Source organism: Pituophis catenifer, unplaced genomic scaffold (genome assembly GCF_029215685.1).
Source record: "Pituophis catenifer annectens isolate HBS135680 unplaced genomic scaffold, rPitCat1.0.hap2 SCAF_2, whole genome shotgun sequence".
Lineage (NCBI taxonomy): Eukaryota > Metazoa > Chordata > Lepidosauria > Squamata > Colubridae > Pituophis > Pituophis catenifer.
The window spans coordinates 197373057-197431917 of record NW_027256882.1 but is presented as its reverse complement, the minus strand read 5'-3'; the positions used below and the strand labels follow the sequence as shown (position 1 = coordinate 197431917).

Sequence of the window (58861 nt, the reverse complement as noted above, 5' to 3'; positions counted from 1 at the left end):
AAAGCAGTTTTGACCACGAGAAGCCTAATTCAAGATTGTCTGAATACAGAGGAAGTACACTGGTCTGCCAAGTTTTGATTTATCAGCTTAGACATTGTTTGTACCTTAGTGCTTACTCAGGTATTTTACAAGTTCAGTCATTAAATTAAGGCTGGCTTTGTTAATATTTTTGTCAGCTTCTTAACTTGAGACTAAAATATCACCCAGAGCTCCTTAAGGGTCTATTCTCAACATTGGAGAATATCTGTAGTTTGGGATAAAATCGCTGGAGCCTTGATGCTCTTTGATCTTGCTTTTCTTTTTGCAAATGTTTCATTTCCAAGCTAGGGGATATGATATGAATGTTTCCTGCCGAAGACTTGTACCTCTAAGGAGAATTGGGCAGAAAGACTTCCAGCATCATAATAGCTTAAGCTGTATAGCCCTAAGTCCTGGTTTCCAGAGCTTTGATGGCTTTGGACTTCAGTTGCTGCTACTGAATGCCTGGTTGACCTGTAATAAAGTTACCTCATTAACATTCTGATAGTGTATGACGGGCTGACCTGGCTTGCATCACTGAGGCCCGATTGGGCAATGAAAGAAAGACTCCTGTCTCAGAAATGTGCCTTCCTGAGTTTCAAGTGCGGCATCAATCATGATTCCAGGATAGCAGCAAGAGGATGCTGGCATTGTTTGTCTCTAGTGGCTTCTAGGGCCCCTGTCCTGACATCACTTGGATGTGAAAACCTTTTTGTGAGGTTGGGCTGTTGGAATCAATGAGAACTGCTGCTCACTCACCTCCCTGCAGTATAGCAGCATCCCTGTCTGGGCTCCTGAACTCTCTGGTTGAAGTTTTCCAGCCTTTATAGTTCTGGGTGACTCCTGCCATCTGGGCCTAAGGTCTGAGGCATAGGGTTTCATGGCCACCATGGCAGCCACACCTAGTCCAACTCATTCACAGCCTAACCCATGGGGGATGGATTCACATAGCAGATCTGTTTGCCTCAGAGCATTTGTGTCTGGATTTGGGGGGTGTTAATATCAGTCTTTTGCCATGGACAGATCACTCCTTTTAGCCCTAAAGTTTTCCACAGCAGCCTCTCACAGGGAGACATGGCCAATTAGATCAGCCCACCCAAGGTGCATCATGGAACCAATGCAGGTTCATGTAATTTAGCAGATGCTTTCATCGCTGCTTTCAATGAGGAGGCAAACTGCACCCCGGCAGACTTTCTGTGCAGACAGATCTTGTAGAGTCCCATGGTTTACTGAGTGGCTCTAAAAAATGAATAGACATGAGATGTCTAGAGTGCTGCTTGGGGAAGACAAAGAATGAAGTCAATCAAGCATTGATAAAAGAGCTTTTGTTAGGATGTATTTTGGGTTGATAAGGAGGGAAACATTTGCAAATGTTTCATCACCAAGCCAGGTAATATAATAAAAATATTCCCTGCCAAAGACTTGTACCTCAAGAAGAATTGGGCAGAAAGACTTCTAGCACCATAATCAGTTAAACAGTATACCACTTTATACCAGGACCTAGTTTCTGGAGATTTGATGATTCTGGACTCTGGTTGCTGCTGCTTAATGCCAAGCCGACCTATAATAAAGCTCATCCACATTCTGATTATGGATACAAGCACCTTCATTAGGATGTACCTTGTTTTGATAAGGGCAGCAAAGCATACTTTCTTTTCCACTCTTATTAAATCAGGAGATAGTCCTAATGGCCCTGTTTCACCTGATCAGATCCCTCCTGGGTAAGGAGGTCCTGAGGAGCTAGTTCTTGTAGGGTTACTTTGAGGAATATTCTCAGTGTTTGTCAGTTGAAATTACTTGGCTTCTCTCAGAGATGGACTCTGGTTAGGCAGATTTTTGCAAGTGATCAAGACACATTTGAGTTCTGTCATCGGAGGAATTTTCGGTTGATCCTGAAGAAGTGGACCGACAAAGTCCTTGTGGCTGTGGACTCTTGGCCACCTGCATTCTGGATCTGTCAACTTTAAAGCAGGGTGCATCCCCTTTTTAAGAAGCCATTCTTGGACCCAACAGTCATTCCTAGCATATCTTCAGAGCATCAGCCCTCCCAGTCGCATTCTCCATGGCATGCACAAGGTTCAGACTGAAATTTTGGAGCTTACAGGTTTGTGGCTCTATTGAAGCAACATTATATCCTACAATATATATGTGGATGGCTTGAAAATTGGAAGGTGTTTTTGTAACCTACAAGCAACTGCAGGTACATATGGAAAGCTTTCAAGTATGTATGCAATGACAGATACAATTGTGTATTATATAGTTAAATATATTTATTATTCAATAAATGCTTGATAAAAGATTCTTTTCTAACTGATTTTAATGTAGTATTTCTGAATGCTGCAAAAAAAAAAAAGAATTCACAGAGAATGAGATGAGCTCCGCCTATCACTGAAATATTCTAACCTTGCCACTGTTCAGCAATGCATAATCCAGCATCTCAATCTTCCTCACATCGTTTATCTATTTTAAATTACAAAGAAGGTATTTCAACATTTATATTCTACGCTTCTTCCAAATCAGAATTCATTGCCCAATGTACACTGAGGCAAGCAAGGCTCAAAACTATCAGGAGAAGGTTCCCCATGGGGGAAAAAATTAAACAAATAACCTTACAGGATTTAGTTATCTCCCCATAATAAGAATCTGCCCATAATAAGGAATCTCAGAGCGATGCTTCGGGGATTGATGCTCGTTTTTGTTCTAGTTCGTATAGCTTATCCCCTTGTTCTTTCTTTTTAAAACCTCAGGAACCTGCATTATCAGAGTTTTGCTTTCCCCACCACCATCTTTCTCTCCCCCTCACCATCCCAAGAAGCACAATAGCAAAGATATACGAAACCTCCCGCCTGATAGACCGGGGGTCTCCAACCTTGGCAACTTTAAGACTTGTGGACTTCAACTCCCAGAGATCCTCAACCAGCTTTGCTGGCTGAAGAACTCTGGGAGTTGAAGTCCACAAGTCTTAAAGTCGCCAAGGTTGGAGACCCCTGTGATAGACCGTCCCTTAGCCTTGACCTGCCCCGGAACAGCTCCATTTGCATCCTGTCCCACTCCCAGCGCTCTTCTGTGGTCTTTCCCACTCCCACCCACCCCCGATCAGAACCCACCGGAAGGACCAGCCGCCGGGCCGGAAGCCAACGAAGAGCCGAGAGGAGCAGACACGCGTCTTTTGCCGCTCGTTCGCTCGCCCGCCCGCGTCTCTCTGTGTCTGAGCAGGCGGCTTCCGGCGAGCGCCCTTCCGAGCATCGGTGGCTGCTGTCATCTGGCCGTGGCGCCGGCTGCCCCTTTCCCGCCCCGAGAGAGCCCTACGGCCGGTCCGCCGAGAGAATCGAGCCATGTCGCGCAGGCGGCACCGGGACGAGAATGACGGTGAGAGCGGGAGGGAAGCGGAGGGTGAGATCGTCGCCAGGCCGCCTTCATCAGCACCAGCACCAGCACCCTTGCGCCTCCACCTTAGAGATGCCGGAGCTCTTTGGATAGGCAGTTTTCTAACCAGATCCCGATTTCTCTCCCGGGTGATCGGGAGAATAATCTGAAAACATTAGTTTCAGGTGGACCATCCAAAACTTGACTCAATGTATTTGCAGGTGGCACCTGTACATTAAGCCTAATAAAGTAACCAGGGCCGTCTCCATCCACCCCGCCCAATCCCCCATGTTCCAGGTCTTTTGTCTTCTGCTGAAAGTGGAGCTGTGCCTTGAGCAGTGTTTCTCAACCTTGGTAGCTTGAAGATGGGTAGACTTCAACTCCCATCCAAAACTTGACCCAATGTATTTGCAGGTGGCACCTGTACATTAAGCCTAATAAAGTAACCAGGGCCGTCTCCATCCACCCCGCCCAATCCCCCATGTTCCAGGTCTTTTGTCTTCTGCTGAAAGTGGAGCTGTGCCTTGAGCAGTGTTTCTCAACCTTGGTAGCTTGAAGATGGGTAGACTTCAACTCCCATCCAAAACTTGACCCAATGTATTTGCAGGTGGCACCTGTACATTAAGCCTAATAAAGTAACCAGGGCCGTCTCCATCCACCCCGCCCAATCCCCCATGTTCCAGGTCTTTTGTCTTCTGCTGAAAGTGGAGCTGTGCCTTGAGCAGTGTTTCTCAACCTTGGTAGCTTGAAGATGGGTAGACTTCAACTCCCATCCAAAACTTGACCCAATGTATTTGCAGGTGGCACCTGTACATTAAGCCTAATAAAGTAACCAGGGCCGTCTCCATCCACCCCGCCCAATCCCCCATGTTCCAGGTCTTTTGTCTTCTGCTGAAAGTGGAGCTGTGCCTTGAGCAGTGTTTCTCAACCTTGGTAGCTTGAAGATGGGTAGACTTCAACTCCCATCCAAAACTTGACCCAATGTATTTGCAGGTGGCACCTGTACATTAAGCCTAAGAAAGTAACCAGGGCCATCTCCATCCACCCCACCCAATCCCCCATGTTCCAGGTCTTTTGTCTTCTGCTGAAAGTGGAGCTGTGCCTTGAGCAGTGTTTCTCAACCTTGGTAGCTTGAAGATGGGTAGACTTCAACTCCCATCCAAAACTTGACCCAATGTATTTGCAGGTGGCACCTGTACATTAAGCCTAATAAAGTAACCAGGGCCATCTCCATCCACCCCACCCAATCCCCCATGTTCCAGGTCTTTTGTCTTCTGCTGAAAGTGGAGCTGTGCCTTGAGCAGTGTTTCTCAACCTTGGTAGCTTGAAGATGGGTAGATTTCAACTCCCATCCAAAACTTGACCCAATGTATTTGCAGGTGGCACCTGTACATTAAGCCTAAGAAAGTAACCAGAGCCATCTCCATCCACCCCACCCAATCCCCCATGTTCCAGGTCTTTTGTCTTCTGCTGAAAGTGGAGCTGTGCCTTGAGCAGTGTTTCTCAACCTTGGTAGCTTGAAGATGGGTAGACTTCAACTCCCATCCAAAACTTGACCCAATGTATTTGCAGGTGGCACCTGTACATTAAGCCTAATAAAGTAACCAGGGCCGTCTCCATCCACCCCGCCCAATCCCCCATGTTCCAGGTCTTTTGTCTTCTGCTGAAAGTGGAGCTGTGCCTTGAGCAGTGTTTCTCAACCTTGGTAGCTTGAAGATGGGTAGACTTCAACTCCCATCCAAAACTTGACCCAATGTATTTGCAGGTGGCACCTGTACATTAAGCCTAAGAAAGTAACCAGAGCCATCTCCATCCACCCCACCCAATCCCCCATGTTCCAGGTCTTTTGTCTTCTGCTGAAAGTGGAGCTGTGCCTTGAGCAGTGTTTCTCAACCTTGGTAGCTTGAAGATGGGTAGACTTCAACTCCCATCCAAAACTTGACCCAATGTATTTGCAGGTGGCACCTGTACATTAAGCCTAAGAAAGTAACCAGGGCCATCTCCATCCACCCCACCCAATCCCCCATGTTCCAGGTCTTTTGTCTTCTGCTGAAAGTGGAGTTGTGCCTTGTCGTTATAGAGCAGTGTTTCTCAACCTTGGTAGCTTGAAGATGGGTGGACTTCAACTCCCAGAATCCCCCAGCCAGCAGCGCTCGCTGGGGGATTCTGGGAGTTGAAGTCCACCTATCTTCAAGCTTCCAAAGTTGAGAAACACTGTTATAGAGTTCGACAGGTTTCCCAACCTGTAACAATGTTTAAAATTGACATTTTTAAAAAACACAATCCTATTATAAATTCCCAGATTTTGTGCACGCGCAGGAATTTTGTACTTTTCTTCACCATCCGTTTGGATCTGTTTAGATGAAATTAAAGAAGGAACCCATTATTCTGAAAGATGCTTCCCCTTTGGTAGATGATGTACATTTGTTAGTATCGCAGGTGTAACTGTCCACAGTTTAATTTTGACTATTTTAAAAAACTCTGAACACAGAGACACTCTTTCTAGGTTTGAGAATTGAAGAAAGGAATAACTTTGAGCATATGTCTGTGGGCATTTAGAGGTTATGTTTCATACATTGGGCTGTTCCCAGCATTTGAACTATGATTTCACATTTCCTTCTCTAACTTGGTTTTCTGGCCTTGGTTGGAAAGAGGGAAAACTTCCATTTCTGAGGGACATTGTAGGATTATATCTGAATTTAAATTTTATTATCAGGTAAATGTAGTCAGTAATCAACCTATGGTTAGCAACTGCCCCCCTCCACACACACACAACCTGATATAGAAACAAATTGCAGGACTGGAAAAAGAATGAAACCATTCCTATAATGGTGGACTTCAGCTTTTTGTTTTGTTCAGTTCTCTGTTGATGTGCTGGCACAGCTGATTTTTCAAAAAAAAAAAAAACCAATATGAGCTGAGAAAAAGAGTTGGTTTATCATCCCATGTTTAATGGTTGAGATTCAGGTGCGCCTCCATATACTTGCAGTGCAAACATATCCCACACACCTTCCTCCTCTTTTTCCCCACAACAACAACTCTGAGGGGTGAATTGGGCTGATAGAGAGTGACTGGCCCAAAGTCACTCAGCTGGCTTTCATAGCCAAGGCGGGAGTTGAACTCACTATCTTTATTGCTCTTTGGAAGCTATGTTACATTATAGCCCTTGAGCAGACAAGTCTTTTCCTCTATTGATTCTATGTAACCAAGAAGAAAAAATATACAAATATTTATTAATCTTTGTATAAAGGTGTTATTTTCTTTTTATATTAGGAAAAGTGAAGCAGAGATATTGGTCTATTGATTATCTGTGAATTCTTGGTCAATGAACACCAGATCAGTGTAAAGAGATAAAAGTTCATACAGACATCTTTTTAATTTTTGCCACTGGATTCTGCTCAAATAACAACATTAGATTATAAAATGGACATGTGTTAGTTTTGTCTTTGGTATATTCCTTTGTAAAATTTTGCTTCTGCTTTGGCCCAGTCCAGGAACTGAGCTCCCATTTCAGAAATGTGAGAATAGAAGTGAAGATCATAATGGGCATCTTTTTACTTTCTGCCACTGGATTCATCCAAAATAATAATACACCTTGTGCTTTTATTTTTTTAATCTTTCTAATCTCTTCAGTTAAAGTGATTGTAGTTTAGCCTCTAAGGTCAGTTTAAAAAAAAAAAAAGAAGGGGGCCCTTGTCTTCAAAAGAATGGAAGGGAAGGATAGTTAGAATCAACTTATTTTAGCCATGTTCGAAATAAACAGAATGTGAGAGGGAATTTTGTTATGAGTAGATAGATATTTTTTCTAACATCAGTATCATAAAATGTCAGTGCAGCATCTTATGGTATTTTCCTGGAATGAGTTGTGAAAATATACATATAGATGTCATGTTTTTGATATTTAATATTACAATTCCACAATATCTCCAACCATATTGGGATTTTCATTTTGGCATCTGATGTTTTGTCTCGCTAAAATAGAACAACAGCACAAGAGAAGAAGAACATCTGAAACAGTTGAAGTTACAGAGATGTTGGAATACTTAATAAGCACATTAGGAGAAGAGGTAAAACGACTAGCAGCTTCATTTTGAGATCTTTGAGGTGTCCCTGTCTGAGAATAACATAAACACTCAAATACAAATGAGGTATCACAAATATATATATTTAGAAATGGGATAAAGTTACTGTGTACTGTGTCATTTTTGGTATTTGTTTTAAAAAAGAGTTTTCTCCTTTAGATACTATCCATCAGAGTATATGCCTTAATAATTTCAAGAACCATAAGCAAATACTCCTTAGCAGTTAAGTGGAATGTTTGCATCATCATTCTATAATGGGACCTTAACATTTTATATAGTCAATTCAGGGGTGGGTTTCAAAACCCATCACTACCAGTTTGCTCGTTGCTTCTGCACATGCGCAGAACCATCCGGGCAGGTGGGCAGAGCCTCCTGCCATTGCCGCTACTGGTTCACCTGATCCGGGGCGAACCGGTAGCAACCCACCACTGAGTCAATTACAAATGGAACCTACAGTAAACTATTACACTATGTTTACAGTTTGTTATAATGTGCTAACCAACTTTCCATGCTGGGTTTCAGCATACCATTTCACTTACTTAATAGTAAGAAATGTTTTATGACTGGTGATCCGATCAAGTCGTCCTCATTGATTTGATTGAAAACTCTCAAAAGATCAGGATTATGGATTTTTATTATTCAGTGGCCTTGTTTACTTGCAATCCTGTCACTGCTAACCCTATCTGAAGCCCTACTTAGTCCTCCTTTATCTATGTAAAGACTGAATTATTATGAAGGTTTGTTTCATTGAAGAAATAAAACCAATTTGCAGATGAGGCTGTTATTGAACAGTGTTGTAGGATCATCAAGAAGAGACATTTATTTTTAATTTTATTACATTTCCCAATTTTTTTTCTTTGTGTATGTGTGTGTTTCAATAAAGAAGAGAATAGCAGTAGAGTATCCTTTGATAGCTTTTGGAGCTATTGTAGCTGACATACTGAAAGGACATTTTAATGAGAAGTGTCTTTGTAACATATATATATATATATATATAACAATAAGATAATGACTTTCTAATATCTTATCCCCTCAGAGTTCTGCTCCTTTGGAAAGTAACGTAGATAATGTGACTAAGGTGTTCGAGGCACATCTGCCAAACTTCAAAAGCAAAATACTGAGACTCCTTTGTACAGTGTATGTATGCAAAAGATTTATGGATCTAGGTGATGATGCATTAACTGTCAAGCGCAGGAAATCAAGAGTCCAGGCAGTTCAACAGAATATAGGTTTATTATATACTAAAGCTCCCCAAGAGAATCTGAAGCACTAATGGTCAAAACCAATAGGTGGTAGATAAGAGTCAAGAGAATTCAAGATGGGCTGGAGATAGATCTCTTATGGTTGAGAAGGTCCTTGAGACTGATGATGCATTTGACCCCTCCCTCAGGCTCAGCCTGGTCATCTCGTACATTAGCTACACTAAAGGCTTTTAAGTAATTACTTTTGAAAAACGTTTCTTTTCAAAGCTCTTTGTTGAATATATTGTATGGCTACATATTTCTCCCATTTAAAGAATGTTTGAAACTTGGAGACAATATGTGATAATTAGCAAGGTAACTAATTAGAAGAGTAGAGAGGAGGACAGTGTCAAAATAGGTCTCTCTTGCTGCTTATTTAGGCTTGGTAACTGGAGTGCTGCCCTCTTAATTTAACTTGTTTTCTGTAGCTGTGCGTTGAGACGCTTATTCACAAGTGTTAGCTTCCTCTGGAATTTTCATAAGAGCTCAAAGAAAGAATTACATTTTTGCCTGAGCTGTTGCTCATCAGATCTCCTCCTTTCAACTTTGCAAAGAACATACTGAAGCATACTGAATCTGAAGCAATGTAAATTCTGTGATCGAAACTTTGGAAGATATATTGTTACATACACAGTAGAATGTTTCCCATAATTGTATACATTTCTGTCTAATTTCCCACTGGGATTTGCAATAACTAAACAGTTAAATGAAGACTGAATTGACTCTCATGTTATCTTTTTTCCAATATATAGTAGACTTCTTGTCAAAGAAGACACTGCTTTTCAAAATTTAGGCATTCTAGGTAATTTGAAAATCACACATGGGGTAATGAGATGGCACTTGTGATTTGAGTTAATAATTGATGCTGTTTTTTCTCTCCTTTATGAAAAAAAAAACAGTGCACGTCTCCTACCACAAAAGATGACCCTTTATACAACTCTTGTTGGCTTGCTGAATGCCAAGAACTACAATTTTGGCGGCGAATTTGTAGAAGCAATGATACGTCAGCTGAAAGAATGTTTGAAAGTCAACCTGTACAATGAAGCTGTTTATTTAGTAAGTTGTTTTCATACTTTAGAGACTTTATTTAGTTTGGTTTTCAGCGTATTTGAAGAGCTCACAGTTTACCTCACAGATTGTGAAGATAAAAAATGTAATTCCATGTGATTATTTGATACACCATCCAAACCTTTTCACTGGCTTATTTCTTCTGACTTTGTCATAGCTGCTCTGCAGTATGAGTGGTGTGCCAGGTTTTGTGATCTAGATTTGATGATAATAGCAATAGCATTTATGTTTATATACTGCCCCATAGCATTTTACAGCACTACATTTACAATGTTAAGCATTATTTGCATATTGCCCCCAACAACCTGGATCCTCATTTTATCGACCACGGAAGGCTGGAAGGTGGTCAACCTTGAGCCCCATCAGGATCGAACTCCAGGCTGATGGCAGAGTTTGCCTGAAGTCTGGCACTTTAACTACTGCGCCACCACAGCTTCTAATAAACGAGATTTAAGCATCTATTCAGTTGTGTATTGGCCCTGGGATTCCCGTTACCCCCGTAAAAATTGCCGAAGCAGATACATCCTAGGCTTCTGCAGGGCTCTTGCCTGGCCTTATGAAATCTCTTGCCGATCCATTCTTTGGGGAAACACATGATTGAGAAATGGCTAAATGGTCTCTTTCTGCAGGTGCGCTTTCTTTCTGATCTTGTGAATTGTCACGTAATTGCTGCACCCTCAATGGTAGCCATGTTTGAGAATTTCGTTAGTGTGACGCAGGAGGAGGATGTACCTCAGGTAAACAACAATACATTTGCTTCATAGATAAATAAATTGCTGAAAAATTTGTTACTGTGATCGTTTTATTTTTATTTTTTTGTGTTGTGCTTGTAAATGTGATAAGCCTCTCCTCAACTAGTATTATACCAAAAGCCTAAACAGTTAGCTATAAGATTTGGCTACGTGCCCTCTGGTGCTCTTATCACAGTCTCTTGTGGCCTTCATACAGAACATAAGTACAACAAAACAAACTAGTATCTAAATAATGATAAGGGCAAATGGGGCCCTTACCATTGTATCCTATCTCAAGTTGCAAGTTTGCAGTCCAAAAGATCCCCAACTTAGCTCCTTAAACATTTCTAAAACCTAGATTTGCAGAAAACCTTTTAATCATGCCAATTGCTGTTGATGACTTACAGAAGTTTGCCAGGCCCTGGCTGATTTCATTTATACCAGAGAGTAAGTGTACATCTTAAATACAAAGAAAAGGAGCATGTGAAATAGCCCCTCGGGGGGGAAATGTAAATAATAAGCAACATAAGTAACATTTTGGCTTTTTTGTCATATATTTTTTCATTGGTTTGTGCAGATTTAGTATGTACTCTCCTGCGCATGTTTGTTTTGAAAGTATCAAAATCAACCATTCATGTGCACATATGAATCTGGCTGGGCCCTTGAAAGTTTGCACCTGAAGCATCATAACATAGTTAGAGTTGTGGAATCATAAACAGTCCTTCCTATGAGACTCAAGTGTTTGACCTGATTTAGCTTTTATGGCAGGAACCAAAAGTATTTTCTGAATGCTATTGTCCATATTTTGATTTAATAGGTTCGATGTGACTGGTACGTGTATGCATTTCTGTCTTCTTTACCTTGGGTGGGGAAGGAGCTCTATGAGAAAAAGGATACTGAAATGGAGCACATTTTGTCTACTGTTGAAAACTATCTGAAGTAAGAAAATGAGAGAAAATGTTACTTTGCATCATTATATCGTAATAGCACATGAACACAGAACTTGTAGACTTCATAAATTTGCAGAGAAGCAATGCATTTACTGTTAAATGTAGAGGTAATAAATAACTTCAGACTTTTAGGCTTAAACCAAGTTAATGTTGTTCCTTTTTTCAATCATAATCACCTGACTTTACAGCATTGAAAGACTTAAAAACATTCTTAATATGGACAGAGATGCTGCAGAAGAAAAATGATAAAGTCCCAAAATTTGGTTGAAAGACAGATGCTCATAATTGTTTTCCATTGACTCTGAAGTCAGGATTAGAATAAATGAGTGTGAATTCCTGGAAAGCAGTAGGCAAATTTGCTACTTAAAAAGGGATCTGAAATGATCACAGGGCAGATGAGAGTCTTGGGCTGTATGATTCTAGAAGCATCTTTCTACATGGTAGCTGAGCCAACTGTCCTCAAAACCTATAGTAGTTAAGAATCAGGCGATTGAAAGCACATACTTTTACAGCCCAGTGTTTACTTTTCCCAATGCCTCCTGCCAATTGAGATGTACCATTTGGTTTGAATCAACTGTTTATTTCAGAGTCTTTCTGAGTTGAAATGCAAACCAATTATCAGTAACCTTAAAATGATTGTGTTTTTTTCTGGCAGACGGCGTCAGAAGACTCATGTGCCCATGCTACAAGTTTGGTCCGTTGATAAACCACATCCCCAAGAAGAGGTGAGTATGATTAGGGGCTTTGAATTCCTGTACTCACGTCCATCTGAAGAAACATTAGAGCAAATGCGTAATGCCAGTTTTGGCTGCATGAAGTTGACGCTGTTCTATTGAGAAAGTCTTCCCAGTGGCTTTCCCTGCCTTTTCTTTATTCTGAATTTCCCACCCTAAAATGGTTCCTAAGAAAATTGGGTAGGGTGATTTCCTATAGCACGGAAATCAGTCTGGGGTTGGGAACGTCCTTGAATTCCGAATATGAAAATGTCTGACAGATGTCTGTTGCCTTCCAGTACTTAGATTGCCTTTGGGCTCAGATTCAGAAAATGAAGAAGGACCACTGGCAAGAGAGGCACATCCCGAGGCCCTACCTGGCGTTCGACAGCGTGCTTTGTGAAGCGCTGCAGCACAACCTGCCTCCTTTTACGCCTCCACCCCACACAGCTGATTCCGTTTACCCGATGCCAAGAGTCACCTTCCGGATGTTTGACTACACTGATGATCCTGAAGTAAGTCAGTGTTGTGGGGCAACATCCTTGTGCGTTGTCTGTTGGGAAGTGAAATGTTTTCGTCTTTGGTGGGATCCACGTAATATGTGCCTTTGCCTTCTGACCTTTCAGTTTGGCTTGTTACCCGGCCTGAAAATAGTTGTGAATTTGCTTCACATTCTTTAGCAGCGTTGATGTGGTTCAGGGTTTGCTTTATCTGTCTAATAGCTCCATCCGCCCTGTGCACCGTTGTTTTGGGGGGCTCTATTTTTTTTTCCCAGAGCAGAAAAAGCTGCTTCTAAAAGAAAACATTTCTGGGGCAGCTGAACTTTGTGCTAAAAAGTATGTTATAAACATTAAATACCTACAAACCACTGCATTTAAACTCTTGGAAAATGCTATGTGATGCCAGGGATGTAATCTCATTATGTCTTTTTGGGGTGAAAATGGAGTTTTGGCCTCTACCAATACATTCATCTCTGTTGCTTGTTTTGTCAGGGTCCAATTATGCCTGGGAGCCACTCTGTTGAAAGATTTGTGATCGAAGAAAATCTTCATTGCATCATCAGATCCTTTTGGAAAGAGAGAATGACATGGTAGGGATATATCAATTTCTATGTCAATCTGTCCAAAGAGACATGACACTGAATGGTGATAGAGCCTTGGGCAGCTACTTCCAAGACTTGCTCTCAGCAGGGAAAGAGGTTCTTTGAAGGAGCAGATCCTGGCACATATCACAAAAAACATGTTTTTTGCACTTCCCGCTTGCCCTTTTAATTGTAAATCACATGCCTTTCTTTTTCTGTAGTGCTGTCCAGTTAACAAGCTATCCAGGAAACCACAAGATCCCTCTGAATTACCACATTGTTGAGGTAAACGCTGTATTTATCAGGTCACCTTTTCTTTTTTAGTGCCAGGGATCTTCCTCTCTGCTAATACCATAGTTCTTCATCTCGAAATGGAGCTTAAAATGACCCATTTTGAATTTGAACCATTTTTGGTACACCATTTGGGATTGGGATCGGCCATTTTAACACTGGAATTTCCTGACAATGAAATATTCTGTGCACTGTTGTTGTTGCAAGTGTGCTTTGTCATATTACTATCATATTTTCCCCAGGTAATCTTTGCTGAGTTGTTTCAGCTTCCTGTTCCGCCTCACATGGAAATCATGTACACAACGCTTTTTATTGAACTCTGTAAACTTCAACCGGGATCTCTACCTCAAGTTGTATCCTTTTCCCTCAGAAGTCTCTCCTAGCAGTTGATACATTTTGATAACAAAAGGAATAGTCTGTTTTCAACCGTATTGCAATTAAACACTATAACATAAACAATTTAAACCTTAATTGAAAAATGACAGCTTGCACAAGCTACAGAAATGCTGTACATGCGCTTAGATACAATGAATACTATCTGCATAGATCGGTGAGTAAAGACATTCTCATCTAAATTTTCTGAGGACTTAAAGACTTGAGATGTTTCCACACAACAGAATCTATAATGGTTGTAAATAGTCCTGCTTTTACAGGCCTTCATATTTTAGGTCACTCCTCTCATTTAATTAGTATAGGAATAAATGATTTATTCTGTTAGATCTTTCTGGATCTTTCTTACATGGCATTCATAAATAACCAATGAATGCTGACTGCAGTGTTAGATTGTTAATAAAAAAATACGATTTTCATATTAAAATCTAGAAGAGAGCTACTCAATTACATGTAGTCCTTGACTTACGGCCATAGCTGAGCTCAAAATTACGATTCTTGTTAAATGAGTTTTTCCCCATTTTACGACAATTCACTGCAGTTGATAAGTTAGTAACCTTTTTGTTAAATGAATCTGGTTTCCCCATTGACTTTGCTTGTTAGAAGGTCGCAAAAAGGGATCCCGTGACTCCAGGATCCTGCAATGGTCATAAATATGAACCAGTTGGCAAGAATCTGAATTTTGATCACATGATCATGGGGATGCTGCAAAAGTCGTAACTGTGAAAAACGGTCATAAGTCACTTTTTTCAGTGCCATTGTAACTTTGAACAATCACTAAAGAACTGTTGTAAGTAGAGGATTACCTGTATTGGATGTAAGGCTGTGAATTCTTCAAAAATGTTTCAAAAATGGTACTTTAAAATATGCTGAGTCTCAGTTCAACAATCTCAGTTCAACAATCCTTTAATCAGCCACACCACTGTTAGGTCCTAGATTTTTTGCAGCATCTACTGTATGTCAAAGCTTTTGCAAAGCATGCAGTTAACCTCTGGAATAGCTCTTCAAAAGATTTAATTACTACAGAATAATTGCATATTTCCTGTCCTCCACTTTTAAAGAGTTTACAACTCCACTATATCGTCTTGTTTCTGTCCATTTGTATATAACGTCAATTGTAGCAGTGCAAAATGAAATGTTTTAAATATAAAAAAATTATAGTTTTTTTTCCCCCATCAAGGTTCATTAATTGGTTTTCCCACCATCTTAGTAATTTTGAGTTCCGTTGGAGCTGGGAAGATTGGTAAGTATTTGATTCTCTGTACAGGTAGTCCTTGAATTAGAACCACAATTGAGCCCAACATTTCTCTTGCCCTGTGAGACAGTTGTTTAGTTGAGTTTCGCCTCATTTTACAACCTTCCTTGCCAGAGTTGTTAAGTGAATCATTGCAGTTGTTAAGTTAGTCAGACAATCATTAAGTGATTGACTTCTATTGTTGTAGAACAAGGCAAGTCTCTATGTGGTTGGTCACTGAGATCATCAGGAAGGTCCTGCTACATGTATCGAGGGCTGTAGAGTGCCATCTGACAACTGTTCATGGGTGCCCTTCAGTATTGCAGTCCACCCTCCAGAGTCTCCTATTTTAGGCACATGTTGGAAATTCGCTTCTTAACCCAGGGTTGTCCTGTATAAATCCTGACATACGATGGTCAGATCTGTAGCTGGATAAATGATTAGAGGAACTGATGAATGAACAGAAAAAGAAATAGTTTGGCAGACAGAAAGAATAGTGACATCAAAAATGGTGAAAAACCTTGCAGAATCTGACCCAATTAAATAGTTGAAGATGCCTTTCAAAACCAATTATTGTGAATTATAAATGAAACTCCAGTCATACACCTTTCCTTAGTATCCTAGTATTGTAGAACTCGGTGCTATAAAAATTTGAAGAACTATCTTGATGAATATGAAAGATATTGTTTATAGTAACAATCTGTTTGTCTGAGCACCATCTATTTTTTATAGGTCAGATTGTGTTTCTGAGGATCTTGAGAGAGCCAGGCCTAGGTTTGTAAGGGAAGTACTGGAAAAATGCATGAGGTGAGTAAGAGATATCAGAATTTGTGTACATGTGAATCCACCATGTTGTGCCCATTGGGATAAGCAGGAACCAAAAATGAATTTTAAAAAAGAGTAAGCAAAAGAAATTAAAGACATCGAGGAATAAAAAGGAGAGGAAAGGTTCCTAAACTTATTTACACCAATACTCACTATGTGGCAGAGACCATTTTCAATCTTTCAGCTTGTTCTGTCTCACCCAGTTGCAATCACTCAGTCTTTCTGTTCCTGTTGACACATTCACTTTTCTTTCCTATATTGTTTTGCAGTTTAGACCTCGTTCATTAATTCTATTTGTCCAAACCCTCTCCACACATTTATTTTGCAATCACTAGTTTTGTGTTCATTCTGCCTTGTAGTCCATCTGCATTCCTTCTCTGTACAGCCGTTGGTGACCCTATTCTTGTTTTGGGACGTACACACTTCTTGTACAATCAATTTCCACTGCTTTCAACTCATTTTTATGCTTCTCCTGAATGGGCCAAAGCCATTGAAACAGGTTTTGATATTATCCAACACAAATGTAGTCTTATTTTAAAAATGTGCATGTGTCATGATAACTTAGAGAGTTGTGATTTTGGAGAACATATGCTGAAATAGTTACAAAAACAAAGGAGTGTATTAAACACGGAAAACAATGTCTGTGAAAAAAGCGCAGACTAATTCCACTCTAATTCACTGGCATGTAAGAAGAGAAAACATATTCAATTGTTTGCTACTATAGCTTATATCAGTGTTTTTCAACCTTGGCAACTTAGTTCCCCATTCCCCAGCCAACATGGAATTCCCAGAATTCCCACACCAGTATAGCTTCCCATAGCTGACTGGGGAATTCTGGAATTGAAGTTTGCTTGTTTTCAAGCAGCCAAGGTTCAGAAACATTGGCATATACTGTATCAATAAATCAATCAAACTTGTGGAGCTGGCTTCCCAACCCGGTTTAATTCAAAGAACATCATCTTGAAAACTTCTTTCTCTTTATAAAGAGAACGCAGTCCTACCTAGGATTCTAGTAATGGCATCTAATTCTCAGGGCACCCCACTGCCCACAGCTTTGTTGAAATATCATCGAGTGGATTTGCAATGAACTGAACCTCCCAATACCATGATACAACTAACCTGGAATTTAGGACAAGAGTTGCCTCAGCCAGCCATAGCACAGCAGCTAGCAGCTCAGATAATATTTATGCACTGTCTTGGGAATTTAAGAGAGATTTGGAGGAGACCAGGATTAATTCCTGACTTTCAAAAGTCAGTGTGAGTTGTTTCTAGTAGATTGACCGGTGGAATTTGAGTTTGCCAAAAGAAGGGGTTGCCAAAATGCAGTAGCCATATTAAAGCCAATAACCCAATACTGAGCAATTGCAAGAATTATAAAGTCAACTTATAGCATAGGCACGGCCCTTGTTCTTCTGAGGAACTTTTTCTGAATGTTGTTCAGGTTCGGCTTTGGAGTATTTTACCAGTGCGTGTATCTTTTACTGAATGACAAGTTAAGAATGGTTGGTTGGTTGTGTCTGTAGCCCTATTTCATGGCAAGAGCAGCTTTCTTCAATGTACTTTTTCTTTTCTTCTTTTTTCAGGCTTTCCTACCACCAGCGAATAATAGATATTGTTCCTGCTAGTTTTTCGGTCTTGACTCCTGCAAATCCAATCTGTATTTATAAATATGGAGAAGAAAGTAACAGTATGTTGAGAGTATATAATTTTACATTTTAAAATATAAAAGAAGCATATGCTGCTTCTTTTGGTGGGAAATGGTATGTGTGTGTGGGGAGGCAATAATAAATCCCTTTAAAGAAAACTGCTATAAACGTGTGGTTTTGAGAAACATGGTGTCACTCAAGGACCATCCAAAGCCCTAGTGGGCAAGATGACACAAGGGGGCATTGCTTCAAGATGTGGCCTCTTATCTTCTGAAACGTTCCTCAAATATGTAAAACCCTCTACTGTGTTGCATGCAGTCTTTTATATAACAGTGTCCAATCTTCAAAGATGGTAACTTTGCTTCTTCCTATCTTTCTAGAATCTCTTCCTGGATACAAAGTTGCACTCTGCTTAAACATTGCCATCAAAAATAAAGTGAGTAATGATGAAATTTTCACCATTCTGAAAGATGTGCCCAATCCTAATCAGGATAACGATGGTAAGCCTGTCTAATATTTACTGTGTCCCATTCGTAATTTTCATTTATGGAAACATCATTTATGGAAAAATCTCAGAGAAATTAGCTATGTTTAAGCATATCTGGTACATGGTTTTGATTGTTATGCACACACAGGGAATATGTACTAGCTCAGTGGAATTTTTTTTGTCCCTGACTTTTAGTATCTACCTCTACCCCATATATGTCAACAAGAAAATATTCTTTTAGTTTAAAAATGGTATACAGTATGCCTAAATTATAGGCACATATGAGATGGCATTATTGTTGATATTGTTAATATCAGATTTACTCCAAACATCATACTTATAGACAGAATTTCTAAAAGAAGCTTTACTACTGGTTATTATTCCAGACTTAAAGCCTGAAATTCTACTTCAGTAGTAAAGCATCTTACAGAAATTCTATATGTAAGTATATTATTTGGAGTAAAATGTGATATTAATGTAATTTTATAATATTAATTATATCAATATATTACTACTAATAATAATAATTGATATTATTCCAGACTTAATTGCTAAAACAGGTGATACAATGGCTCAGCAGTTAAAGACCCTGAGCTTGTCAGCTGGAGAGCTGACAGCCTGGGTTTGAGACCTGAGCTCCGGGCAATGGGTAAGCTCCTGTTACTTGTCCAGCTCCTGTTCACCTAGCAGTTCGAAAACATGCAAATGTGAGTAGATAAATGTAGGTACCACTTTGGTGGGAAAGTAACAGCATTCTGTGCGCTTTTGGAATATAGCCATGCAGGCCACATGACCATGGAAAATGTCTTCGGACAACGTTGACTACCACACCAAGAAACAGAGTTGAGCACCGTGCCCTAGAATGGAACAAGACTGACAGAGAAACCTTTACCTTTTTAAAAATTGCTAAAATGACTAATTCTTTTTCAAAAGACTGCTGGAAAGAAATTAACAGATTGGATCACTTTTTAATGTCGTGGGAAATTTTTAAAACTTAACAATTCTGGGAAAAGGTTTATAATAGAATGGAACATCTTTTGAAAGTCGTAATTCGACTTAATATTAAATTGAACTAAACTATATATCCTTTCAAAAAAAAAATTGAATCAGCGTTGAGTCTATGAACAGCTGAATGGGTCTAATACGTTTTTAACGGAAAAGATCAGAAGCACCACTAAATAAATTATGAGAGTATGCCTTGATGCCTAGAATAATCTCATATTTGAAAAGTAAATCTTATGTAGAATTGATGTAGAATTTAATTATAGTTGGAAACCATTCTTGGATTATAGTTTTATACATCCAAACTTTTCATATGCATAGAGTTTATATCTTACTTTGATTTTGTTATTATGGGGCATCAGGTCAGTGTGGCCTTAATGACCACATACTATAGAGAGATTTTATTCAGGATGATCTGTCCCTAAGAGTCTTCAAATGGTGCATCCATCACCATTATAATTGAGTCCATCCATGTTACTTCTGTCCATCTCTTTCCTTCCATCTTTCCTTAGCCTTAGAGTCTTAACTAGAAGACTAGGTCTTTGCATAATGGATCCAAAGTATGGATATGATCTTTAACCAGTATTGATTAATGTGCTTATTGTTTTGTCAGTTATTAGTACAGTGCTAACCAAACATTTTCAGCTTAAAACTTAATAGGGGATATTTGGATTTTGTTTAGAAAATGGATATGATAAGAAAATTCATGAAATTTCTTCACCCAGAAAGGTCAACTAAAAATTCTCAGTCTTTCTCAGCCTTCAATAAGTGCCCATATTGCTTGAATTCAAACTTATTTGTAACTTTGTTTTCCAGATGAAGGCTTCTCATTCAATCCTTTAAAAATAGAAGTTTTTGTCCAGTCACTATTACACTTAGCATCAAAGTCATTCAGTCACTCTTTCAGTGCTCTGGGAAAGTAAGTATTTATCATTAAGTACATTAATCTGTTAATGCATTCATATTATTGCCATTTTATTTTTATTTGTTTTGTAATGTTAACAAAAAAGAGGCCAGAAGCAAATATGATTTTTATTTAACGACTGTTTTAAAAATTAGCTATATTGTCTACTTCTCTTTAAATGTCTATGAAGCTTCTCAGTCATCCAGATCATGGTTGTCCAAAAGGTGCTTTTTCAAAAGGCAAGTGGACTTTCTTGATTTTTCCCCCCTGAAGATGTTTTGCTTTTCATCCAAGAAACTTCTTCAGTTCTGACTGGTTCAGTCAAAACTGAAGACGTTTCTTGAATGAGAAGCAAAACGTCTTCAAGGAAAAACAAAGAAAGTTCATTTGCCTTTTGAAAAAGCACCTTTGGGACTACTTCTCTTTAACTTGCAATTTTAAACAGGCAGATTCCTGTATAATCTCTGATCCTTGGGTCCTTCTGCCTAGTTTTGCATTGTCAGGAGTTTCCTCTTAAACTTCAGCATCAACAAAAAGTTCATCGGTCATTTCTCACCTCCTTGTGATCTGCAGCAATACATTATCCCTGTATACATTTAAGTCCCAAGACACAGCCTAACAAGAACGACCAATGGAGATCCAGGGGAAATCCAAACGATTACTGTTGGAGAAGAAAAACCTTTTTGTACATTAGATTTTGCGGTGGTGTAGTGAACGTGGACATTGGCAAAATCAAAAACAACCTCTCTGAAGAAAAAGCCGATGACCGGTCCAATTATACAAGGAGAGAATGTCAGCCCCATGTAAACCAGGCCAAGAAATCAACTCAACCAGAAGACCAAACTACTTTTGTTAAGGTATGTTATAGTAACAGAACCTTGGAAGTCTGATTGTGCTTTACCTCCTCTGCCTCTTAGCCTCCTGTGACTGAGGGAGGTGCCTCAAGACTTGACTGTGTCTAGCTCTCTTTAGGTTAAAGGCAGGGAGGTGGGGAAGACACACTCAGAGGTGCAAGATCCTGTTACTTTAACCCTATAACAAAAGTCGTATTAAACATTATGACTTTGCATTCAAATCTTGACTACCTCAAAGGGCTGGAACAAACCTTTTGTGAGACTTGGGCATTAAGCCAGATTTTTCACCTCATTGCTTTGGAAAAAAAATTCTCTTATCTCTAACTCAGCTACAGTGAGGGAGAGAGAGGGGTTTAATGGTGGTATTGATTTTGCAGACGAGGTGGGTTCCATAAAACTCTTATCCCCCACTAAATACATAGCTAGTCAAGGTAGCAGGAAGAACTGCTGGGTTACAGAGCTCTTTGTCAACATGTTGATACTGCTCCTTTCTCTAAAAATCCAGAGTTCGGAATGATCTTGGGAGACTAGACCAGTCTACTTCTCTTTCTCTCACTTTTGCCATTTCAACCCATGTTGCATTACGAGGTTACATAAGAACTGATCTGTAAGAATGAATGACATGTATTCCTTAACATTCTTGGGTTATTCATTTCTGTTCTAATAAGATTTCGAGAAATCCTCAAAACTCTGGCTGAAAGTGATGAAGGGAAGCTTCATGTTCTCAGAGTTATGTATGAAGTATGGAAAAATCATCCTCAGGTAAAAATATTTATAGTGTCCCTTCCTTCCTTCCTTCCTTCCTTCCTTCCTTCCTTCCTTCCTTCCTTCCTTCCTTCCTTCCTTCCTTCCTTCCTTCCTTCCCTCCCTCCCTCCCTCCCTCCCTCCCTCTCTCCCTCCCTTTTTTAAATTTAAACCTCCTTTGTTGAGTTAGATTTAGTTTATGTTGTTGAACAAGGCCTGACACTTTTTTCTTTATGTTATCTATTGTTTCATAAGATTAAAACCAGAGAAATTGTCTACATCTATCTATATGGCAGTTCTTAATCTCCTCCCAAAGCTAGCTCAGTCATGGACAGTCATTCTCTGGGCTCAGTCAAGGGAAGAGTGGACAGAAACATTGACAGAAATCTCTGTGCCTTTTAGCAGGAATGGAGGAATGTTCCAGAGTGTCCTTTGTGTCTCTAGGAATGGTCTTCCTGCTCATGTGTTTGTAGAGAGATGCAGTCCTGAGCTGATGGTTTCCTCTTCACCTCTTCTCTGCTTTGCCATGAGAAAAAGTTAAAAAGTAAATTATTTAAAGGTCCTCCATTGTTCAGATTTCCCCAGAAAATGTGAATGTGATGGAATCTGTAATTCTTGATGGGGAGTTATGATAAGTGGCCCTCCTAACATAAATAATTATGGTCTGCACAGCTTAGGCGCTGAATCTTATAGAGAGGCTGTGCTTTGAGGGATTCTGTATAGTTTCAGTAAACTGGGATTTTAGTCTGTGATTTTGTATTAAAAGTTGTGCCCAGATGGCAATACACAGGACTGATGAACTGAGCAAAGTTTCTGCATTTGCACAGATGATTGCTGTACTGGTGGATAAGATGATTCGAACACAGATTGTGGATTGTGCTGCAGTGGCAAACTGGATTTTTTCTCCAGAGCTATCTCATGATTTTACAAGGTAAATAAATGTCAAGCCCCTCATAACTTTTTTTTTTAAATAATCTTCAGATTATGCTTCGAATTACCTTTCATAGTGAGTGACCTTGATAAGGGGGATTTTGCTTAAATTAAAAATATTTGCTGAAAGTAAATACCCTTATGTATCTTATTGAAATTTTGCAGAACTAGAGAATTATGATTCTGAAATTTCTGTTCAGAGGCAAGATTAGGAGGTGCAAGGTGTACAGTTGTGTTTTATGTTTTGGGCCACTTCGGTTATCTGAGAAAAGCTCAGGTTTACAAGTGTGTATCAGCCTTATTGCTGACAACAATCGGAATGTTTTCTCCGAATATCAGAGTTTTCTTTGCTTCTTTTCTTGCTAGATTTTACATTTGGGAGATCTTACACTCTACCATTCGTAAGATGAACAAGCATGTGATGATGATCCAAAAGGAGCTAGAAGAAGCTAAGGAAAGATTAGCCAAGCAACACAAAAGAGTAAGTACCTTTTTTCATGCCGGTATGAAGAAATATGGCTTGAAACGTATTTCATTAGCTACAAGAATGTAAGATTTGCTTTGCTTTGCTGAGCTAGGCAGAGATGGGCAGCAGGACAGAAAATTGGTGATGATCATCATTCTATTGTGTCCATGGCTCAGACATTCTTATTTTTGAATATTTTTCATTGGATAATTTAAATTTTTTGCATCTCCATGCCATGATAAAACCACAATGATAAGAGCCGTGGTGGCGCAGTAGTTAGGATGCAGTACTGCAGGCTACTTCTGCTGACTGTTGTCTGCCTGCAGTTTGGCAGTTCGAGTCTCTCAGCCTTCCACCCTTCCAAGGGTGGTAAAATGAGGACCCAGATTATTGGGGGCAATATGCTGACTCTGTAAACCATTTAGAGAGGGCTGTAAAAGCACTTTCAAGTGGTATATGTCTAAGTGCTACTGCTGTTAACTCCCCCATATAATTGAGTATGATTGATTTATAGTTCTTTAAAGTCCTACCCTTGATTTTTATTTTTATTTTTATTTGCTTTCTCTACCTTTGTGCTTACTATTTAAATTTCAATCCTTTCCCTTCAGCGTGATGATGTCAGAAGCAATGAACGGGGAAATTGGCCCCTTGAAGAACAGATTGAACGTTTGCAAGAAAAAGTTGAATCGGCTCAAAGTGAACAAAAAAACCTCTTCCTTGTAATATTTCAGGTAAAAGCAGACATATTGATGGACCCGTGAAAAAAGCAATCTTAAAACGTTAGCATGGCTGCAAAATTCTAAAACAAGTGTTTCAGCTTCATAAGGTTCTAAATTAAAATTCTGTACATTTGAGAGCAAGTTCTTAGAAATAACAGGAGTCAACCTCAAGTAAGTAATCCTTGACATATAGCAGTTCATTGAATGACCGAAGTTACAATATCACTGGAAAAAGTGATGTGTGACCATTTTTCATACTTAGAACCATTGCAGCATCTCCATGGTCACGTGATCAAAATTTGGATGCTTGGCAACTGGTTCATATTTATGACGGCTGCGGTGTCCTGAGATCATGTGATCACCTTTTGCAACCTTCTGACAAGCAAAGTCAGTGGGAAAGGCAGATTTATTTAACAACCGTGTTATAAATTTAACTGCAGTGGTTCACTTCAGTGGTGGGTTTCAACCGGTGTTACCACCGGTTCGCTTCGCGCAAGCACATTGAATTTCAGAACAGCTGAGGCACGGCAATCCACTCTGCCGCGCTTATCAGCTGGACTAAAAATGAGCGAATATAGGTAGGTATAGCGCAGGGGTGGGTGGGAGGGCCCAATTGACGGTCAGAGCGAACCGGTTCGCTCTCACCTCACCATCTTCGCTACCGGCTTGTCTGAACCGGGAAGAACTGGTAGCAACCCACCACTGGTTCACTTTACAACTGTGGCAAGAAAGGTCATAAAATGGGGCAAAATTCACTTAATAAATTTTGGGCTTAATTGTGGTTGTAAGTCGAGGGCCATCTGTACTGAATCCATGTTTGCTGTCCTTCTGTACTAAACTCTTCCCTACTTAATTCAGAGATGCTTTTAACCCCTACTCAAAAGAAAAGTCATCTTGCCCATGAATCCAAAGCCAATAATTTCATCTTGTTTATTCCTTCCAGCGTTTCATTATGATCCTAACAGAGCATTTAGCACGAACTGAAGCAGGGGGGATTGATGTAATTACACCTTGGTACAAGAACTGTATAGAGAGGCTGCAGCAAATCTTCTTACAGGTAAGTCTTATCTATGTCAGAATGCATGTGGTTATTGAAAGTGAGATTATCTAGAAATCAAATCTTCGCACTGTTGATTAGCAATTTCTCCATAGCAACTTGATTCAAAAGCCTGAACAGAGTATTGTCATTTTGTAATGTTTTGTTCATTATTGGCCCAAATTGAGCTTGGATTTTAGCTGTATTATTTTTGTTGTTTTCTTAGGTAAAGCTGTGTGCATATGTTAAATCATTTGTAGACTTATTTGCTGCACACAGATACAGAGGAGAAGACAATGAATACCTGTCTGAGATGAATGTGTCAAATATATTGTATAATTATGTGTATAGCTGGTTTTATATCATTGACATGCTGTTACTAATTAAGTCATAGCACTTTCTAGATCAATATTAGTACTTAAGATCAGACTAATTTTTTTTTCTTCATTAGAAATTCAGTCAACACAAAATATATCTGTTATTTGGGACATTTTTATCTTATTTTTCTGATATTGATTTATTTAATCAATTTATATGGCTGCCCACCGCACAGATGTGACTCTATGCAACTAACATATTAAAAAGGATACAAAGAACAGTATACATCAGAATACAAAGAACAAGACATCAAAAACCTATGATAGTAGCCAAGAGCAAACCCAATAGAGGTAGTCTTTGACTTATGACCATTCATTCAGTAACCGTTTGAAATTACATTGATGCTAAAGAAAGGGACTTAAGTCCTGTCCTCAAATTTGTGGCTATTATAGTGTCCCCTCAATCACATGGTAAAAATTGGGACATTTGGCAAGGACACTGCAACTTCCTCCACCTGCCTATGTTCCCTCCCCAATCCAGCCTCACTGGGTCTCAGTGGGCCTCCTCCCTGCCCTCACGCCTTGCTCCACTTACCTCTTCCAGAGATTGCTTTTCTGAAAGAGTAGCAATAGCACTTAATTTATATACAGCTTCACAGTGCTTTACAGCATTCTCTAAGTCACAGGTGTCAAACTCGCTATGTCACATTGCCATCATGGGATGTTTTTTCCCTTTGTGGAGCTGAGTTGGGCCTGGCCTGCATCCGGCCAGGCCCACCCCAGCTCCGCAAAGCATCCGGCCCGCAGGCTGCCAGTTTGACACCCCTGCTCTAAGTGGTTTACAGAGTCAGCATATTGCCCCCAACAATCTGGGTCCTCATTTTACCAACCTCAGAAGGATGGAAGGCTGAGTCAACTGTCAGTCAGTGAGAATCGAACTGCTGGCAGTCGGCAGAATTAGCCTGCAGTACTGCATTCTAACCACTGCACGATATGTACCCAGCTGATGCTGGGTCTTTCTACAGAGGCACTTCACACAATTCTAGAAGTGGGTTCCCCTCTTGCAATGTCTCGGAAGGATGCTATTTTCCAAAATTATTTAAGTTCTGGGAAACAAAAATAGTATATAGAAGCAGCTCAGGAGACTGTTCCCTGATTCAATGGGAGGGGCTCAGAGGAAGGGAAGGTAAAGCACAATCAGACTTGTAAGATTTATAGTGTATTTTTGTCTAGTTCTAATCTTCATGTGGAGTCTGTTTCTTGATGTGGTCCTGATTCAAGGAGCCCTAAGACTCACAGCCAGTTACAGGGTTGAGCTAAATCCTATTTTTCCCCAACCACAGCCTCCAGACTCTCTGATAGAACCACCAGTGGCATCAGTTGGTAGGCCAACAACAGAGGTGTAGATCTGAGTATCATTAGCACCCAGTTTGATACCCCACACTGCACTGTCAGATGACCTCATTCAGCAGCTTCGTATTAAATAGAAATGGGGAGAGTGCCAAATCCTGAGGAAACCTGCAGATAAAATGCTGCAGATTAGATCTCTCTCCCCTGACCGAAACCAACCTTGGAGGAAGGTGAATGATCAAGGCAGAACTGCCTTCCACTTCTAATCCCTGAAGTATCTAGAAGAATCCTGTGATCAAAGGTATCTATGAAGCTGCAGTAGAAGTACTTTCTTAACAAGCTTCCCCAAGAAGAGAAAATTGGAAATAAAATTAAAGTTATGGTACCCAAAACAATCAAATTTAGCAATGGCATCTTGAGGCAACATTACCTTTTTTAATCAGTGGTTCCACCACTTTCTCTTAAGAATAGATTCATCATTTATTTATTTATTTATTTATTTATTAAATTTCTATACCGCCCTTCTCCAATAGGACTCAGGGCGGTGCACAGCCAAGATAAAAACAAAGCATACAAAATTTAAGAACAATATTAAAATAATTAAATGTTTTGGCCGAAATTAAGATAACCCAATTTAAAATCAATTTAAAATTTAACTCAGGCCAGCCCAGCTTGTTGAAATAAATAGGTTTTCAGGGCCCGACGAAAAATCCGGAGGTCTGTTATTATACGTAACTCTGGGGGAAGGTTGTTCCAGAGGGTGGGCGCCGCCACAGAGAAGGCTCTCCCCCTGGGGGTCGCCAGCCGACATTGTCTGGCGGACGGCACCCTGAGGAGGCCCACTCTGTGCGAGCGTACTGGCCGGTGGGAGGCTATTGGTGGCAGAAGGTGGTCTCGTAAATACCCCGGCCCTAAGCCATGGAGCGCTTTAAAGGTGGTCACCAACACCTTGAAGCGCACCCGGAAGACCACTGGGAGCCAGTGCAGCTCGCGCAGGAGAGGTGTCACATGGGAGCGCCTCGTCGCCCCCATAATCCCCCGCGCGGCTGCGTTCTGGACCAGCTGGAGCCTCCGGGTGCACCCCAGGGGGAGCCCCATGTAGAGAGCGTTGCAGTAGTCCAGGCGGGAAATGACTAGTGCCTGAGTGACTGTGCGTAGAGAGTCCCGATCTAGAAAGGGGCGCAGCTGGCGTATCAGGCGAACCTGATAAAAAGCCCCCCTGGCCACGGCCGTCAAATGATCTTCTAAAGACAGCCGTGCGTCCAGGAGGACGCCCAAGTTGCGAGCCCTCTCCGTGGGGGCGAGTGATTCGCCCCCAATAGCCAGCGATGGCGTCAGCTGGCTATATCGGGACGCTGGAAGCCACAGCCACTCGGTCTTGGAGGGGTTGAGTCGGAGCCTGTTTCTCCCCATCCAGGCCCGCACGGCCTCCAGGCACTGGGACATCACTTCAAGGGCATCGTTGGGGTGGCCTGGGGTGGAGATGTACAGCTGGGTGTCATCAGCGTACTGATGGAACTCCACCCCAAAGCCACGGATGATCTCACCCAGCGGCTTTACATAAATGTTGAACAGAAGGGGCGAGAGGACCGACCCTTGTGGCACCCCACAAGCAAGGTGCCTCGGGGTCGACCGCTGCCCCCCCGTCAACACAGATTGCGACCGGTCAGAGAGGTAGGAGGAGAACCACCGCAGAACGGTGCCCCCCACCCCCAACCCCGCCAACCGGTGCAACATGATACCATGGTCGATGGTATCAAAAGCCGCTGAGAGGTCTAACAGGACCAGGATAGAGGAGCAACCCCTATCCCGAGCCCTCCAGAGATCATCCACCAACGCGACCAATGCCGTTTCCGTGCTGTGCCCAGGCCGGAAGCCGGACTGGAGCGGGTCTAGATAGACAGCTTCATCCAGGTACCGGGGAAGCTGTTGCGCCACCACACTCTCAACAACCTTCGCAACAAAGCGAAGGTTGGAGACTGGACGATAGTTAGCCAAAACAGCCGGATCCAGAGAGGGCTTCTTGAGGAGGGGCCTCACAACCGCTTCTTTCAAAGCGGCCGGCAGGACCCCCTCACTCAAAGAAGCGTTAACGATCTTCTGGAGCCAGCCTCGTGTCACCTCCCGGGAAGCCAGAACCAACCAGGAGGGACACGGGTCCAATAAACATGTGGTCGCGTTCAGCCGTCCCAGGACCCTGTCCATGTCCTCGGGAGCCACAGGATCGAACTCCCCCCAGATAACACTCTCAAGACCTGCCTCAGTCATCCCATCCGGACATACCCAGTCAGAGGCCAGTCCTTCCCGAATCTGAGCGATTTTGTCATACAGATACTGCACAAAATCCTCGGCTCGACCCTGCAAGGGGTCATCCCGCGCTTCCAGATGGAGGAGGGAGCGGGTCACCCTGAACAGGGCGGCCGGGCGATTATCTGATGACGCGATAAGAGCGGCAAAATAACTAGATTTCGCCGCTTTTATCGCCACTAGGTAGGTCTTAATATGAGACCTCACCAGTGTTCGGTCGGATTCGGAGCGACTGGTCCTCCAACTACTCTCCAGGCGTCTTTTCCGGCGCTTCATCTCCCTGAGCTCCTCGGAGAACCAAGGAGCTAGGTGAGTTCGGTGCCGGGTCAGAGGCCGCAAAGGCACGACACGGTCCAAGGCCCCGGCAGCCGCACTATCCCAGGCGGCCACCAGGTCCTCAGTCGAGTCATGAGCCAGAGTCTCAGGAAATGGCCCAAGCTCCATCTGGAACCTATCAGGGTCCATCAGGCGCCTGGGGCGGAACCACCTGGTCGGTCCCGCCTCCCTGCGGCGGGGTGCAGCGGTTAGAAAGTCAGGATCCAACCACATATCATCTTCTGAGAAACCTTAGCTAACCAGGAGCACACAGGTAGCCTAGCTAACAGTTCCACTTAATCAGCCAAACTTTCTGTCAGTCAAATGCTGGGCCCAACGGTGATTGTTGTCGTCTCTAAAACCTTTATTTACCCAGAATTGGCTTTTATTAGCTATGCCTCCCAAATGCTCATTTCAGATTCTAAATAACTAAATAAATGCAAGATTCAAGTCTGTCATCTAAAATTAGATGACCATCCCATAACCATTAGACAGTGGTACTGACATGGTTAAGGAAAGCTCTCTTAGATAAAGTTTTACATGGGATTAAATTAAGACTTTTTGTTTTATTTGTACAGGCTTGTAGCTGGAGATGGATTTCTGGAGTTAAAGTTTATGAATCTTATGATTTCTGTTTCTAATTTCTGTTTATTTTATACAGTGTTTTTATTGCCTTCATTTTACAGTGCTCTGGAAGTGGTAGGCTGATAGATATTAAGTAAATAATATTTTACAATGAATTAATCTTTTATTTCTGTATAAAAGCAGTTAGCATGTTATAAACCTACTGTTTCTTATTTATTTATTTATTTATTTATTTATTTATTTATTTATTTATTTATTTATTTATTTATTTATTTATTTATTTATTTATTGGTTCGATTTATATGCCGCCCTTTTCCGGAGACTCAGGGCGGTTTACAATGTGTTAAGCAATAGCCTTCATACTTTTGTATATACCTGCTTAGTAGGGCTTTTGCCCCCCCCCCCAGCGGTGTTCTTTTTTATACAAAGTCAGTTTATTGCCCCCACAAACCGGGTCCTCATTTTACCTACCTCGAAAGGATGGAAGGCTGAGTCAACCTTGAGCCTGGTGAGATTTGAACTTGCAGTAATTGGAGACAGCTGGTGTTACTTAACAGTGCTTTAGTCTGCTGCACCACCAAGGCTCATATGACACTGGATTTCATAATCAAGATTGTCCACTCTGGTTTTCCTGATGGTTCCAGACCAGGTTCTATTTTTAGTTGTGTTGACTTGAATTGCACATAGTGTATAGTATAGTTGTGCTGTTCCTATCATACAAATCAAACTTGCAGTATTAAGCCACAACTGGCAAGTACAAACAAGATACTAAAGTTTTTAAAAGATGGTTTATTTAACATGCTACGTTGTTTCCAAGCTTAACCAAAATGCTTTTTTGTGTCTGTAGCATCATCAGATCATCCAACAGTACATGGTGACCTTGGAGAACCTTCTATTTACAGCAGAATTGGATCATCACATATTGGCTGTATTCCAGCAGTTCTGTGCACTCCAAACTTGAATTACTTTTTTTTTCCTTTTTTGTACAGGACTTAATTTCATCTTGTTAAACTTAAGACTTTGATGGGAAAGAAAAGAAAAAAAATAATAATCTGAAAGTGTGCTGTGCTAGATAAGCTACATAGTGCTCAAATTTTCAGCAGTAGGGGCCTTATGCTAGTTATGATTCCGGGATGTTTGGGATGGAATAATGTGTGGATTTCTAAATTTGAAATGGATTGAATGTTGACTCTGCCATAGCCTCCCTTTTGTGCCCTCTTATTGTTGGTATAAAAGTTAAAAATAGAAGACAATAAATAGATGTGACTCTTTGTTTACCTCTTGCATATCATGCAGCAGGTTCCATAATGTGAAACAAGTTCAAAACATACGAATGTGTCTGAGGACGGCCTTTCTGGTGGTAATGCTCAAAGCTCATAAGAAATAGAAGCCTCAAATATATGAATGTTTAAATGGCCAAGTCTGCTAAGAACTTTTGGGTATGTTTGCTATCAAAATGAATTATCATGGTTGTGTGAAAAATAATTGAAATTATAACACTTTTTTTTATATTGGTCTAATGTACTTATTTTGGGTCACACAGAATAGAAACAAACATAATTACTGAAGCAACAATCCTTGCTGCTCATTTGTAATGCAGATATAAGTTGCATTAAGGGACTTAATAAAACCTATCAATTAGCCTGATCTGCCTTCCATAGCTCAAGATTGTCTGATTACTCTGGAGAAAGCGTATTTTTGTTTCATGGGCCTAGACCAGAGGTCTTCAAACTTGGCAGCTTTAAGACTTGTGGACTTCAACTCCCAGAATTCTCCAGCCATCTATGCTATGTAAGTTTGAAGACCTCTGGCCTAGACCAAGAAGACAACCAGGGCTGTTGTGCTTCTTTTTATTTATTTGTGTTTACTCATAAATTTGATAAGCCAAGTCATTAGATCAAGGCTGGCTTTGCCAATATGGTTATCAACATCTTGCGAGCAAGACATTTGAGAGTAACTTAAAGACCTATTCTTAATAGTAGAAAATATATATAGCTCAGCATTGAATTGCTGGGCTCTTAGTGTTCCCATTTATTGTTAATAGGCAAAACAGCACAATGAACAGCTAATGTCATCCAGCCAGTTAATGAAAAGCAAGTTCACAGACTGCTAAAGTCTACTCATTTACCAACATAGGCAAGGCCCAGATGTTTTCCCTCAGAATATTATGTGTTCCTTTAAGAAGAACTAGGTAGGGAGATTACATACTGCTCTAGCCTCCAGGGCCTCAAACTAACTTGGTCAGCTGTACATTCCTAGCAACTCTTCAACCCTCCCAGTAGCATTCTCCATGGCAATCGTTAGCTCAGTCTGACGTTTGGGGGCTTACAGGTTTGTGATTGTGTTGAAATAACACTAAATCAAAACCACACAAACCACATTTTGGTATATTATGTTCTCTGATGCAGCCACTATCTCCACAGCAATAAAGTTGCAAGAACCAAGTGCAAGGGTGTGTTTTCTCTATATTCTATAATGTATATGTCTATGACTTTCAAAATTGGAAACTGTTTTTTCTAACCCACAAACTATTGTAGATATATATATGAAAAATGTTAAGAATGCATGCAGTGATACAGATAAGCATTTAACTGTGTAAGTATTATACAGTTAAATATTTTTATTATTCAATAAATGTAACATTTTTTTTATAAAAGGATGATTATTATGCCTCTTTTCTACCAGATTTTCAGTTACTTCTGGATAATGGTTAGGGTATGCAAAATAGGACACAAAGAATGTGATCCATTACATAAACACTTGAATACAAAAATGCATTGAATGTAAATCCAAGCCGCACTACATCTTTTCATAGGTTAATTCATGACCACACGTGCTGCAGATCTTTCTGTACGTATCATCGCCAATCATTTCTTCAGCTCCATACTCATGTTGGTGGATACTTGTGTCTTTTTTCCATAAACTACTTCTTACAGCTCGCCGTAATTCTAATACAATAGAAGGAGCACAATCATTAAAACACAGTCACACACAAATAAAATCAATTAACCCCAATGACAGTCTGCATGTGCTCTGAAGGAGAGTCTAAATCCTAATGACTTCATTAATGTTCTGTTTTTGAAAGACAAGGTACGGATGGAATTGGAATGAATCTAGAATGAATCTAGAGTGAATTTTAAAGTCCATTAGAAAATGGTGATCATAAAAATCAGACACAAAAGAATATAACTCTTTCCCTGGATTTCATAGATTAAGCCCCTTAATCTTTCAGCCAGTGGGGCATCAGCCACCAAGAGTATGATGAGTGCAATAAAACTGGCTATCAGTAGAGGTTGGCTACTTGCAGAATTCCAATTTCCCTGACAATTCTGCCATCCTTCCTCCCCCCCCCCAAGTTAGCTTTCCTTTTCTTTTTTGAAAGGTAAGCACTAATAAGAGAACTGACTTCTAGTTTGATTTAGGCACAAAGTCAGCTGGGTTACTCTCATTCAACCAAAGGGAAACACATCATGGCAAGCCACTTCTGAAATATTTGAGCCAACATTGACTGGCAAGCTCTTTAAAAAGCTGCACTATAAACAGTTGTATCAACCCACCATTTTCACTTTTGAGTCAAATATACTGGGGCTAAGTGGAATCCAAGAATGGTGGGTTTTAAAAAAAATAAAGCTAATTTGTGTAGACTAGTACATTGTCCTTCGATCTTAAAAGTAGAGGGACAGGGAGGTTTACTGGTATCACTCAACTACAACTTGTAACCTACCTTTAACTTTTTTATCAAACTTTTTCTGTTTCATCTTCTCTCTGTTATCTTGGCGGTTTTCTTTAGCTTCTTCTAATGCTTCCTCACTACCCCAAACTTCAAGGGAACGTTTAATTACCTGTAAATGCCAAGCATCATTTGAGTAAAATTTAGGGAACTGGAAACAAAATCGTTAGATCAGCTAGGGCTATTGTATAGGGGCTACAAAAGCCAGGGGAAAGTAGCTGGTAACAAAGGGTTTTCTGTATGTGACCTCCTGGAGAACCCTGGGAGGCAGGGTTCTCCTGGACAAACCTTATACAAAGTAATGTCCCAGCCCCATCTTTGTGCTGGCTGCTGTTCAACAAGCAAGGGCTCTTGTTCTCAGCTAGCTGTCTTTAGCAAAGAATATAGTACTATCTTCACTTAGTACTATTTTCATTCAGTATCCCTGGGGAAAGGGTTGTTTTATTTAAGAAGCCATTCTTTTCATGGAAGAATAGCACTTCATACAAAGAAGTGGTCCCATTTACTCCTCCTGGCAATACTATAATAGAAATCAATGCTTGTGGGAAACAGCATGGCAATCGTGCAACAGATTCAGAAAGTCTCTGGAAGTAGCAACAAGATTAGTTCCACAGAAGGGTTCTCCAAATTTTTAGAACAGATTTTGCAGGTTACAAAAAGACCTCTTCTCTTCTCTTCTCTTCTCTTCTCTTCTCTTCTCTTCTCTTCTCTTCTCTTCTCTTCTCTTCTCTTCTCTTCTCTTCTCTTCTCTTCTCTTCTCCTCTCTTCTCCTCTCTTCTCCTCTCCCCTCCCCTCCCCTCCCCTCCCCTTCCCTTCCCCTCTCCTCCCTTTTGATAGAAAACTTCCCTCAGTAGAAAGGCACATTCTGATATAATTCAGCTCCCACATAACCTACCACCATCACCAACAAAAATCGAGACAGTTGAATCAGATAGTTAAACGTTCACCATGAGAAAAAGTGAAATGTTGTTTGAATGCAAGAAGTCATATCTTTGGAAGAAAAATATTAAGAGGACAAGATTCAATTACCTGTAGTTTTAAATAAAGTTTCATATCACCCCAGTGTGGATTATGAGGATTTTTTTTCAGAATGAATCTAAGCACTGGCTCTCTCTTGTCTAAATCACAGTCTTTGAGAAGATACTCTTGCTTTGCTTCAGTCCTTGTTAAGAGTTTATGTTTGTTTTCAACATCTCTGAAATGAGATCCCAATTCAACCTGAAAATGCATTCTATGTATTTGCATATATCAAATAATATACAGTATATGTTACAGCACTATCTAACCTAATTCTTAACTTTGTATTTTTATGTTCAGTGGTACATATTATAAGCACATCAAATATCAAGTTGGTCTATGCAACAACAACAACAAAAGCCTTGAAAATGATTTGGAAAAAGAGCTTCAAACTTTATAAAAACACAATTCTGTTTCCCAACTTCCACATGAAGCTGAACAAAAAAAAAAAAAAAGAACTTTAATGATCAGAATATTTAAATCACCTCTTAAATCACCTCTTTTTTCAAGCTTGTGTGGAAGCCTGTATAAAAGGGTGCATTAAATGAACATTAAAAAGCATGCTTGGGTAAGGTCAAACACTTCTTCCAAATCATTTTTTAAGCATGCACAATATTAATTCAATCACAATGTAATCTGAATTTTATCTTCAAACATTCCACTGGATAGAAATAAGCACAAATTTGACAGTTTAAAATGGAATCCTAAACACACTTACTAGAAAGTAAGATTTCCTGGGAATATTTTCCAAATGTGCATGCATCAATGCCATTTAATTAGGTGCAACATTTAAATTAGTCCCACAGAAATTAACAGGATTATTACAAGTGCTTAAATCTGTTTTGATTATGCTCAAACTTCTATATGTATCTATACTTAACTAACATTGGAAATATGTCCACAATGATGTATAAAGACAACACAATATACACAATATACTAATCTTAAATACATTTACGGATTACATTATATATATACTGTAATCTAAGTGTATTTGAGATTTCAACCTTTTAGTCTTTTTCTACATGCACCTTTATAAAGTAAATGCCACTGTGTTCAATTGAATATATTCTTGCAAAAGGAGATATAACATTATACATTCAGTTTCTGTTAAAATGTATGGTTTTTAAATTATTCATTTGCATAATATGCATACTACCAACATTTAGGGGGCTGGTATACATTTAAAAATATTTTTGATTATTCCTTTTTGATTATCCAAAAATACACTTGTTAAATGTCATTGTATTTTTTAATTGATTGTTTTGATTTGATTTGATTTGATTTGATTTGATTTGATTTGATTTGATGCTGCCAAACTCCAAATGACTGGGCTTAAATATTTATTTTTTACGTCGAGCTAGAAATTTTTGCAATACAAACAAAATGAAACCATTTGTTAAACACTAAATCCACTTACTTAGTCATTCTTAATCCACAGTAGCCAGAAGTCAGAACTGATTTGAATGTACAAAAACAAAATTGCCGTACCTGCAATTATCACATGTTGCCAGGTCAAAATGGTTCATGAGATATGAGTCCATGAATTCCTTCCCACATTCTTCACAGATTAGATAATCAAATTCTAATACTGGACCTATTAAAATAAGAACAGAAGCACAAAAATAACAATTTTAATGTATCCAATGTATCTTAAATGTATCCAAAATAGTAAAGTAACAATAACAAGAAATACAAACACACAAACACAAAAAATAAACTTTGGAATCTTGGAAATGACATTTCATTGTGTTTTATTCCCTTGAGAAAAAAATAAGCACTGCTTATTAGAACTAATAAGTTCTAACTAACTTGCTTTTCCAGGTTAGGCAAGCTGTGCTGTTGGTTTTATGATACTCTTTACCTTGGAAAACATGGGTTATTGTTCTGTAACTTTGAATTCAATCTTTGTATGCTGCCCAGAATCATTTTAAACAAATTATTGACTCAATAGTGCAATTTTTTTTCAATCTGGTGATCTCTAGACGTGTTGTCTCCATCCACATTCACTTTAATTCTCAGACAACTTTAAATTAGCAAATTTATATTCTTATTTAACCAATGTTGAACCTAGAATACTGCCTACATCAGTATGGACACACAGATATTCAGCAAGAACGTATGGCTCTTTTCCACTAAAATTTCCCATGTCTTGCTTATTCAGGCACTTATCAAAATAAAGCACAAATTACCAGGGGGATGCACAATTTTCTCAGTTTGGTGTCGATTTGTCTCTTCTTCCTCTTCCTCCTCCAGAAAAAACCCTCCTCCTGTATCTATTGTCTTTGAAGGTACTTTAACTTTTGAACTGCCTGGAAAGATAAAGTAACAATTTAATTGTGCACCTGTTCAAATAAAATGACTTTGTTTTGGAATGACTCTATAACATTCATTATATAAACTACTTTCAGTCACTGAAGAGACTTCAACACTTCAACACTTTTAGACCACAGTCTAGAAATATATACATTTACACATCTCGTATCCACCTCAAACTGATGCAACAGATCACATTTATAAAACAAACTGGGAAGATATGAGTGAGTCCATATATTCACTAAGCCACTGTTTATGTAATTACACTTCACTGAATGAAGCACAAGTGGCTGGGTTGGCCCCTCCTGCTAATAATATAATACAGAATGACACTGGCTTGGTATTACCTAGCAATAAGTCAATAATGTCAATGCACATTTTTTCTTCAGATGTCAATAAATTATCCTTCACCGTAGTTTGTTCCACAAACATTCTTCCTTAATAATATGGAGTGCAGGCAGTGAATATAAGTCCAATGAAAGGCCTAGTAAGGCAGAGAATATTATGGGATCCCGTCTTAGCTTCTCTGTGCAATCACCGCAAAAGAAGGTGGCGGCCCTTTTTACAATAAACTTATTTAATTTCCCAGAATGTACAACTTATTAGGGAGAGTCTTAAGAACTTCCCTACATCATCTTCTTCGTATGACTTCCTTATAAAGTACACAAACTAACAGGAGCTCTGTCATCTTGCCCCCATATATGGCACAATAACAGGATACGGCAAACCTTCGCCAGGAGAAGGGTAGGGCCAGTTCGCCAGTCTAGCTTGCCTGAGCATCAAAGCCCGCTGACGGTTCCTCTCAATCTTTGCCTTCATGGTCTCGGAGAGTGTGTTTTTTTCTCCTTGGGTAGCACTTGGATCCATGACCAGATTCAGAATCGCTCATCTAAAAATGGGAAGAGGGTAGACAGAGAATAAAAAAAAAAAATAGTTGAAGGACTACTAAATACCAATTTGAGCACGTTTAATAAAACGTGGAGTGAGGTGGGGTGGCATTAATAGAAAAAGTGCAGAGAAGAGCAACAAAAGATGATTAGGGGACTGGAGGCTAAAACATATAAAGAACGGTTGTTGGAATTGGGTATGTCTAGTTTAATGAAAAGAAGGTCTTGGGGTGACATGACAGCAGTGTTCCAATATCTCAGGGGTTGCCACAAAGAAGAGGGAGTCAAGCTATTCTCCAAAGCACCTGAGGGCAGGACAAGAAACAATGGATAAAAACTAATCAAGGAGAGAAGCAACCTAGAACTAAGGAGAAATTCCCTGACAGTTAGAACAATTAATCAGTGGAACAACTTGCCTCCAGAAGCTGTGAATGCTCCAACACTGGAGGTTTTTAAGAAGAGATTGGACAACCATTTGTCTGAAATGGTATAGGGTTTCCTGCCTGAGCAAGGGGTTGGACTAGATGCCCTCAAAAGACCCTTCCAACTCTTCTCCTCTCCTCTCCTACTTTGATGGGTGATTCTTGGGCTGTTTTATTGGAATTCGAACCCCCCCCACCAAAAAAATGCATTTTGCAAGGCTGCCAAGAAAACTGCAGAGATGCATCCCCTCTCCCAAGAGGCGGCATGACTGATAAAGTGAGCTTCAGTGCACAAACGTTTGTGCCCGATCAATCTCCCGAGGTTTGAAAATGTCACAACTCTTTGTCGTTTTTCCTTGCTGACATCAGCAAAGGAGATTTAGCAACTCGCCTCCCCGCAAAGGTTAAACCCGTGCCGCCTGTCAAACAGGGTGCCAGATGCAAGCAGGGACAGAAATTGGTTCCCACTCGGCACAACCCTCCTCTGACCACCATCATCACCACCCGCCAGTTATTCACGCCAAGGGGCTCCTTGCCCCCACGTAAATTTGGTCTTCACTTCGCGCGTCCCGCCTTGGGAAAGCAGGAAAATCCGAGAAGGACCCTCCGAGGCCACGACCACCGGCTACAGTACTCACAGGTAGTATAGATCTGGCTTCTTGAACGGAACGCGCATGCGCCGGAAAAGGCACCCTCTCTCCCACCCACCGACCGAAGTGTAATGGGGAGCTTTTGACCATAGACTTAAAAATGAAGAAAAGACCATCCTTCCGTAGATCGCGAGATTTAAAATAGCTTTTCAAGGAGACAGGAAGATTTTTTTTTATATTATTCTCAATTTTTTTTTAAAAAAAAATAGCCCTGTACAATTATCTTTATAGTGTGCAATATAAAGTCCGGAAGAGAAAGATAAGTTTGGTGTTGTATGATCTCAAGTGCAAATCGTAGCTGCGCTAAGAGAGTAACTGATACAACTGATTCAGGTTGTAACCAAGATCAAAGCCAATCTCTTAGGTCTCAGTAGAAAACACTTTCTCCGCGGACTCATATGCATGTCTTCAAAAATTGAGGCAGTTTCAAATTTGCAAAAAAGGAAGGACGATTTCGAAAGAGCAAGCACTCTAAATTTTCTCCTATAGTATATGTGTTTGGAGACGAGCCGCCTGGACTGCTGGGAGTTGTAGTTCGGCCACATTAGGTGTATAAATTGCCCAACCCAGAAAGTAAAGTAAGCACGTGGGGTTTTGACAACCGACAGCAGAGTGCGCTGAAACCTTTGCAAATTAATACCTTCTACTTTTATAGGACTTGCTTAGTTGGCGTAAACATACAGACTTGGTGGTATAAGCATTACAGAAATATAACTTTCAATCTTTTGATTTGATTTTAAAATTAAAATAATTAATTATATGCCATCAAGTCCAATAGATTCCCCACCCCTTAATTTAGTCTTTCAGATCTTCCAATGGTGCACCTATTATATTGTAACTGAATCCTTTCAGCTCCTCCATGATCCTTTTCTCTTTCTTTCCACCTTTCCAAGCATTAGTCTTTCTCAGAAAGCTAAATCTTGCCATTCTTCAAAATAGGATTATTTGAGAGTGGTCATTTGTGTCTGGAGTGAGAACTCTGGATTGATTTATTTGATGACCCATTTCTTGGTTTTCTTGGCCGTCCATAAGATTTTCTTCTCCCATAGGTAAAGGTAAAGGTTCCCTCGCACATGCGTGCTAGTTGTTTCTGGCTCTAGGGGACAGTGCTCACCTCTGTTTCTAAGCCGAAGAGCCAGCGCTGTCTGAAGATGTCTCCATGGTTATGTGGCTGGCATGACTAAACGCTGAAGGCACATGGAATGCTGTTACCTTCCCACCAAAATAGCCCTTATTTTTCTACTTGCATTTTTATGTGCTTTTGAACTGCTAGGTTGGCAGAAGCTGGGACAAGTAACGGGAGCTCACTCCATTACACGGCACTAGGGATTCGGACCGCTGAACTGCCGACCTTCTGATCTACAAGCTCAATGTCTTAGCCACTGAGCCACCACGTTCCTTTCTTCTCCCATACCAAAGTTCAAATGCATCAATATTCTTCCGGTCCTGTTTCTTCAAAGTCCAAGTTTCACTTCAATAACGTGTCCCTGGGAAGACCATGGTTTACATAATTCTGATCTTTGTAGGTGCAATCACATCATGACATCTGGGTATCTTTCTACGGCCTTCGTGGCTGCCCTGTTGTGGTCTAGTCTGCAGGGTTATATTTCTTGACTGCTTATTTTTTTATTGTGCTGTTGGTGGCCTATCCCAAAAGGCAGAAGCTGACTACCATTTCAGTATACTCCCTGTCAGCTCTAAGGTTGGTTGTACTTCTTTTCATAAGTTTGGTCTTGAAGAGACATGTGAATGGCTCTGCCCATGTGCTAGCTGAATATCACAGAGGGGTAAAGAGCTCTGTATGGAAGGCAGGACTTCTGACAAACACTGAAATGCCATCAGGGATTTGTGCTTTGGCAAGAGTAATAATGTATTCCTAACCAGCACCACTTGATTGAAAGTTTGCTACATTCAACTACTGACCAGGAAGAAGAACTGCAAACTGGTGATTAAAACTTCCAAAAAAGAAAACAATGCCTGCCTCAAGACCATCAGAATGGTCTGGTAGAATTAGAGACAGGGAAAAGCCTCAAAAGTCTCTACTGTATATTTTACTGGAGAATGAGATGTCTCGGACCACAGAAACTCATATGAAGGATTTTTGAAAATTAGTCCTGCAGATTGCAACAAATCCTATTTTGACTAAATATTCAAAATCAGAAGATGATGTCTTAAGCCTTGATGTTGCAACATTCACAATCAGAAATCTTTTTTCGTTACTTATTTTCGTTACTTTTTAATTAATAACCCAAAAGAAAAAAGAGCAAAATATGAAAATAATAGCAATGATTATACATGTGTTGTGGAGGGGGGGGGGAGGAGAAAAAAATACATAAAATTGCTCTAACAAAAAAGTGGAAAAATACAACAAAAAGCATGTTATTATTAGAATTTATAATTCTATATATTTATTTTTTTTATTTATATGTCTCCTGCCTTTATTATTTTATAAATTACATATCCAGTACACCTTTCTATTCTTTTCCCCACAATAACCACTCTGTGAGATTGGTTGGACTGGCCCAGTCACTTTCTCAAGACCATATATACTCGCTAATGGAAATATTATTATATTTCCAAAACATTTATACAGCTGTCTTTTGTTTTAACCTGTTGTGGCCCGTCAGCGGCCTGTGCAGTTAGTAGCTGATTCCAACAGCGAGGAGGCTGGTGTGGTGCTGCGCTGGTGTGGTGCTGGCGCTTGAGTCAGACAATGAGGAGGCTGGAGAAGATGTGGTGCCAGAGGCGGGGATTCAGCCAGGGCCTTCAGAACCTCCAGAAGCTCCCATAAGTGAAGAGGAAGAAGAGGAGGAGCCTCTTCTCGATGCACGAGCGCGCAGAGCTGTTAAAAGGCAGGAGTGGCTCCTCAGGAGGAGGTCTCCTCGAGAGTAAGGCTTGGAGCTAACTGGCCACTCCCCTAGCCTATTTAAGGAAGGATGACGACTGATGCAATTTGCAGGAAACAACTTCATTCATATTCCTTCGTGTCTTGATTCCAGAAACATTTGATTCGACTCTTGTTTCTCTCTTGTCAGTTTTCCTGCAAATTGCTTCTGGGCATTCTGCCAACCACAGTAAGATTACAGTTATCTGAAATACTGAGCCTCAGAATTGAGTTATTCTTTGGATTCTTGTCGGCTGTTAATGAAGTTAAATTAACAGCCCTTGTTCAGAAAAGACTGATTTAAAATGTACTTGTGTTCGAACAATTACTAAGAAAGCTCATTAGTAGTCCTTAATTAGTAAACTAAGGTTTGTACGGACTTTATGTGTGCTGCATTCTTTGGGGTCCGTAGCTGGGGCAGAACAAAACTTATTGTATTCTCTACAAATGAGTCTCATATTTCATTTTACTTGTCTATACAAAGTATACATCTATAGGCAATCCTCTTATAGGTGACAAGTGCAATTAGGTCTTTGATCTATCAAATAAATGGAGCCATACGTTTATTTTTTTTAGCGCTGCATGATCAGTCTTTTAGCCATAGCAAGTGCAGAGAAAATCCATTTAAAGTAGTCCTCAACTTACAACAGTTGACCTACTGACTGTTCAAAGTTACAACAGCTCTGAAAAAAGTGAATTATGACCATTTTTCATACTTATGACCATTGCAGCATCCCCATGGTCACATGATTTACATTTTCCTACTTGACAACTGACTCATATTTATGACAGTTGCAGTGTCCTGGGGTCATGTGATCCCCTTTTGCAACCTTCTGACAAGCAAAGTCAATGGGAAAACCAGATTCATTTAACAACTGTTACTAACTTAACAACTTAACAACTATTGTGATTCACTTAACAATTGTGGCAAGAAAGGTCGCAAAATGGGGCAAAACTCACTTTAAAAATGTCCTACTTAGCAACAGAAATTTGGGGGTCAATTGTGATCCTAAGTCAAGGAGCTGTTTGTGGCTTATACAAACATGTAAGTATGTATGTACTGTATATTTATTTATCAATAAATAAAAGATAGGCAAGACTATGAGACTGTCAAAGCTTTCTCAAGAGGCATGTGGTGTGATGATTAAGGTATTGGCCAGGAGCAGGAAGACCAGGGGTGCTACTCAGCAGGTTCTGACAGGTTCTGGAGAACCGGTAGCGGAAATTTTGAGTAGTTCGGAGAACTGGCAAATACCACCTCTGGATGGCCCCAGAGTGGGGTGGGAATGGAGATTTTGCAATATCCTTCCCCTGAAGTGGGATGGGAATGGAGATTTTGCAGTATCCTTCCAATGCCACACCCACCAAGCCACGCCCACAGAACCGGTAGTAAAAAAAATTGAATTTCACCACTGAGGGAGACCCAAGGTCTAGTCCAGTGTCATTCATAGAAGCTCAGTGGGTGATTTTGGTGAGTTGTTCTTTCTTACTCCAACCCACCTGACTGGGTGGTTGTAGGAAAAAATAGCAACAGAAGCTCTGTGTATGTTACTTTGAGCTTCAGTACAAAATGTGGGATATAAAGTTAATAAGTATGTGAATTTCCCAAATACATTTCTGAGATGGTGTGTTCAGTATGTGGACAGCCCTTGCATATACCACAAGTGAGAATGCTCTTTGATTTAGAGAAAATGATTGATAAAATGTGTGGCCACAAATTGCTGTATGGAATATTTTTCATAAATATGTATTTCAAGGCTTGTTGCTGAATAGGATAAGTGTGGAGACAAATGAAAGACGTGTATGAATAAATGACAAAATTAGGAAATGGTTCAGCACTGAGCAGGGAGAAAAACAGGGATGTATGATATCTCCATGATTCTTTAATGCACTTACGGATAAATATGTAAAGAATGCTTATGGTAACACTATAGGTCTGTTAGATAAGATCATAAATGTGCATATGTCCTTCTGTATGCAGATGGCGCCATTTTATTGTTTCAGACCTTGATTTGCAGAAAATATTAGACAGATTATATCATACAATATGAAGTATATATTTGAAAACTAATGTATCAAAGACAAAGTAACAGTATGAAAAGTGGAACAAACATTAACATATTGTATATAAATGGCAATAAAATTTGCATATGTTGATTGAAAGTTAATTAAAAATGGAAAACAAATGGAAAATATTTAGGAATGCAAATGCTGGTAGAAAGAGAGTGGTCTATTGTTGGTTAAAAGAGTCAGAACAGTAACTTCCTGCCAGCTTCTCTCCTGACTTGGTTGTGGGAAGCTGACAGAGAGTTGCTTTACCTAACAACAATGGGACTCGGTTAACAGTGGCAACCAGGATTGCAAAGATTGCTTTACAATGGTATCACTCCTTTATTCTAGTCCTAATTGCCATTATAAAATGAGGATTTCCTGTAATAGATTATTTTGCAGATGTATTTGGTTTATAATTTATAAATTATTCAAATTTATACATTCAGAATAAATTATTCTGAAAGTCAATACAGAACAGGTCAAGAACTGTGTGATTAAATGGATGCAGTATTTGAGTATGGTAAAAGAGGTGCAACAAGGAGAATTTCAATGGAAGAAAAATATTACATTTACTCCATATATAATATTCAGAGAAAATTGATATTAGATGTTCTATCACTGGTATGTTATTCCAATCTTGATTGCTATAAGTTATAATCCTATATACTATTGCTACTATAATGAGCAAATTAGATCATTTTTTCACATTGGTGGCAATGCAATAAAACTCAACAATTTGTAAAAAGATTCATACTAGAATAAAACACATTTTGAAATTGAATTTCAAAATTTCTTTACAATTGGAGATATTTTAATTAAATTTTGTTAAACTACATATTCCTTCAAAAAACTCTGTATACGCTAACTTCACCATGGATACTATATACTTCTTGAAAACTATGTCTGATTTCTTTTTTGGATGAATGGCTAATCAAGGTATGGGACTATGTTCAGTATTCAAAATAAACATATTTAAAAAGTAAATCTAATGTAGAATTCAATTCAAAAGTAATACATGATGTAATTTTATAAATAACTACGGGTATATTGAAAAATTGTAATGTCCACAAAATTTTAGATTGCATGTTTACTTACTTGTATTTCAATTGTTGTATTTTAGTCCTTTATTCTTTTCATATAACTTCCCTGTTTTATGTTTCTTTTCTAAAATGCTTAATTTAAGAAACTTTATTTTTAAAAAAGATGTGGCAATACATAGAGGATGGTCTGGCACTCTGAGAGAAGTGATTGCATCTCAGCTTTCAGTTGGTGCTTAAGGCCTTCTGGAGAAATAAAGATAGTGTTTAGAATAGCCTTCCATATCCTTCTGGAGCACCAGGTGTTAAAGAAAAGGAAGATGTTAGAAACCAATGTTTCTAACTAGCCTCTTGCATTGGCTTACCATGTAGCAAAATCTGTATCTACACAGATCCTTTGGTAGTCATATGAGAGTGGGAAATAAGCATTATGGAGAGAGAGAAATGAAATGAGAATTATCAGCCTGCTCTTGGTGACATTACAACTGGCTAATGAAGTTTAATTTTTTTATATATATACAAAAGCGAATATGCGAAACATGACCGAGGTCTACAAACACCAGCCTAGGCCATTTTTCATAAGGATGAGTCAATCTACAGATTTCAAAAGAGAAAAATAAAACGTTTGTTTCACAGGTTTACAAGCATTGCAGTCTCAATCTGTAGAAATAGAGTGGGATTTCATGTGGGATTTCATTAACTGAGTTCATTGACTCAGTATAACATTTAAATAGTGCCAATACATGTCTTTTATGTGGTGGACATTTTCTGTGGCTAAATTCTAGTGGTTTAGCAACTCTGAGGCAACTCTCTGGGAGAGTGTGTTAAAAATTGTTTTTTAAAAAACTATTAATGATAATAATAAAAATAATAGTCCTTTTTTTAAAAAAAACTACGGTATATAGATTAGAAACTACCAAATGCATTAAACTGATGTTAATCATTTTCATATTGGCTTTCCAACTAGTGAGGGACACATTTTTGGTAGTTTATGCTGTCTTTCTGCTTCATTTGTTACCTCCTATTGTCTGAGATACACTATTAAGAAAGCATATGTGTTGAAAGCTGCTGCCCTAAACCTGAAAAGTACAGGTATGTGAACAGATCTGAAATGCAAATATATAAGGGAAAATTGGCACTCTTCCCTAAAAGGCAATCTTAATGCACGTTTGTTATTTTTGTTATTCTCACAAAAGACAGAGGGAGGATATGACAGGATGTGAATTTTGGTGGTGGTGGGGGGTTGTTATTGGTTGTTCTTTTTATTTTAAAAAGCAATACTTGCCTGACTTTCATAGCTATTATTCAACGGGATTTTACAACACAGTGCAGTCACTTTGCAATATCAGGAAATTCATAACCTATCTTTTAGACAAGAAATTGGCAGAAGGTAAAAACTAGATCTGTCTTTTTTGCTTCATACATATTTTTGTTGTCTGCCACCTTCCTTCCTTCCTTCCTTCCTTCCTTCCTTCCTTCCTTCCTTCCTTCCTTTCTCTCTCTCTCTCTCTTTCTTCCTTTCTTTCTTTCTCTCTCTCTCTCTCTCTTTCTTGTCAGTTTATAATTCAGAAAGTTAAAAAGCTATAATTTACTAGTCAAACCCTTTTTCTGCTGCCAAAGATCATTTTTCAGACTCCCTATACCCAGTATCTTTGGGCATGATGACAAAACACCACACATTCACAATTTTTAAAAAAGCATTCCACATTTTAACCATTTAAAAGCACAGTTTTTGTTTTTTCCAAGTACAGGAATTTACAAAAACATTTGGCTATAATTCCTGAAGCAGAGGCACTGCTTATTTGGACACTCTCTAGCCATTTCCAGTCTAGTCATTGTGAACTGAAAATTCCTTAGTAGTGTTTTTTTAATGTCTGTATGTAACTCATTTAATTATCTTTTTACCATACTTATCGTATATCCTGTCCTAATCAGCATTCTGTGAATGGTTTTTTATCAGTACAGATAACTAAAACAATCCTTAAATCCTTACAACTCAGAATCTAATAGCAAGGGTTTTAGATAAATATGCTAAAATAAATAAAGAAAAATAAATAATAAAGCCAACAAAAAATTTAGTGACAACAACAGAGCAGCCCAGTAAATATTGGCTCACACTTATTTATGCTCCACATAAAATGAACGTGTCATTATTATCTTCCTGAAAGGGCTATGGGCTAGCTGGTCTCTTGGAGCAAACATTTAGAGGCATTTTATTTATTTTTATGGACACTACTTTCTTCGGTGCACTGCTTTGATTACACTCTGTAACTAACCTTCAGTCTATATTAGCACAAAACATTCCACGATTCAGACTATCCCTTTCATTATATGTTTGTACTAAATCAACAAAAGTGCAATCAATTATCTTTCCTCATTCATACATTTCTCAGTGACTTCCTAAAAAGCAATAATCTTGAGTCACCTCGAACCGCAACATAGGTGGCAAATATTCATTCAGGAAAAAGCTGCATTGCACTTCCCAAATTCTGTTTATTGTAACCTCTTGTGCTCTTTCAATCAGACCTATAAAATAGCTTTCCAGAAGTACCCTTCATGTCATGCTTAACAAACTGAGCCACCACCTGTAGTTTTTGCATACTTGCTTATTATCATTCTTATTATCATTCTTTTATTATCATTCTTTTGTGCAAAGGAATAATGAAATTCTTCCAATCATCAGGCATGGATGCATTTTAGCCCACTTTAACCAACTCCATAAGCATTCATATTTTAAAATTTCTCATACCTGTTCTACATGTGCAACCTTGTCCTTTATAACATTATTTCAGCATCGATAACTCCCTTGTCATTATCTTTTTTTAACAACATTATTTATGTTAATACCACTTTTTGAAACATTGCTATCATCCCCGTGCAAAACCTCAACAAAGCTTCTTTCAGCATTTAAAAATTTCACCCCAAATAATGTTGTTGCTTTTATTCTTAATCCCATTCAAGACTTCTTGTTTAGCCCTCTTCACCCTTTCCTTAAAGCCTTTTTTATTTATATTAAAATTGTTCTGCAAGTTTGTTTCACCTTTAATCTTAATCATTCTTTATTGTCTTTGACTATATTATTCGCAACTATCATTTTTCTTTATCTATATAATATACACTATCTTTCTCTCATATTAATTTTGGCTGCAGTCACTCTCTTATATGTATTTTCCTCTCATCTGCAGCCTCCTTCATTCCATTCCATTAAGCATTCTTTTCCATGCTTCTCATTAACATAACACTACACTTCTGTGACTCTTTGCAGTCTAATTTTTCTTTCTCTCTTTTGAAGCTGGAGTGTTCCATGCATATTCTTTTCATTTGTTCATTCATTCACTTGGAAGATTTATCTATATTCTAATGGTTTTTTCTAGTCTAGTGGCTACAAGGCAATAGTCTGTGACCATAGCCCCCCCAACCCCCAACTATTGGCACATTCTGGTACACATGGTAGAAACCACCAAGCCTGATGCATTTTCACACATATGAAAATTGTTTTCTGAATTAAAATAGAGCATGTTTTACAAGCGTGTATGGATGGAATACTAAATGAGTGAAGGGTACCCAAAGGTGCTTCTTCAAGAGGCAACTGAACTTTCTTGTTTTCCTTTGAAAACATTTCACTTCTCATTGTGGAAAGCCCCCCCCCCGAAGAATGAAATATTTTGGGAAATATTAAAAAAAGGCAGGATAAAATATTTCTCCTAAAGGAGAAATGAAAAAAATTTAAGGGAGGCAGAAACTAGCCCAGTTTCCCTGCCCCAAACAGAAACTGAGGAGGCCAGCTTTTAGAAATGCAGATTTGGTAATCCATTCAGAAAGACTGGGTCAAGACAGAAACTCAGAAAAGCAACAAACAAAAAGTTGACAAAATTAGCTCAGACAAACACCTAGGATTTGCATTTCCTCTTTTGCCTATAGAGCCAGCTATGACCCGTACATAACCCCTACATGATCCCCTTAGGAATCCAGAAGGTATAAAAGCCCACCCACTCTAAACTCCATTTTGTCAGCTGCCCCAGAACCTTGGTGGTTCTGCTTTATCAATAAACTTTCTTTCCATTCAGCCTCCATTTTGTTTCAAGCGCCTCTCTCATGGCTTGGAACTGAACCAGATGGTTTTTCATTCTGACATCATCCAAGAAGCTTCTCCAGTTCAGACATTTTTCACTGTTCCCCCAATTTTAGCTGGAAGGGCATCATGGCTTCCCTGTTGTAGCTTAAGACACAATTAATGCAAACCTGGTGCCAGGATGTCAGCTGTTGAGAAACATCAACCATCCCCCATGATATTGTAAAAATTGAGCCTGAAAGGCAAGGAGAGAGAGAAGTTTTACATGGATTGATAAGGGTGGCAGAGTAACATCTTCTTGACAACTTCGGGGTCTCTCTGACATATCTATCATTGTCAACAGCAGACCTCTCATTCCCTGCATTGGCTGAAGTGTGGCCTTTGTTTGCTCTTCTGAAGAGGACAGCTGTGGACTGCTTTCAGAAAATAAATTAGTCACTAGCTAATCTCATCCCATTCATGGATGCCATGCAAAAGATGCCCCTCCCCTAATCTTGATGTAAGGGTTTTTTTTTGTCAGGTGGTAGGATTTTTCTTTTCTGTCTTCCTTTCTTTTTCACTTTTTTTTTGTCAACAGCATGAATAAGCAGAAAAGTGAACTTTGCCACTAGTACCTGAGATCTATTGTTTTCTGAATGACAGATTGAAAAGAAGGTGAAAAAAAAAAAACACCCAACCCCAGAGACTGTCAGCTGAGTGAAAGCATTCCTTCTCCTGCCTCTGGGTGGTCCTCTCTGAGGCTCCCATCGTTTCAGCACCATTCATCCCAAAAGAGGGAGTAGCTTGGGCGTACAAAAGAGGGCCAACTTAATTACCTGACTTTTAAAAGATCAGGTTATTGACTACATATTTGTTCTGAGCATTGTATGCATTTGATTGCAATCTTTTAAAAGCAATAGAAGCGCCTCAAGAAAAGGCAAGATAGCAAGAATCGTTTCCAAATTTATTTAAAATATTCTTATCCCACCGGAGGTCTTCTTACTGCAACCAACACTCCTAATTTAAATTTGATGAGCTTTATATGCCTTCTTTCACTCAGTCTTCCATTTGCTCTTCCATATTATCCAGATTTCTCTCTGCAATTGTTAGTGTTTTGCTCCCTAAATCTGTTTCTTACTTGTCTTGGACCTCGAGTTCAATTCCACATTCTATGTGGAAGGTTAGAGCATTACAGCAATAGCTGCCTCTCCAAAGGGTTTACCTTTCAGATTATTGGCCAAATAAAAATAGAGAAAGGGAACCATGGGAGGATGCCTTGGGAGGATAAGATGAATATAAATAGAATTAATAAATAGTGCTGATTTGAACTAAGGATCCTATTGATTAATTAATTGATTTGTATCTCACCTTTATTATTTTTACAAATAACTCAAGGTGGTGAACATATCCAACACACCTCTTATTTTCCCCACAACACCCTTTGAGGTGAGTTGGGGTGAGGGAGCAACTGCCCCAACTTTCTCTCTCCCTTCTTTCCTAGACTATTTTTTAATTCTTCTCTGTAAAAAGCAAATGGGTAGCATGCCAGCTTCTAGCATCACTTCACAGGCAGTCCTTGAGTTACAACCACAATTGGGGCCAGAATTTCCATCTTTAAGCAAGACAGTTGTCAAGTGAATCACTGCAGTTGCTAAGTGAATCACATGGTCATTGAGTGATCCAGCTTCCCCATTGACTTTGCCTGCCAGAAACTGGCCGGGAAGGTTACAAATGCCGATCATGTGACTTCAGGATGCTGCTATCATCATAAATGCATGCCGGTTGCCGGCGCCCAAATTTTGATCATGTGACCGTGAGGATGCTACAATGGTTGTAATGGTTGTAATGGTTGTAATGGTTGTAATGGTTGTATGGTTGTAATTACGTCAGAAGCTTCTAAAAGCATTTTTTTCTGTAACCTTTTCAGCCGAAGAGGTTGTAGGAAAAAATATGCCTTTAAAAGCCTCTGGCGATCCCAGCTGACTTGCCTGATTGTCAGAGGCTTCTAAAAGCATTTTTTCCTGTAACCTTTTCAGCTGAAGAGGTTGTAGGAAAAAGATGTCTTTAAAAGCCTCTGGCGATCCCAGCTGACTTGCCTGATCATCAGAGGCTTCTAAAAGTATTTTTTTCTGCAACCTCTTAAGGTTGTAGGAAAAATGCTTTTAAAAGAAAAAAAAGTTGGCCACGCTCACCCAGTCACATTACCACCACCACCACCAAGCCACACCCACAGAACCGGTAGTAACAAATTTTAGATTTCAACCCTGGATGGGAGTCCCTCCCGTTGGAAAACTGAGCACCTCTCTGACCAGCAGAACTGCAGTAGACCTCCTTAAAAAAGCTGGTAACATCATTCAAGAGAAAGTCTGCTTCCATCCTCCCCTCCTCCACCCGGACAAAAATAATGGGAAAGACATATCAATCAATTTTTCAATGAAACCCCTTTGACATTCCGACAATAACTTACAGGCACTCTTTCTTGCAAGATGAATGGAATGGGTATGTAGATGTGGCTCTTTAATTTTATGAGATAAAGTTTCCTTTTTTTCTTGCAAGCAGTTTGTGCCTGTCGTGAAGTTGAGAAGTGAAGGATGTAACAAATGGGCCAAGGCCTTTTAAGAATGAGCTCTATATTGCACCCATCTCTATATAAGTTGGGTAACCTTGGGCCAGTGACGCCAGTCGGTCTCTCAGCTCAATTCACCTCACAAGATTGTTATTGTGAGGAAAATAAGAGGAGAGGTGTGTTGGATATAAAACACTAACAAATAGGCATCACAGGTAGTCTCAATTTGTTTTAGTGATCATCCAAAGTTACAATGGCACTGAATAAAGTAACTTTTTAAGAAATTTTGGACTCAGTTGTGGTTGTAAGTTGAGGACTACCTGTATTGGAGGATATGAAGAAAAATCTGCATTTCCTTCTCTGAGAGAAAGCCCCACCATTCCAGTCAACATGACAGGGTTTGTAATTCAACGTATTTGGAGTGGAACAGACAAATTATGTACTATTTCTATTCCTACATTCAAATACAGCACATTCAAAACACAATCACATCCATTTCATTGGATGTACAATGCTGGGGTGTTTATTGAGCATGATTATAGAACAAATAACAAGAGTATTCATGAAGGGGTATCTAAAAATCAAATCGCAGCTGCAACCACACGACCCTCCATAATCATGGCTACAGCCTCTTTCATTTTTGACTCCACTTCTCCCTCTGAGCAATGAATGCACATCCTTGCTGTCCAAAAGACCAATGAGATGTGCCCCAAAGAATCAGCAATGCTATTCAAAGGTTTATAGTTAATTCTAGATGTTTTTGTACTATTGTCACGAAACACTTTGAAGTTTTTTTAAATGAGCTTTTAAAAAACTATGGGGCTGGGAGGTTATAAGATAGTGGGAAAGATGTCAACAATCATGCTGTTCTATTAGTCATTCCTTGCTTTTAAAAAATGACTTATATCTTAAATGCAATACCTTCAAACGATGAGGTTATTTAATCCATTGTGGTTCTTCCTGAATTTGTAATTCATTTAACTGAACACAATTACTACATGAGTAGAAAAAGAGGAGTGTGAAAATGGCAATTCACCAGATTCTAAGTTCCCAGTATACATGTAGTGACTGGTAGAAGAAAGCTTTGGTTTTTTTTTCTGAGACCTTTTTAGATAGAGGGAAAAGAAAATATTTAATTAGAGGGAACTGTGGACAAAATGGCTGCACTTACATGTTTTTGTAGTCAATACTTTTCAGCTGCTGAAATGTAGGATACACATTTTTGTGTACTTAGTAAAGTCTCCAAACAAGTGCAGTGGTTCGGAACGCTGCCTTCTGTTGCAAGTATTTGATCAAACTGGTTTTATTTCTTAATCCCCGGAATGTAATTTCAGCTTGCCAACTCTTCATCCAAAAGACCGAAAGCTTAGTGTGCTGTATTAATTATGAAGATGTTGTTCCAATAATGTGAAGTAATATTTTGCTTTGAGTATTAAAAATATATTGGTGGATGGGGGAGAGGATTCTAGGAAACCGTTGTCCATCTTCCTCTAAAAATTGAGCATCCTTCAGGACTACGAGTCCCTGAAATCAATAGACAGCATGGCTCTGACTGGGAATTCTAGCCTAGGGAAATTTGTGATTTTATTTGGTGGACAGTGGCTGACTGGTATTGTATGTGTATTTTCAATGCACATAATGCTTTGTGTATTTATATGACATTTGTTACGCTGCCTTGTGTCTTGATTTGGCAGCCTTCTATGTCCAAGAATATATATAAAATGTAAATATACAGTATCGTGATGTGGCCAAGATTTGGGGATATTTGAGAAGCAGGGAAAGAAAGAGTGAGGAAAGAGAGAGAGTGTAAACAGCTACATTCAATTCCTCCTATACATTGTAAAGGACAGACTCTTCCTAAAACGTGGGCTTCTGGCTCTTCAGTATTTCACCATGGAGGCCTATAGCAAGTACAAGGAAATTCAAAATGTCAGGAGCATTCAAGCTCAAAATTCCAAACAAAACAAAACCTCAAACTCTCCAAGCCTTGATGAGCTCTTGGTTCAAGCCATATGATAGAGTGATGGAGCAGTGAATGCAGCACTTATGGTGCACAGCTGTCCTTGACTTACAACCAGTGGTGGGATTCAGCCAGTTCGCACCACTTCAGGAGAACCGGTTGTTAACTTTCTGAGCAGTTTGGTGAACTGGTGGTTGGAAGAAATCATTAGGGCAGAGAACCGGTTGTTAAATTACTTGAATCCCACCACTGCTTACAACCCTTCCTTTAGTGACTGTTCAAAGTTACAATGGCACTGAAAAAAGTGACTTATGACCCGTTTCCACACTTACAACTGTTGCAGCATCCCCATGGTCACATAATCAAAATTTGGGTGCTTGACAACTGGCATATATTTATGAAGGTGTCACGTGATCATGCAGTCACCTTTTGTGCTTTTCTGGCAAGCAAAATCAATGGGGAAGGCAAATTCACTTAACCACCGTGTTATTAGCTTAACAAGTTCAGTGATTCGCTTAACTGCTGTGGCAAGAAAGGTCGTAAAACGGGGTAAAAATTCACTTAAGAACGGTCTTTCTTTTTTTAAAACAAGTTTTATTAAATTTTTCTTTTACATACATATTTTATGAACGGGTCACATCTTATGCACCTTATAACATAGTTATATATTGAATTTTATTGTCTATTCCAATCTGCCTTTGTTTTTTCCAAATACAATTTACCTATTTCAGTTTCAGCCATAATATTCTTTTCCCCTATTTTTTTTATCTTATCTTAATCTCTTCTTAATTACATAATATATGAACAATATCACTATCCGCCCTTTAATTCCTAGTTTCTTAGCGTAATAGCAATTACTTATCCTATTTCTCCATTTATAAAATATATTTCTCAGAATCCCCATCACACTTTTTGGCTATAAACAGTGTGCTTTATCACAATTCTTATATTGAAACCCTTTAACTTAATTGACCTTCCACATCTTATCTTAATCTCTTCTTAGTACATAATAAACAATATCACTATCCGCCCTTAATTCCTGATTTCGTACTATAGTCTCAATCACTGTCTTGCTTAGCCATGGAAATTTAGGTCTCAGTTGTGGCTGCAAGTCGAGGACTACCAGTATGAAAGACAATTTTACTAAGCGGAATATTTTTCATCAATGAAACAGTTATAAAATGTGCATACCAATGAGGTTACCTAATTCAGTGTTAAATTAGTCTTGGCAACTTTAAGATGTGTGGACTGCATGCTGGGAATTCTGGGAGATGAAGTCCACAGGTCTTAAAGATCTTGCTATGGTTGAGAAATACTAACCTAACTTCCCACGTTGAGGAAGAGAGCAATTATCATTCAGTTCTAATCATTTAAAAAAATAATCACTAGATCCATGGGACAAGTCTGTTCACAAGGATGGTGAATTCTTCTCAAAATTCTTGTCCCACTGAAGCTTCTCAGTTCATCTAGGATTCATTTGTTTGGAACCACCCACAGTAAGCCATGAAAATAAAGAAAACATTTCCAGAGCCAATGAAATAAAGTAGTCCTTGATTTATGACCACAACCGAGGCCCAAATTTTTGTTGCTAAGCGAGACAGTTGTTAAGTGAATTTTGCCCTATTTTGCAACATTTCTTGCCGCAGTTGTTAAGTGAATGATTGCAGTAGTTATGCTAGTAACATGGTTATTAAGTGAACCTGGCTTCCCTATTGACTTTATTTGTCAAAAGTTCGCAAAAGCGGATCACATGGCCCCGGGACACTGCAACCGTCATAAATGTGAGTCTATTGCCAAGTATCTGAATTTTTATCATGTGACCATGGGGATGGTAGCAATAGTTACAATAGTAACTGTGAAAAATAGCCATGTCCTTTTTTCAGTGCCATTGTAACTTCAAAAGATCACTAAACAAACTGTTGTAAGTCAAGGACCTGTATACAGGGTGTATCAAAAGTCATTAAATGTTTGAATTGGTGACCATTTTCTTCTAAATACTTCTATACTCATTTGAAACATAACCATTGAACCTTGCTAAGCCCAATAACATTTTCTCCCAAAAAAGTATTAATTGTAAAATATACTGTGAATGGCTTGTGGACCTGACTTTCAGTACTGTATTCTTGGTATATCCCTGACTCAGTCTCTAAAGATTTTTTATAATATACGGTAATATAATATAATGCGATACAATAAGCTACGATATGATACGATAAGATATAAGATACAAGATAAGATAAGATATATTGCAATAGAAACTGCAATAGAAGAAATGAAATGGTAAGAAATTTTAGTGTTTATCAACTCTAGTAACATGCTTTCCTTTGATTCATATGACAGATCTGTGTTAACATGCAGAAAGAAATCCTAAAGAAGAGAACTTTCCAGAAAGAACATTCCATTTTCTAATGAGACTATCGGGAAGGTCTCAAGCACACTGCAATTTGATCATCCAGACTGTTTTGCATATTTGAAAGGGCCCCTAATATTTGGATGGCCTTAAATACTTTTAAAATACAGCAGGTGGCAGCATATAGTTGACCTTGGCTGATCTGGAGAAAAGACTACTATAAGCAGTATTGGAATGGTTACTTTTTATGAACCCTTAGGAAAATCAGGGTTTAAAACTAGACTAAGAAGCTTTAAAAGCCTGCAAAATGGCAATGGCAAACTATTTCAGTAATGTCACCAAGAAAGCTAAAAGGCAGATCTGTGTCCACAATCACTCTAGTTGTCAAACGCAGCTCAAGGAAGCCTTTACCATGATCTTTTTCTACTCAAATGCTACCGTGACAGAAGAGGGATATAAACACTGTTTGCCATCCTGTCATGTGATTTCTCAGGCATACAAATTGTATTTGTGATCATAACCTGAGATTTGGAAAGAAGTGAGAGATAACCCCATGAGACTTGATACATTCACTGAGTCTTCTATGGGGAGGGGAAGATGAAATGGGTTAAGGAGCTGGTAGGCAGGCAATGGTGTTGCAGAAGAAAATAGGTAGCAAGCGAAGATGGAATTGGGCAGTTTTGGACTGCTGAAGAAATGGTGGTTCCAGCATGATTCAAGCACAGTGAAATGGAATCGGGGTAGAAATTTCTGTGCAGGGAAGGCTATGTCATGGCATGAGATTTGTCTGTCCAGTGTAGAGGCCCAGAAGAAGATGATGATTTGAAGGCACTGAAAATATGAACTCTGCACTAGTTGCAGGAGTTTCAATGGAAGAGCATATTTGTAGTTCAGGATTTTATTTGTTTGTTTATTTGTTTTATTTTGCCACCTATTCGCACATGGCGACTCAAGGCAGCTTACAAGAATATAAAAACATCATATAAAAAACAATAAAACTAATAAAAGAGAATCATATAATAAATTAATAATATAATATAATAAAATAACCCCCATCCCCCGCTCTGGCAACAACACATCATAGGAGCCATTAATTATTAATTTAATTAATTGAACTGTGGGTTCCTTGATGCTTTCTGAACTTGAGAAATTTAATAATAGCTACACACCTATGTACAGCTTAAGGTAGTTGGATTTCAGATGAGGACATAGTGAGCTGGACATCCCTGAAGGAATAGGGATGCCATTACAGTGGAGATTGGTGGTCAATGGATGAATCTGACTGACAAAATCTCTCTGGAGAAAGGAGAGATCATGGGATCACCCACACATACTCTGGACATTTGCTCTTTGCAAGTAGACTGCAGGGACTGAGTTTTTTTATTTGACTTACCAAGAACTGATAGTTGAGGGATTCCAAGCGACCTCACAGTTGTAATCAGTGGTGAAATGCACTTATCTTCGCTACCGGTTAGGAAATGTGAGCGTGAGTTCAGAAATGTGAGTAAATTTTCTTCTTACTCTTTTTAAGACCACGAAGCACACGATCACCAAACTGGTTGTTAAACCAGAAGGATCCCACCACTGCTGAGAAGGCAGATAAATTTGGAAAAAAAAATTGAGTTGCTTTTCTTTTCTCCATTTCTTATTTCAGCCAATCTTGTCCTTGACAAGAGAATTGTCTTTGTTGCTGCTCCTCTACTTCCCAACCTCTAAGAGGTAACTCTCCCATAAAGGAGACTATAAATAATATGAACAAACTTAAATAACCATCGTTTTAAAACCTCTTTGAAAAGAGTCTTCCTAATTCTCGAGAGCCAAAGCCTAGCTAATATTTATTAATTTTTTATGTGCTCAGAGTAATTTGCAGGTAAATAAGAGAGGCGTTGATTATGCTAATATTATTTATGTAGATGTTGGTTTTTCACTTCAAACATTTTGTTGATTGTTGATTGTTTGCCAGATCCAATTTATGGTTGTTAAAATGTATTTGGACAGTGTCTCTGCTTTTAATTAGAAATTAAACCTCTGAAGAATTTATCAATGCATTTAAGAGCCATCAATATCTTTCATCCACAGTTCACAACTCTCTATCACATTTTAAATAGGTTGACTTCTCCACCCATTCTGCCCTTCATTAGGGATAGAAATTCAGCCAAACACAGGTACTTTCCAGGTTGTATAAAGAATGACTAAGGAGACGCCTTCTGAACTTTAAAAAGTATTATGCAAGTATTATGCAGTATTATGCTGAGAATCAATCTTTTTTACACTGAAATCATTCTCAAACAAGCAACTAATAAATACGTTATATTTTTTATTTTTTTGAGAAAATGCATTAAGAATATTTTGCAAATTTTTTGCACTTATAAAAATGTTTTAATTTAATGTTTCAATTTAAAGTAATTTAATGGATTACTACAGATATGTCTTGATCAGTGCAGTTAATACAGCCCACAAAATGATCACATTACTCAAATTTGCGCTATTCAAAATGATATTTCTATGGAAAATATGGTAATTGGTTCCAGCTTGACAGAAATGAGATTTTTAAACATATTTTGTATGTTTATTAATGAAATGTAACTGTAAACTATTAAAAGATAAAATATACTTAAAATTAATTTTATTTTTAACAAGGCATAATAGAAAGCAAAATAAACAAAAACATTATAAATATCATTCCTGTCATGGAGGTAAATAGATCTCATACTTAAGTAATTAAAAAGCACAGGCTTAAGGATAAAACTATATCCAAAGCATATGGCTATTTTGATATTCTGTGGTAGTTCTTTAAAATGAGCCTCCTCTTTTTTGAGTTTTTGTCCAATGGAATCCCTTTTTTCTCCATTCTTTTTTTTTATAAAAGTTTTTTATTTTTATTTCTCATAAAACATATATAAATGTACAATCTCTTTAACCATTCCTATCACACATATTATCTTTTGATTCCATATTGGTTCATTCTTCATCCTAAAACTTTAAAATATATTTGGAGTTGCTCTTCTACCATTCCATATCTCTCTTCTTCCACAACAACCATTCCTCTCCTTCTCTCCTCTTACCCTTCCCTCCCTTCTTCTATTCCTTTTAACTTTCTTCCTCTCTTTCCCCTCCTCTCCTTCCCCTTCCTTTCCCCCACTCCTCCCCCCTTCCTCTCTTTCTAACCCTCTCTCCTACTCTTATTTCCCCTCCCTTTCTTCCTCTCCCCTTTTCTCTCCATTCTGAACACACAACAACTGGTGTTTAAAACTGCAACAACAACTGCACGCTTACTAGCCTCAAAG

General features: G+C 39.1%; 2 protein-coding genes across 3 annotated transcripts; one reads left to right on the top strand and one right to left on the bottom strand.

Moving 5' to 3' along the window:
• Positions 1 to 3268: 3268 nt before the first annotated feature.
• LOC139313113 (nuclear cap-binding protein subunit 1-like) lies at positions 3269 to 32302 on the top strand. The gene is made up of 23 exons (XM_070938494.1): positions 3269 to 3387; positions 7366 to 7451; positions 8503 to 8603; positions 9607 to 9763; positions 10405 to 10512; positions 11324 to 11445; positions 12112 to 12181; positions 12469 to 12684; positions 13162 to 13259; positions 13472 to 13535; positions 13784 to 13894; positions 14027 to 14091; positions 15112 to 15174; positions 15898 to 15972; positions 17574 to 17677; positions 18017 to 18136; positions 19942 to 20044; positions 21552 to 21645; positions 22455 to 22558; positions 22924 to 23038; positions 23632 to 23754; positions 24686 to 24799; positions 30500 to 32302. The coding sequence occupies exons 1-23, from the start codon at positions 3354 to 3356 to the stop codon at positions 30611 to 30613; spliced, it is 2361 nt and encodes a 786-aa protein (XP_070794595.1). The 5' UTR covers positions 3269 to 3353; the 3' UTR covers positions 30614 to 32302.
• XPA (XPA, DNA damage recognition and repair factor) lies at positions 32227 to 38728 on the bottom strand. 2 transcript variants are annotated; one of them, XM_070938495.1, is made up of 7 exons: positions 38663 to 38728; positions 37444 to 37604; positions 36592 to 36711; positions 35891 to 35996; positions 34412 to 34577; positions 33377 to 33494; positions 32227 to 32600 (listed from the first exon to the last, which is right to left on the bottom strand). In XM_070938495.1, the coding sequence occupies exons 2-7, from the start codon at positions 37580 to 37582 to the stop codon at positions 32452 to 32454; spliced, it is 798 nt and encodes a 265-aa protein (XP_070794596.1). In that variant the 5' UTR covers positions 37583 to 37604; positions 38663 to 38728; the 3' UTR covers positions 32227 to 32451. The 2 variants fall into 2 exon arrangements, with proteins under 2 accessions (XP_070794596.1, XP_070794597.1); XM_070938496.1 differs by lacking the exon at positions 38663 to 38728 and adding an exon at positions 38567 to 38585.
• Between the last annotated feature and the right edge of the window lie 20133 nt (positions 38729 to 58861).

Bases quoted from the DNA above. Each gene is read 5' to 3' on its own strand.
- LOC139313113 (XM_070938494.1), top strand. From the start codon at position 3,354: ATGTCGCGCAGGCGGCACCGGGACGAGAATGACG. The intron at 10,513-11,323 runs GTAAACAACAAT...TTGATTTAATAG, and splicing joins AGGAGGAGGATGTACCTCAG to GTTCGATGTGACTGGTACGT. The intron at 22,559-22,923 runs GTAAATAAATGT...TTTTCTTGCTAG, and splicing joins CTATCTCATGATTTTACAAG to ATTTTACATTTGGGAGATCT.
- XPA (XM_070938495.1), bottom strand. From the start codon at position 37,582: ATGGATCCAAGTGCTACCCAAGGAGAAAAAAACACACTCTCCGAGACC. The intron at 35,997-36,591 runs GTAATTTGTGCT...TTATTTTAATAG, and splicing joins GAAAATTGTGCATCCCCCTG to GTCCAGTATTAGAATTTGAT. The intron at 32,601-33,376 runs GTAGGTTACAAG...CTATTGTATTAG, and splicing joins GTTTGATAAAAAAGTTAAAG to AATTACGGCGAGCTGTAAGA.